Genomic DNA, 72,089 nt, shown 5'->3' with positions numbered 1-72,089 from the left:
TCACAAACATTCCTCTAAGTGTGTGTGAGTGTGGGTGCGCACCAGTGTTTTTGAAGGCCTGATGCAGACATTAATATCTGATAAGTTTACAGCACTGTGCAAAAGTCATGAGCCAGGCTACATTTCTTTATATTTTGCTTCCAAGGAGCCTGACTTTCTTGTGGACTTGAGCAATAGTACCCCAGGCTTTCTGAAGGGCTGTCAGAGTTTTTCCTTGGACACTGGCTTCTTTTACCTGGCTAGTTTCAGAAGATTTTGTTTGTTTTCATTATTAAGTCACTCAACGGTGACCTAGGAATCATTCAAGCACAAGTGTGCCCTGCAAAGATTTGAGAAAACGGGATGATTAGAAAACAAAAAGTGGTAGGCCTTAAAAATCTATTAACAACAGATGAACAGGATCTAAAATTCATAACTGCAAGAAACAGGGGGAAAAAAACTGAGCAATGACCTGACACGTGACCTCAGAGATGTATTTGACACCTCAGTTTATCAATTTTTACTGTTTAGCGAGAACTCATCAGAAATGGTTTTAGTGGATCTCCTGTTTTCCTTATGGAAGGAAACAAACAAGATTTTCCTTAAGGAAGGCAGAAAAGGCAGACGTATGGCAACTGACACAAGACTGAACTGTAATCATTGGCAACAGGTGTTATGAGGTGATGAATCCAAACTTGAAATTTTTGGTTAAAATCATTGCCAGTATATACAGTGGAGGTCAGAAGAGAAATACAACAGTGAGTCTCCGCTGTCATCTGTAAAATGAGGTGGAGGCTCTGTCATGATGTGGGCATGCATTTCAGTCAGTAGTGCTGGGCTTCTTGTCGAAACTGATGGAATTGTGATTGCAGAAAGATTTAGTGTGATCGGCAACAGCTTCATTTTTCAGTATAACAATGAGCTCAAACATACTGTTAATGCAGTAAAAGCATACCTGGATAGAAAGACACACAATCGAACACTATCAATCATGAATTGGCCTCCACAGAGTCCTCACGATTGTTGAAGCAATGTGTTCTTGAGAAAGAACAGAACAAAAGACCTCCAACATCCAAAGAAGAGCTTTGGGTGTCCTTCAAGAAGCCTGGAGAACTAATAGTGAAGATTACTTAGAGAAATGACAAGGTTGCTTAAGAATAAAAGTGGGTATACTGAATATTGACTTTTGAGCTTGTTAGAATTATACAAACGTTGTTTTTGCATTATATCCTGTTTTTCCATAAATGTTTTCAATAAACTGCTCCACCCATTTTCCGAGCAAAATATCAAGAAATGAGGAGTGGCTCAAAGCACAGGACTGATTTTTATGTCAGAAAATCATTTGAAAAAATTAATAAAGATTAATCATACTCTAATAGAGCTTATGTTTTTTTACAGTGGTTAATAAAACATCCCACCCTATTTTTTGGGGGGTGGGGGGGATTTTATCTATATTAGACATAGTTCTGCAACTGCCCCTCAAGCGACCAAATAAGTTGGGCAGATCAAGCCATCATATCTTCTAAACCAACTGATAAGGCAGCAATCTTAATGCATCCAATCTAATCACAAAATTAAATAGCTGCTCTTGGATTGATATTAAATTTTCATGGGTACAGGAGGTCTATTTGACATTTGATAAGGAGAGTTAGGGTGGGGGACTCCACTCCTTTCCCTTGTGGGCTCAATATTCACTCATTCAATTTAAAGCTGTAAAGTACATCCTTCTCCCTTCATCAGATTTAACTGCAGGCTGACCAGGTTTGTGACCGATGTATAGAATTATCACTGGCCCATATATTAATTTAGGAAACAAGTCCTGCAGATATCTTTAAAACTTCCCTGTGTCAAAATCAAACCAAACCATCTTATGTCCTTTTTTGGAAATGTTCCAGAAGGAAGACAATTAAAGGGTTAGGGGATTATTGCTTTTACTATACTATTGGCACACTGCCTGATACTTCTGAGATGAAAGGAGGCTGTTACATCCACATCACTTACTGGATTAAGAATCTAATCTCAAATCTGACACTTAAAAAAGAAAATCTGATGCACTGTCCAGACTTCAGAGCAGAAATCCTTATTAGATTGCCGAGGTACTCTTGAGGAAGCCCCTTAAAAAGTGACTACACCAAACAAAAGAGCAGATATTACAAGTGAGAATTATTTAATATGTGAGATAGTATTATTAAACAGAGGCTGAAGGACAAAAATAGCGAGAGGAAAGGATTGCAGAGGGAGTGTATCTATGAGAGAACCTTCATCAGCGACCCTGGCGATGCTGTAATTCCTGCAGGGTTAAGTCATGTGGGATGTTTCTGGGTAGTCTCAGGGCCCAGCAGCCCTTTTTTGGGAATGTCATGTTTTAACAACTCCAATGCCTTTTAATTCCTGCTTCTGAAAGTCTGTCTGGATGTATTGGAATGTGTGTGAGGCAGCAGGCCAGACGCTAGTGTTTGGAAATAAACTGTCTATCCAGTCTGATTGGCCTCATTCTCAGGGACGTGGGAGCAGCAAGTCTGCCAATACGCAGCGCACTCATGCACGCATACAAAAACAAGGACGGAAACGCTTCCAAACACACCTTACAGCGACGCCTTTATTTTGCATTCCCATTTGCTCACGCGCCCTAAAACAGCTGCACATGCAGCCCTGTTGGACACACAAAGATGAAACCTTTGGGATAATAATGACAACAATAAACAGTGCACAAAGACAGACAGACACACAGAACATGGACAGTGCAGTTGCAACGAAATACTTTGATCTGAGATTGAATGTGTGTGTGTGTGTTGAAAGAAAGGGAAAGAGGCCGACAGAACGGCTAATTCTTTTTTGTTAATATTATTCCCACAGCACTGCCTGATGAGCCTGATGGAATGGCTGCAATTGAACTGAGAGAAGCTCCTGGGAGACTGGTAGAGTTAATGGACCATATGTGTTCATATTATCTCGTGTGTGTCTGTGCGCGCGCGCGCGTGTGTGTGTGTTTCTGGTTTTGAAGGGAGGAGCAGTGGAGGAGTGTGATGAAATAAGCTACAACAACATAAAAGGAACGTAATTGTTCCCTGAAGGCACAGTGTTAGGAAAGTGACAAGAATAACTCAACCTCCCACATCTGAGAAAAGACACTGGCATCCAATAAGACTGAAGTTTTCTATTTTTACTTTTATTTTTTTTTAAAGGTTGAACAATGAAATGTAACTTAAAACAATGAAAAATAAGGGACAGAGGCTTGAGGAACAGAAAGCTTGTAAAAGAGCTATTTTGCTCTCTAAAATGGGATTTCAAATAGAAATATTTAAAACAGACATTTTTTGACCACAGTTGTTTTATCCTGCTCTTACTGACCTCAGTATGAGGCAAGAAGTGGAAAAATGCATTTATGGAGTAGATATGTGATTATGTTCTCATTATACATTTGGCAAATCACGTGACTATGTACAACCCAAATTTCATTTCTGGTCATCCGTGACTTTCATATACTGTAACCTTTCAGACCTGCCAGCACCTTCCCACTGAAAATTGGAGCCTGATTTGCCACCATTCAGCATTTCTTCTTCTCAACACCTTCCAACTTCATGTCCCCAGATTAGTGAAGGGGTAAATATTATAAATCTTATAAATATTTCAAGCAAAATCTCAACACACATTTAGGTCCGCTGGGCTGTCCTGACAGCCTCCTTTTTACTTCTAATTACCACATAAGGTTGAAGTCACTCTTCAGCTTTATTTCAGGAGAAATGCTCAACAGAGTTGGCCTAAAGCTACAAACGTGAGGTCCTCTTTTATGCCACCTATATTTTACATATTAATTAAAGCTCAACTTCAATGGCACAGATTATAGAGGGCATTTCCTACCCTTCCAGGTGATCGCTCAAGATCTAGGCAAGGGGAAGTGTACTAGAGACAGACATTTAAGATGCAGTTCTTAGCCTAATATATCAGTTTAGCAAGGAGTAGTATTTATATAATTTATTTTAAAAAAACAAAAAATGTGCATTTTTCATCTGGAAGTTCAAACTTCCCGAAATGAATAGGGATTATAACTCTAAAGGACAATATTGCGCAAACTGGTCTAATCCTACTCAAAACTGCTGATGCATTGCTGCTGCCAAGCCTCTGCTAGGTCCATGAAACCTCATGTAAACACATAAAACACAACCCCTGGCATGGAAATGCAGATATACAGCTGTGTGCGTGTGTGAGTTTATGTGCATAAACTGGCCAACTTCTGCACATGTGGGCACCATACCAGTGTTAAGATGAGGATCAGGCATCTTGGCAGAAACTGCTATGTTTGTGTGAGAGCTGGAAGTAACTGCATGATTACTGAGACCAGAAAGAAGAATGATGTTCTCAGCAACATACTATTTCACAGCCTGGCCATGAGATAAACAGAGTGATGAGAGAGAAGCATTAGATGGAAAATAAGGGAAGAAAGTCTAAAATTTGGAACAACCTGCCTGAATAGTTGAGGCTTGCACAATCAGTACCGTTTCTCCAATCACTGCTCAAAAATGAAGTTTTATTGACTTGCTTTCATGTATTTTACTAGATTATTGGTTTGGCAAAAAGAGCAGAAGGCACAGCTGCCCACCAGCCCAAGAGGTCAGTCTGTCCTTGAAGTTAAGCAAGTCTGATAATGGAAAGCATGCAGAACCAAGGATTACCTGTGTAACCATGACTATATGAATAAAGAGATGACCTTTCAAGCTTAAGCCCACCAAATCATTTTTCAATCAGGGAAGTCTGCTCATATTGGGATACTTGGGTTTCGCAGAATTATTCAGTCTTAAATATTGTAATTCTGACAGAGTATTGTTTACCTGGCAATAAAATTATTCTTTAAGAGAATCCATGCCAAGTGATCAATTCTTCCAGATTTAACCAAACAGATTGACTAGAATAGGAAAATGCCTTGGCATCGTGTCACGTTTTTTGTGTTTTCTCACTCAGCAGCTAAAAAAGAAGTTGTCCAAGAGAGAAGTGGGTCCCTCCATGTGGAATTTTCATGTTGTCTCTGAAACCTTTACTTATTCCCACAGTCCAAAGACATGCTTGTTAGGATAAGTGGTTATTCTAAATTGGCTGTAAATGTGAATGTGAATACCAATTGCTGTATGCTTGTATATGGTAGCCCTGCCATGGACTTGCAAACTGTCCAGGATGTACACCACCCCTTGCTTCATGACAAATGGAATAGACCATAGCACCACTGCAATCCTGAATTGGACAAGAAGAAAACAATGGCTGTATAGATTCATTTACCCAGCCTCCAAGCTCTGCAGATCCCTATCAGAACGAGCATCTTTGGGATTCACCAGAACAAGACCACTTCAGCAAGGCCCTGCCGAAAAACACAGGAACCAAAGTAAGGACACCTCTGACCTTGCAGCCAAAACACCTCAGAGGCTGCACGAGGTAGACCTACAGTTTTGGACGCTCCACCTTGCCTGATAAGTCTTTATGTGACTGAATCATTTTCCTAAGTGTTGTATGTGCAAACTGCATCTTTTGTTATGAATTTAGCAAAAATGAATGGTCTTGTGTGCATTGACACGTGTACCATCAACACCACTTATTCAAGAAATCAGCCCCTACTTCACCATCACTATAATCATTATTATCCTTTTTTGTTACCAGTAACAGTTTCTTTTGTTTTTGAGTTCTTTTGTTTAAAGGCACAATACAAACCCATGTTAGCCATCTACTTAAGACTGCTGAAAACTCTAGCAGCCAAACTGATCCAGTTGTGGTGAGATATGTAACCTAACAGAAAGTCTGTTCTATTCCATGGCTCATTAGCATTTTCCTTGTTGGTGTTAGCAACTCGGTGCCACAAACTCTTTCCCTCACTTGCACACATACTGGGGGTGTGCGTGGGCAGATCGAGAGCAGAGGAATCCCTGATAAGCCAGTGGCCTGGCGGACGACACAGAGAGAGGAATGGCAGCTATGTCGGGCATTCACAACACTCTGTGGTGTCACCAAACAAAGCCTTCCCTTCTCCCGCCTGTCAAAGACGCCATTGTGTCACGAGGAGAGAGCCTTTATATCACACACATTCCACGCATGCTGTCCCTCAACATGCATACACGTTCATACACACACATTCACACGTATAAAAACCGACAGCTTTTACAGGATATAGGGAAAATACAGAAATATAAAAAATAACAGACACCTTGCATTTTTAATTATCATATTAAAATATTAAGATCAAAACCCTAAACTATAAAGATGAAATCACACAAATGGGCACAAACGTATATACCAATAATATATATGCAGTGTTTTATAAACATACATACAGAAATTGCCTCTCTTTCACTTTCATATCCTGCCTTTGCCTGTTTAGGTTGTCAGGTCCAATATTCCCAGCACAGAGTCAGCGCATTCCCAGGATGTAGCCCCTAGTGAAAGTCACCTGCGAGTGGGAGGGAACAAAGGGGAAGCTCCCCTGCACACTGGAAGTCTGGGAAGTTAATGACAGCTGGCATACTCACAGGGGGGTTGACAGTGAGTGTGTCTGACGGTTGGTGCTGTAAAAGAGAGGGAATCTATGTGCGTGTGAGAGAGTGCTAGCCTCTTCCTGTTGCTCTGACAAGCTCCTGACTGCTCCTGCCACCTGCACCTCAGCCACAAAGGACTCATGGGAAGGTGGACATGACAGGAGGGTGGGACTCCCATATGTCTCATGTCTGACTATCCAGTGTGGCTCTGCAAACACCTGTCAATCAATGTCAGGCTGGGGACTACAGTACAGCTGAAATCCACGTGTTTGTGTGTTTAAGATTGTGAAGTAGAATGAGAACAGGCTTAACACGTTAAAAGACTTGGGATGTGTGGGGATTAACTTGGGATATGCGGCAGTGAGAGAGAAACCCCGTGTTTTCTTAACATCAGAACAGAAAACACAATCATTGGTGTTTGCTGGCGCTCCTTCTAGCAAACCAAATGAAACCGAAAACAGCTACAAAATCATTTAAAGACATTAATATTTCTTGTTGTAAATACATTGACGTGATTTTTAATTGATGGTCTCTAACTGAGGGTAAGACATGACGAACACTCCTCAATAAAGACACATCAGCCATTAAATCTGCATTATAGTTGCATCTACAATACTTCATGATTTTTGGAAGGAGTAGTTGGTGACAGGTTGAAAGTATTTGGGGCCGGCACTCCTGTCAGCCCTGTGGATATCTTCCCAGCATGGGGGTTATCATGAAAGAGGAAGCTCCCAACTTCACTTCCCCAGTTTACAGTGACAGTGCACACTGGGTTTCTGGGCTTAGACAAGAAGTCCTGCTGAGTGACTCTTTGTCTACTGGGTGACTGGTAAGATTGGAGGATAAAGAGCCAGACAGTAGGGGTAGTAGTAGAGTACACGGACAATACAAAGTGACAGCAGCGGGCCAGTAGGGGAGAGGAGAATTACCTGCCAATTAGGCAAAGGTAATGTGGAGAATGATGAGTGTCAATCTGTCAGAACCCGGGGTGGTGAGGGATCAGCTGGATAAGCATCATGTTATCCCTCAGATTACACTGTCTACTGACATGCTCACACGCACACACATAAAGCCACACAATCCCTCATACAGGCGCATACTGCAACACCATTTATGTACATTTGTGATTCCTACAAATTAAACAATACATGTACTGATGTAATCTAAAATATGGAGTGCGGTAAAAAAAAATGTGAAACTTGGGAGATTTCCAGAAAGGTGCTAAACAGAATATATAGTTTTTTGTTTATTTTTCATACTGAATGTTTCTTGTTGGAGGTGTCACAGCAGATAGAAGACAACGATAATCATCCATAAGCAAAAGATATATATGTTCCAAAGCACTGCATTAAATAAGGAGACAAAAAGCCACAAAAAGAATGTCTTAGAGGTGCATTAACTGAATTCCAAGCTACACGGGATGTCAGGGATAAGCTCAAAAAGATGGGGAAAATAAGCTGTTAACATTGCACTCAGTGAGAACTTTATCAGCTACACCTTGCTAGTATTGAAGCCCCTTTTTGCCTTCAAAACTGCCTTAATTGATGGTTGTTAAGATTCAACAAGGTGCTGGAAACATTCTTCAGAGATGTCCATACTGGTCCATCCTGACATGGTAGTATTAAACAGATTTGTTGGCTCCACATCCATCCAGATGTGCTCTATTGGATCTAAAATGTAGTAACTCCGAAATGCATTTAAGTAGATGTTAAAAAAAACAGTTTGATATGATTTAAGCATTTTTCATTACAGCATTTTCCTGCTGAAAGCAGCCACCAGAACATCAGTACTGTGGTCATAAAGGAATGAACATATTCAGCAAAAATACTCAGGTAGGCTGTGGCATTTAAACAATGCTCAATTGGCACTAAGCAAGCCAAAGTGTGCCAAAAAATATCCCCCACACTATTACACCATCATCAGCAGCAGCCTGAATCTTTGATACGAGGCAGGATGGATTAATACTTTCATGTTTTTTACACAAAATTCAGATGGTAGGGTCAGAAACTCAGACAAGGCATTAGATCAGCCAAGTTTGGTGAGCCACGTGCCAATTGTAGCTTCAGGTTCCCATTCTTAGCTGATAGCAGTGACACTTAGTGTGATCTTTTGCTGCTCAAGTCCATCTGCTTCAAAGTTCAATGTGTTGTGTGTTCAGAGATGTTCTCATGGATACCTTAAGCAAAATCATTAATCAACAGAATACAACCCTTTTTAAAAATAGATTAGAGCTGTTCATTGCTGTCTCTACTCCAAAGACATAATGCAGGGTAAAAAGCTAACTCTAGCCACCAGTCATTTAAAAAATGCTACCCTCATACTGGGGGTTTTCATTTAATGTTTGCTGTGTAGATTATCCCTTTCCAAAAGCTGAAACCCATGGAAAAAATGGATCACTGGAAACGTTTAAAGTCATAACAAACCTTTAATAATTGCATATTTATCATCACATTCTTCCAGCCTTTGTTGTGACGCTATATCTCCTTTGGGAATCGATCCATTAGTTGCTTTTATCTTCAGTGGAAAGCTGCTTCCACTGACAGCTAGGAAGTAAAAAACAATCTGGGTCAATGGAGCAGGAATGCCCCTGTGTGGCTCTGGTATGTGTGGTATGGTCATTATGGAGAGCATGGGACAGTAGCAGCAGGTAGGGTCAAATAACAGAAGCCTAGATGATTGACAAGCAGGTGGGAAAGCAAAGGATTCCTCACTGCTGAGTAACTGTGTGTTTTCAGGCTCTTTTCAGATGACTTGGCACAAAAACAGAAGAATTTGTGTGGAATTGTTGTCATTTTATGCAATTGAGCTAAATGCTATTTATAGTCTGCTATTACTGAGTACTCTTTTCAGAACTGTATTTTTCTTTATTACATTTAACAGGCTTTTTATTAATGTAATGTTAATCAAAGGGTTGTGTCATTGCTCTTGATAAAATGCCTCAAGACATTTTTCTTTGAACGTTCTTTATAAAATATGATTAGCTTTTGACGTTTTATGTAGATGGTAGCAATTAGCAAACTGACAAGTCAGTGATAGATTGTAGCTGAAAGCTCAAAGCTGCGTTGACCTAAATACGTGTTTGACAAAACTAATGGGTACAGATTTTAGTAAAAAGTGTGGCATAAAGACAGAGTGTAAGTTTAGGATTATAGTGAGACTCTAAAGACTGACCAGTAACCTAGCCACTGGATAAAAAGCACTCCCCTTGAATAATGCTTTACTTGAGCAATGCTCTTCAATAAACGTTTGCCCTGTTACCTTACGAAATCCAAGTTTCCCAAGCTGACCTCTGATCTGCATTGTTCGAAAAGAAAGCTTCAATATTAGTGACGTCTGCAATTATTTCTCTGCAGTACTAATCAGTGTACTGTGTTAATTTGGAAAGGATGGTGTGTAAAACAGGAAATATGGCTGATAAAATGCAAATGATGCAGTGTTCCTTAATCTAATCCCTTAAATTAGTTTATATCTGAATTTTTGCAGATTAATCTGGTTAAAAACTGTCTAACTCTTCATTTGGAAAACATTCCCTTTTCCTGTGAACTGTATTGACTGCTGCAACAACTCATTCAAAACATGAATTATTCCTGAATGGAACTGCTACTAATCCACACCCACACCTTTTTTCTGTGTTTATTAACCTGAATGTGAATGAAATGAAAAGTAAATATGAGCTATTTTTACAGAGCAAGCAATCCTCAGTATTTGCTTTTTATAGAATGTTATACAGGTTCCAGAGCAAAGTGTTGAACTGTTATTGAATATTTTGCTGCCAATGCTTGTCTGACTGTAAGCGATGGCAATAAAAATAGTATCAAAGCTGCATTCCACAAATAGCAGAATTGTTGAGTATGAGCTGAATCCTCACTCCTCTAGATGCAGGCGGGGCTGTATTGGAGCAGCTTACAGTGGAGACTAAGCAGGGGAAACAGGTGTTGGTTGCTAAATGTGCTTCCAGTGAACACAGGAATGACAGCTATGTACTGGCCTCTGTGGTTGCTGGCACATTATCCCCACTGGAGCTTATAGACACAGGCTACTGCTGCTCCTACTTTGGTCTTTATGAATGGAGTGTCTTTGCCTCTGATTATTATTGTATTGTATTTTATTTTTTTGCATTTTATTATTATGACAAGAGCAAATAAAAGGCTAAACAATGTACCAAACTTTATTTGTTTTTAAAAATATAGCAGTTAAAGTTAATATTTTACTAGTTTACTGCCACGTCAAGTGTCACTAATGATAACAGTTGGTGTCAGAGCCTCTTGAAACTCTACTGGTAGCATACTTAAATATATATTAATTTTAACTTTATATGTCGATGTTTGTGTTTTTTAATTCAAATTTTTTAATATTGAAAAGAAATTTGAGAGAACTATTATCAGATTTCCGAAGAAGAAAGTCATGTATATTGGCTTCCCTGTGTGTGGGCAAACACAGGAATGCTGTTGGCCAGTGTTATGGGTGGACGTTCTTGTTGTACACTATAAACAGCCATAAATGTTGATCTTGCCCTGTGATATATTTATTGATTTTCATTTAACGGCCTTCCCTTGGCTGATGCCATGCTGCACAGACATGGGCAAATGTTCCCTCCCTGATGCCATGTAGTCGCACCACATATCATCCCACTAGCTCTGCTCAAACTGTTACAAATGCCTCTTTTCTTGTCTTTTTTTCTTTTCTTTTTTCGCAATGGATCCTTTTTTATAATCTAAAGTGATAAACGTTCAGCAATAGTTAAAGAATTGCTCACTTTTTTCTATTTTCTGTAAAATCACGTCACATTGATAGCTCTTATGCCATTAAAGTGGCCAAAAGGTCATTAAAACCAATATGTATAGGAATCCAACGGTTTTCAAAATCATCTACCTTTATTGCTCCAAAACCAATAACAAAAGAAAGTCAAGAAAATAAAAGGAAGGCAGGGAACCAAAATGCATTTTAATTACCGGAGTAAGCTATAATAAACATTTTTTAATCACCTAATGAAACGACTGTGTAATGGAAAAAGGCTTGCTCATAGTTAAAAATACATGCCCACAGCTTTTCTAATCACCACTGTTTTCTAGCACCAGCTGTTAAAAAGCTAAACAAACAAACAAACAAACAAACAAACAAACAAAACCCTCAAATACATTGCTACCTGCTCAGAAAAAGTCTAATAAAATACCAAACCAAAATTAGAACCTTGGTTCTTTGTACATTTTAAAATAATCCTAAAAGACCAGCCATAAAACAAAACACACTGGGGTGCTCCCTTTGTCCACTTCTAGTTGTACTAGCTTGTTTAGATTTTAGAAAAAATCAGTGAATCCCTAAAACGAGCCAACAAAAATGGATCTGATAGCTTCATCACTGCCCTTAGTTCCTGGACCTCTTTCTGGTCTGTCTGTCCACTATGGTTTTGCTCATTGGTTTTTGGCTCGGTGTTGGTATTTTGACTGCTGCCATGTTGTTTTTCCGCAGCCAATAATATTTGGATGAGAGAGCAGGATGCTAACTTATCAGCTAACACTATCAAGCCTAGTTAGCAAGCTGCATTCCTAAAACATATGCGGGCAACACAAAGAGATGCATATCAGAATAATGAACAGACTAATAAACATTTTAATTTTGCTTACAAGAACTGGAGCAAATCATCTTGGATGAGCAAAGCCAACAATGTTATTTTTTACGAATTCAGGAAAAAAAAAGGCACCAAACCCAATGTACACAACCCACTCTCACAACAGTCCATCATAGGGTCACAACCTTTAATCTGCTGATTCTTGTTGGATTTAATTTTTTTTCCATGTTCCTCAACACAAATTTCTCAACATTATTGATTAAAGTGTGCGTTTGTGTGCATTTGGAGGTTTGAGGTTGGCTTGTGGACGAATAAGTCACCTTGAAATGCACGCAAAAGACCCAAATTCAAGTTGTACCCGTCACAGTTTTTCACACATTGCTATAATTTTCAAATAGGTTGGTTAGATTCAATCTTTAACAAACTCCCGTGTTAGGCTTAGAATGATGGTTAGGATAAAATACAGGACTTACCCTACTTTTCAAACTTTGACTTCCTGGTTGACATGGTAACACTTCCCACTTTCTGCAAAAAACACCAGTGCTTGCAACATTAATTACATTTCATATGGAAATGCATTAATTATTAGGTATGTGTTCAAATGATGATCAATGATGTTATGAAACAAAGGAGTAATCATAGCAGCCAAATCCATTTTTTTTCAATTAGCAACTTCACCATTATCCTTCCCGCATGTGGACAAACAATTAATTAGTACAGCCTTAAAATTTTTTCTTTTTCAAAGACACAGCCAATTAAACCAAAGGTTCTTGAGCAATAATGTGAAAACGCCTCATTGCAACGTTTTCTAAAAAAGTGAATAGAAAATGTTACATGTTTGGGCATTCGCTGCGCTGCTGTCCTTCAGCAGTTACATATTACCTTCTCTATACTGCTGTGACTCTTCTCCATGGTATCATTAGAGTTTAATCTAACCTAAACAAAATTAAATTAAACTGTAATGATCTAATCCAATCTAAATTTGATGAGAAAGCTTATAGAATTTTAATGTTAGTCGTGCTCGAACCTCCATTATGTGGTTGTTCATTTGACCTGCTGCATTAAGGAAATAATTGGCAGTTAAGAAGGAAAGACTGAAGAAAGTTTTACTGCAAATACTGATCTGAACCCAATGTTAATAAATATACTAAGGCTTGAGAAGCAGAACACGAGGTTCCCGGCTCCTTGGGTGTTCCTTGTCATTTGTTAAACAGGTATCAGGTACCACTTGAAACACAGAGGACTTGGTAAATCAAGTGTAATCAGCAGGACAAGTGTTCTGCGACAGTCCCAGCACGCTTCATTAGGCTGCCCTGTTGACACAAACATAGCGGTGAAAGCTGAGCCTTTCACTAATACCCCTAACACCCGTAATACTTGTTCAAGGAGGGCAAATTAGCTCTAATTACCCCAGTGATTTGTAGACACTGAGCTGACTTGTGGAAGTGAGGAAAAAATGTTTGAATGGAAAAGGGAAGCAAAAAACAGTGAGAAGGATGTGATGAGGGATTATGACTACCATATGCCTGCTTTACTTTCCATTTCTTTTTCTAGCTAGATCTTCTCTCTTCTCCTAACCATCCTCATCTCTGTATTTATATAGTTTTGTGTTCAGACAGCTGGTGTTGTGTTGCTGATTGTAAAACTAATCATCCGCTCAATTACTCTGGAATGTGTAGCTGGGCTGTGTTATGACCGATCAACTTTCCCTCTCCTACTCTTTTTTTCCCATCTCTTTTCTGTGGACTCTCTCCAGTCTGCTAGTCTAAACATGTGTTTTCTATCTCCCTTTTCTCTTCTTCACTTGGACTGAATTGATTCAGTTCAGTCCAAATTCACTTTTACGGCACACTCTGAACAAAAAGCAAAGCAAATAAAGAAAACGCCAAATTAGATAAAGTCCACAATCACCTATCTTTTAATGTTGTTAATATATCATGTGCGGCAATAAGGTTAATTTGCTTTTTTTAAGAGGTTTCAAGCTTAAAGACAGATTATGGTTGAGACTTAGCTGTGTTTCAAAAGAAGACAACCTGCTAGAGATGGGAGCATTGATCCAAACATCAATAGTATCAATACCAATGCTGGGTATTGATTACATTCTTGGAAATAAAAAAAAAATAAACCTCAAAAATGCACTATGTAAAAGTTTGGAACCTTTTTCTCTCGACAAGTCCTTTAGAGATATGAACATTAAAAAAAATCCCCCAAATTGTTTTTCAAGCTTTGAAAGTCCTTGGAAAAGCTGAGAGGTGTGTTTTGTTTTATTTAAAATTATTGTGGAAGGTGATTTAGTGATCATTAAAATTTGTTAAGAATTTGTTTCGGTATTGGTGTCTGCATCGGCACTGGCAATATTGGCCCTGTATTTACTAGTTATACGACACTACTACAAAAGTTGACTCAGTACCTTTTCAGTAACAAATAGATGGGCTTGCAAAAGCTTTATTTTACCAGTAAAGACACTGGTTAACATGCTTATAACAGAGTACAACGGTTTTGCATTACCAGCGATAATAAAAGTGCACACAGTATGGGATGATGATATAGTGATGTCTGAGCAACATACAGCTTAACAAATTAAATGGATAACAAGCAGGCTGAGGTTTAGAGGATAGCAATGATAGAATTATGAGTATGAGTTCATTATGAGTTGATATCGCAGAAGATCCAAAAGGTGCACCCCAGGTCGGAGGAAAATGTGAATGCTGAGAAAATAAAAGAGAAAATAAAACTATTTACTTTCTTTTCTTAAAATAAATGCATTTGTCTGCCACAGAAAGGATGAGGAGATTGGTCATGGAAGAGGCAATCATGGCAATGAGGAGATGAAGAGCTATAGCCCTAGATTGGCTCAGCACTTATCCTTTTCTCATTTGGTATCTTTTGTCCAGTGAAGCACAGTTCTGTGTGCGCATGCATATGTGTGTGTATTTTGTGTGTGTGTGTGTAGCTGGGCTTGCAATAAGTTCTTCTGATGAATGTAAGTGCAACTTTGAACTTGAGTGCAAATAAGATTCAAGGATAAAATTGATTCAGTTTGGAAAGAAAAATTTAGAACAGGAAATCCACATGAAATACAAATTGCTTTATTAACTTACGTATTTTATCTAATCAGCTATGTTAAGCAGCAAAAAAAGTGGTAATGTAATCCTTTACTGTTTGGGATATATTTATTGTAACATCAGCACAAAGCATAAGCTTTAAACTTTTAATAAAAATCTAATGCTACATTTCCTGAAACTCTTTAACCCCATGGTAATTTTATAACAGACAAATTAATTCACTTTCATTTAACTTCCATTTCTGTGTATCTGTATTTTTTCTCCTTCCTGCAGTGGAAGTGCCTGCAGTGATTCTCCAAGGCTGCCAGCGGGATGCCTGTTTGCATGTAACTACACTACATGCTGATGTGGAGGCTGTATGCTAATGCAAATGAAGAGCTTACTTGCAAATTGTGGCCTTTCATTTTCCACCTTAAAATGAACCCAAACATCAATATCTTCAGCAAGCATGGGAGACACAACCAGAACTCCAGTCGATGATTGCTCCAAAGTGGTGCAGTGCTTGGTGACAAAGCTGTGTTGTGCAAAACAAAAGAAGAGCTAAAAACATAGATAAATGTGATCATGTTATTTAAGTAGCTAGCATTAATTGCATGCATGTGTAATACATGTAATTTCTTGGATAAAAAGTAATATATAATTACAGTTTTTTTACATTTTGCATTGTAAGAGATCTTTTGAAGTCATCTTCTTACAATTATTTGTTACTGCTAGGCTGGACAATTGCAATTCTTGATGATCAGGCTGTTAAGACTTGTCAGTTGATCCACATTGGCGGCTATTGACTTAACGTTGCTTAGACTGCAGGCTCCTTGTGGTTCCTAGAGTTTTTAAAAGTTGAATGGGAATAAGCTCAATAACCCTCTCTAGTTTTAAGATTAAGCCTAAATTGTTCTTTTTTGATCATTTTTATAATTAGGATTGAGTCACGTGACCCTGAACCACTCTTTAATTATGCTACCATAGGATTAGGCAGCTAGAGAATTTTCAATGATGCTCTGAGTGTTTCTTCTCCACTCTTTTCACTCATCATCTGCTTTACTACTGCACACTATAAAATTTTGTCTTCTCTTTTTGATACGTTGTGTTTTGTCTTCTTGGGCTTTCCTTTTTTTTTTGTACTTCTCTTTCCCCTCATCCCCAAACCATGGCAGATACCTGCTCCGCCCTTCTCTTTCATCTCTTCCTCTTAAAAAAGGGAGTCCTTGTTTCCTGCTCTTGCCAAGTGCTTGCTGTGATGGTTGGGATTTTCTCTCTAATACTGCAAGATCTTTACCTACAGCATAGTGCCTTGAGGCAATATATTGTTGAGAACTGGTGCTATATAAATAAAATATAGACTACTTAAAAATAAAGTATATAAAGTATATAAAGTAAAAATGTTAGCTTTCTAAAGGCCTAACTGTAAAAAACAAACAAAAAGAAAAACAACAAAACACAAAACAAAGATAAAAATAATACAAAGTAACAATTTATTTTGCCTCATTTACATTTTTTTCAGGTTGCAGGAACGCATGTGTTATGTCTTTCAATAAACCATAGACCAGCTAACGTAAACAGACAAGTCAATGAAATGATAGTGAAACAAACATTCAGTTCTGATTAAATAAGTGTTTCTCCGTTGGGCTTTTCTTTTCTATGCGTCATGATTTGTTGATAGTTTGGATGGAAACGCAGCTGCTGTGCTCCAGATTTAAAGTCCTGCTGTTTAGTCGAGATGGAGAGTGAGATACGTGGGAGCGGAGCAGGAATGTTAGTGGGCTGGTACTGCTGATCATACCACCTGGTCAGGCCACTCACCACACACACACACACACACACACACACACACACACACACACACACACACACACACACACACACACACACACACACACACACACACACACACAGACACAAGTGTGTTTCTATTAGTTCAGAGGACATTACATTGACTTGCGATTATTTCCTATGAGCTCAACCTTTAAACCAAGCCTTTACTTTAAAAATGAAGCATATGCATTAGGGGAATATAGGATATGACCCTACAATGTGACACATGTGAATATACTTGTTCTGTCACATCATGTGTAATACAAGTACACTCACACACATAAACATACACACACTATTTGTGTAATCAGTTCTTGATTGTAAAAATTAGATTTTAGTCATATTATAAACATGTCTGCATTTGGTCAGTCAGTTCATTCTACAAGTTTAAATCAACCAAGACTTCCATTCAAGTGATTGATGAATCTGATATAAACACCATATCAAACTTAACTGTGGTACGTAAGGTCAGAATTTCTGTGTGTGCGCCTGCCCCCGTCCGACAAACTTCCTGTCCAGACGGAAATGCATTCCTCAGTGTGTATTTGTCAGTCTGGCGGTGTCTGTTTTTAAATGTGCGTTTGTGTGGAAACAGACAACAGACATTTCATGGTATCAAACAATAACGGTCTGTGGAATGTAAACCACTTCCCTTGGTACTGCAGCACAGATCCTGTTGGCTGAATAACATAACATATATGCTCACAGCTGAAGCGCTGAAGATTTTTCCTTTCTTATGTGGTTGTGTTTGAATTTTATAGTATATATGTGCAGCTTCTACTTGAGTAAGTCTTATCTTTAAAGATTCTGAGTCAGTATATTAACATGATAAACTTCTGTTTTATTAATTCAATAGTTATTGAAGTCATTTCTCTTTTAAAATGTGTAGATTTCGGAAGTTATTCTATCTTTATGACATATGTGAAAGAAAGTCTTGTACATGAGATGTACTGTTTAAATACAAGGCTTCTGTGGCTCAGGTGGTAGAGTGGGTTGTCTACCAATTGGAAGGTTGGGGAATAGGCTAGGCTCTTCCAGTCTGCATACTGAAGTAGTGACCAAGGGTTGTCCTTGATGCATCTATCTGTATGTGTTTGTAAATGTTAGAAAACAGTCAGACATCTGTAAAAGCTGTATGAATGTGTGTGTGATTGAGTGAATGAGACTTGTAGTGGACTATGCTTTGATTTGAAAGGTGCTGTATATGTACCAGTCCTTTTAAAAATAGAGAAAATGCCTGCATCAAATCAACATGGATGCTTTTCTTTACTCTCAAAGACATTTCCTACATTTGGAAACAACAAACAACAAACTAACACATAATGGGAACAGCAATTTCTTTCAAAGTGCCGCCTAAAATAACCTGATCCTTTTCTAAACTTTGCTTTGGATTAGCGCATCGTGGTCTCGATTTCTACATATCTGCAAGTTTCTGTCAGAGAAAACAAATCACCTGCAAAGGTTTTGCTTTTCAGTTGTTGAATTTATTTCTTAAACGTACAGTATCAATATTTACACTACAAATTCCCCAAAAGGCAAAATTGAAAGGCAGCTTCCAAACAAAAGTTTTAGCAGAGGTCATCCAGCAAATGACAATGTAGCATGGCTTAAATGAACACAGACACATAAGCAATTTATAGTCATCATCAAACATTTTACTGTACAAAACAAAATGGGGGTCAAAATCAAGCTCTTGAAACAGAACCACTTAGTCACGCATCACATGGAAAGTAAATTGGTGTTTTGTGCTGACAGAGAAGAGACCTTCCATTCTTAAAGCTAGTAGTCTTTTTTTTTTATTGTTCTTCGAGGGCCTTGACGTGCAGCCAAAGCATACTGATCACTGTCATTTAAGTCCAAGCCTGAGTTCATATCAGTAATTGTGTGGACAGTGCAGGACTCGTAGATTAAGCTACAGTTAGCATTCTATAGCTACATTTTGAATTACAGTGCTGGCGTTGCAGCCATACATTGATAAGCCACATAGTAAGTCCTTTTTGGCATGAGTTGAGCTTTTTGCCAGTCCATCAGTTAGAACCAAACTGATGTCTTTGCTTTGGTTTGATCAAGAGCTGCAAAGAGAAACAAACAGGGTTAAAATGTTATTGTGAGTTTAAGATTTAATGGTGCAGTGAAAATACATGTGAACTTTGACCAAGGCTTGTCAGAGTTACTGAGCCGTTATATCTACCTGTGTCATATGCCTCTAAAGATCCATGGAGACCAGAAGGAGTCCAAGTAACAGATGTAGCCGTGACATTGTTGTTGCTGCTGGGCTCAATCTCTGCCTTCACCCCCTCGCCGTGTGGGGAACTCCCTGTGTTGGTGGATGTCTGACTTTGGCTCCTAACACCAGGCAGCAGGAGTGAATTGAATCTGGGATCCAATGCCGGGCTGTGAGCTGGGTATGTATGAAGCATGGGGTGATGGTGCCGAGTGTGGATGTGGGGGTGGGAATGGTAGACGTCATGAACATTTGGGTAACCACTTGTGCTCTGGTGGTTCAGGCTGTAGGTCCAGCTATCAGGAAGGGTAGCTGCAGGTGAGAGGCTGGCCTGGGAAAGCATGTGGCCGGCCCACAGAGCTCCATCCTGGTGGTTGAATGAAACAGGGCTGGAGGAAAAGCCTGGGTGGACTGAAACAGAAACAGCGGGGATACAGGAGCTGCTCTGGGATGGATAAGTGTTGTTCCAAGCTGAGCTTCCCTGACCTTCAGTGAGAGAGCCACCATCTGAAACAATCACATCACAAAGACTTAAAAGACTGACACAAGCTATATTTCACGATTTTTAGATTTAATTTTTAGGGGTTTTGTAACTATTTAGATAGTTAAACCAAGTCAGTGCATCAACTACATAGGCAAGTGTTGCCTACTCACCTTTCCATAGGCCAGCGGTGGTTGAAGCCAAAGGCTGAGTCACTCTAATGGGCTTGGTATCGCCACTGAAGGTGCTGGACTGACTGAGAGCACGAGAGAAGTGCTCATCTACCACATCACCGATGTTTCCTTGGAAGTAGGTAAACAATACACACCGGGAACTCAAGTACTCCGTCTCTGCTGGCTGAATACCATCCTTTAACTCGGAATCAGATGAAGATCTGCTGCCTGATTCAGCACCTGCTGCAGCAGGACCCTGCTGTAGGACCTCTTCTCTGGGCAGTATCCCTCTTCCTCCTCCTTGGTGCTGGTCCATACACTCCTGCATCTTACTGTAAACACTCAGCTTCCTCTGGAATGAGATACAAATAGAGATTAAATGAAAGTTTAAAAGAACAGTAGCTCAAGTTTATTAGAATTTAAATTTTAAAATAATGACCATCTTTGTGTTGGTTTTGAATAGATATAATACAGAAGACAATAATTTCTCACATGTTGGTGGTACTAACAGTTGCACAGAGTTCTAAATGTCATAAATAAATGACATGGAGTCACACTGTACCACTAATTATTTGATGTGGAAGCTGATTGGGAATCGTGTGAAACTAAGATTCTTTTCGCCTCCATTTTGCATTCAAACTATTTGTAAAGCTCAGTGTGCCTGATCCACATTCCTCAGTGACTGACTGACTGTCATTACATCACCGTTTGACCGCAGGATTAATAGTTCCGTGTCATTACGCCTGACCTGTGTTGAATACCAATCCCCAGACTGGAATTTAATCACACAAAAAGGAAATTTAAGGTAAAAGTTATTAAAGCAATTGAAGGATAAAGACTTTGGAACAGAAACAAATTGAAATCGATTGTTCACGAAGGACATTTTATAAATCATCTTAAAACTTTCCTCCGTTGATGATATTTAACAACTTTTTTCTGCTATAATATTTTAATTCCAAACTCAGTTTTAGTTATTTTTTTTGTCTTCTGCCAGGTACTTAATTATATACATTTAGTTTTATAAATCTTTTGCTTGTAGTATGCTTGTAAATTGAATACTAATTTCGATTATCTTGTGAAAATAGAAAAGTCACGCGTCCCCCTGTAGGGCACAGGAACCCTCAAATGGGAAAAAAGAAGCTTATATTCAAGCAAAGAGGAAAGCCTCGAGCTGAGATCTCGGTGTCTGCCCCTCTTAGTGCCTTCAAAAGTTTTGCGATGAATGCCTCACCTGTTGTTGTTGGTGATGGTGGTTATAGTAAGTTGCCTTGTACGCCGCTGCTGGGAGGTAGTGCGCTCCATAGCTTTGGTGGTACATCACATCCAGGCAACTCATCGCGACGGAGCGAAACGGATAAGGAGAAGAGGGAAGCCGAAGGAGAGAAACTGGCGAAACACAGCCGAGGGGTACTCTCCTTGAAACTTCAGACGGGCTGTGTCTTCTGAGCCATCAGTGTCTCCATATATGCCCAAACGCATACAATAGCCATGTCGCCAAGTTTGCATAGAAACAATGCGCCTCCCGTTGCGCGCTCCACCAGCACCACCCGGGGCCACAAAATAGTTCAAAACGGTATGAGACGCACACAGTATCCGGAAAAAAAACCCCTATCCACTGACAAGTTTTCAGATAGTTCTTGATTGGACAAGCATCATCTTCTCTTGTTTTTCCCCTCTTTCTGTTTTGGAGGGGAGTTATATATTTAGAGAGGGCTGGGGCCGTTACGCACGCCCACCGGGGAAGGGCCTCTATGGCGCAGGGTTTAGTAATGTAGTATTATTGCCGAAAGTCTGAGGGTTTGTCGAGGTTTCCCTACAGTAAAGTTTAACACTGAGCGCTTGTGTGGCATGCCACTATTAATATCTGAACAAAGATTAGATTAGAGAGAGAATACAAATCCTAAACTTAAATCACCATTATCGACAAAGAAGTTTAATTTATTACGTGTCATTTCTTATTTTCAGCCGTTTTCATTGGTCTGATTACAAATGTCTTTATTTTCTAAGTACGGGTCTATCAAAATATTCTCCACAGTGTCAAACATTGTTTAACCATTAATAATTGTAGTAATTGAATCACAGTCAGATTAGTCTAAAAAATACTGCAGCAGGCTCATTTAAAACTCCTAATATAAAATTAACACTGTCAGGTTAGTCATTATAGGAAAGGCTGCTTTGAAATTTGCTATGAGAGGAGGGACTTTAATTAAAAAAAATGTACGAGACCCTTTTTTGTGGTCAAACAGCCTCGTCTGTAGGTCGTCTGTGAGCAACAGGTGCCTCTCAACGGCTGGTGCGTTACAATGAGTAAAACGTGAAGGATAAGTAATGAACTTTTTTTTTTAAATCGGGATGAAGACCTCAGAATCTCAAAACAGCAGCAAAATATTTTTTTTAGAAAAAAAATCGTGGCAACTAAAACTCAGTAGGGCCTCGCTCTTCATTACAAACAGTGCCTGCTAATCATCGTTTCCCCCTCAGCGCTTTGATTGGGGGATCTGAGCTGTTTGCTGCCATCTATTGACAAGGATAATAACATCACATGGTTATCAGTTTGTCCCATAGTGAAGCAGCCAGCTAAAGACATTTTGCCATCATGGTTATGAAGCCAAACATGTGATTATATATTAATGTTATTGAGGCAAGAAAAAAAAGCTCCAGAAATCCCATATATACATGACGAAACTTGCTTCAATAGTTGTTCAAAACATAAAAAAAAAAAAAAATTCCCATCACTTTTTTCATGCACGCACTGGAAGCAAAAGCTAAGTGAGCACGTGACTGCTCATAACCCATCATTACGTTGAGTTTTTGTTTACACTGGCGGTGTCACTCTTGCATCTTTTCTTATGTATCATAGTATTCCATATCTGTTTTGTCTGATTGAGTCAGTCCAAAAGCAAACTTTGAAATTTGAAAATGTTTACATATATTTAATGCAGTGCATTAACAACAACAGGAAACACAAGAATGTGTAAGTACATTCATTGTGAACTGAAACAAAAAAGTGTGTTTTGTCCCAGTTCCAAATGAACACTTACATAAAATTGCTTCTGATCTCATTGAATGCATAGAGTGCTAACCAGGTGATAAACCAGGTGTTGTGATTTTAAAGAAAGCAACTGGCCCACAGTCCACAGCAAAGGAGATGAGAAAAAAAACAGACAGTCCCTCAAAATCTACTAGAGTTTCTATTAAAAAAAGATAGAAAATCAGTTATGCTGTGTCAGAAATAATGGTTATATGTAATTTTAAAAAGTAGAAAGGGTGTCCATGACACTAAAACAATTGGTCTAAAAACCCGAGAGCCTATATTTTATTACACTAATTAGCCTTTTCTAATTCCTGCTGAGTTAACACTATATTGTAACTAAAGCACTTCCTTATTCTGCAGTTTTTTTCTGCAAAAATGCTGCTGCTTAAAAAAAACAGGCTGTATTTGAGCTAATGACACCTAGCTCCTCCTCTACATGTATCTGGCTTATATGCAGCATGCCTGTTCTTCCCTGTGGTTCAGTAAATTTAAAATATGACGATGAGGTCTGAGAGCGTTGTTATTGCCAGCATATTTCTTTGCAGACATGTCTAATGAAAAAATATTTATAACATACATGAATCCAGTACTGCTGGCCTGAATGCTGAACAGCTTTGGAGCACTGTGGATGTTGTTTGAAAGCTTGGCACATGCACATATACACCCACAGTGTATGTATGCATGTATAGTATGGATTTACAGGTGTCCTGTTCATTTTCCCAGTAAAACAAGCCAACAGGCACAACACCAGGGTATTGAAACTGCAAAATGGATTCCAGTAAATGTTATTCACAAAGAACTTTACTTTTCCTACTTCCCTTCTGCACGCGTCAAAATGCGAAAAGGGGTACTATCACAGGCCATTTCATTAGGTACACCTGCTCAACTCTAAAATTACTTTCTGGTCTTATGAGTCTTGATTTTATTGCAGGTGGTAGGGCAAGAAATTGGTGCAAACAACATGAAAGTATGGATCCATCCTCCTTTATATCAAAGGCTCAGGCTGATGGTGGTGTAATGGCTTGGGATATATTTTCTGGGCACACTTTGTGCCTTTTAATACCAACTGAACATCATTTAAATGCATTGCTGCTGACCATGTCCATCCCTTTATGCCAACAGTGTATGCATGTTCTTATGGCTGCTTCCAGCAGGATAACACATGATAGCATCATGTCAGCTCAGATCATCTCAGATTGGTTTCTTGAACATAACAATGAGCTCACAGAACAGTCAGTTCTGAAGGTTAAAGGGGGGTTCCAGCTCAGTACTGACAAGGTGTAATTAATGAAGTGGCCAGTAAGTATATCACTTACAGTGCTTTGAAAAACCATTTACCCCCTTCTTGGTTGTTTTTTATTTTGGGATATTTGTTGGACTTAAATGTTTCACATCATCAAACAAATTTCAGTGTTAGACCAAGACAACACAAGTAAATGTAAAATGCAGTTTTTAAATTATGATTTCATTTATTTAGGGAAAAAAGCTGGACAACTCTACCTGGCCCTGTGTGAAAAAGCAGTTGTCCCTAAACCTAATAACTGGTTGTGCCACACTTGTCAGCAAGGACTGCAATGAAGCTTTTGCAATAACTGGCAATGTGTTTTTTATTTCACTGTGGAGGAATTTTAGCCCACTCTTCTTTGCAGAATTGTTTTAATTTACACACTTGAGGATTTTCAAGCATGAATGGAACTCAGATTTTCCTAAAGGTTCAACTATTGTCTCGTCAGTTTACAGAATATTTTCCCAAAAATCATCAAAATGTTTTTGACAAATGTGAGATGAGCCTTTGTGGTTTTTTTGGTCAGCAGGGATTTTTGTCTTGGAACTCTGTCATAGATGTAATTTAAGCCCAGTTTATTTCTTATTTTTGAATCTTGAACGCTGACCTTAACTGAGGCAAGTAGGGAATGACGTTCTTTAGATGTTATTCTGGTTTCTTTTGTGACCTTCTGGATGAACTGCTGATCCCCTCTTGTCGTAAGTACTTCGGTCACTTCTGAGATAGTTCAATGCAATTTCAAGTTTTCTCCGTTTGTGGATAATGGCTCTTACTGTGGTTCAAAACCTTAGAAATGACTTTGCAACCCTTCCCAGACTGGCAAATGTCAATGATTTTGTTTTTCTCTTTTTCGTTTCTTTAAATTGTGGCATCATGTGTTGCTTCTTGAGATCTTTTAGCTTACTTTGTCAGAAAGTTTTCATTTAAGTTATGTCTTGATTCATCAGGTCTGGTAGTCATCAGAGCTGGGTGTGGCTTGTCAAACTGATCTCAGCTTTGTTGTTTAATATTAAAAAAATTTGATGATCTAAAACATGTAAGTCTGACAAATATGCAACAAACTAATAAATCAGGAAAGGTGCAAATACTTTTTCACAACACTATATAATCAATTGCCTGATCCATTTTGGATCAGGCAATTGAAAGAAGGCACGTGTTTAGTCCAAATATCCCTTTGAAAGTGCATATAACAAATGCATGTACCATTCATCTTTCTCACTTTATGCACACCTTTAATCAGTGTGCAACTCTCCCACCCACAAACATGAGTGTATGAAAAACGAATGTCTGAGAAACACAACAGGAAGATTTATTATTAATTTTTCTCATCCTGCCTCACTGCATGTTGTTACCAGATATGATGGCACTTCGGGGACTGTGGCAAGAGAGTAAGTGTCATTATTTTCACTCATTTTTCATTCGCTTTGATGTCACAATGAGAGTGTGACTTATTCCCTCAGAAGCAGAAGGTACTAAAGTGGGGCAGAGTTGTTGAGAAAAACAATACAATATACAGGAACATTTTCAGGAGTTTAGGTTATTTCAGAACAACTCCATTTTTATTAATATTGCCAAAGGGTGGAAAGCCAAATTATTATGGGGAGTATATTTTGAGCTTTTTTTTTTAAATGAATATTTTAATTAAGTTCTAATAACTTAATTGCCAAATGTGTATATACTAATTTCTGTCCCCTGAATTAATAACATTTAATTAGAACCACTGAAACGACAATTATCTAATCAGTTATACAGTGGATAAAACAATATCGCTCAGTCTTATTCAATACAACAAAGACAGTGATCGGTAACTGGGACAGTTTGACACATTACTCAGTGTGACAACACTAGCAGCCAAAGACTGATTATACAATTGTGCAGAGATGGCAGAGTTTATCCATATCTCCAGCTAGTGTTGTATAGGAAAACTCACAGACTGGCTTTGGAAGTGGGGCAGTGGAACACGCAGATGCCGGGAGACAGTGCAAGTATTCAAACTTTATGATGGTATTCCATACGCGTTCATGCACACACGCTGCACAGTTCAGAGCATATTACAACAGACACATACACACAAGCTCTCTGACACAGACAGTGGACCTTAGGGGCTTTCCGCCAAACATCTGGAGAAGCCCGTGCCTCCGCTGCTCTGCTCCTTAATGAGGCACAGAGATGATTATTAGTGGCTGTTTTAGAGGGGGAAATTGAGGGAGGAGAGGGGAAGGGATAGAAATTAAAGTGAAATTGGATAACTGTTTGCTTTTTCCTCAAAAAAAAAGAAAAAAAGAAAAAATGAGCGGAACCTCCAGTGCTTTAGATCTAAAGACATTCCACATCCCTATTAAAACTTCACCTTCAGAGAAACATGAACAGGGTTTGAGGGGGTACATCCCAAGAAACCAAAAGAAAAAAGAAGTCACAAGTGTAATGTCCTACATTAGAGTCTGAGACATAATTATTAAGGCCCCCACAATATGAAAAGCATTTTTAGAAGTGATTTTAGAACAAGATTTTGTACCAGTCTACTTTTGCAGGATTTTACCAAATGGTTTGGCTTTTTTGTTAGCTTTACCCCGCGAGCCTTATGAAGCAGGTGTGACATAATGCTGAGTGCTGTTGATGATATGTCACATTAAGCAGACTGCAACATCATGAGTTTTGAAGTGTGGCTGCCATCCTTCTTTTCCCCCAGAGATTCTATGGAAACACACACCTGCCTAAGCTGGGCATATAGATGACCTTATAGAGCGATGATGATGATGAAGCTGATGAGGTGATAACAATGACTGTAATAAATGCAAATAACCTGCAGGCTGCAAATAAATGCTGGTTCTTTAGAGTGTAAATTCTCTTTTAGAACAAATATCCTCAAGATGCACTTGACCTGAGGTTCATCTTTTTTACAGTGTAAAAGTTTGTTAATATTATAATTTTATTTTTTATTCTTAATGGTAAACCTGTGTAAATATGACAAAATTAAATAGATCACATCACCATTTAGCATCTCATTGTCATAATTTAATTACTAAAAGAACTACTTGTACAATTGCAAGCATTACCCGCTGACTATTATGATGGAGATGGATAAACTCCTGCTCCATCTCTAACTGGTGACCGATTGAAGGTGTAACATGCCTGTCATTCAAATGGGCTGGCTCCATCCGAGTTGTGACCTTAGTTGGACAGACAGTTAAAATAAATGAATAAATAAAACAGAGCAGGCATACCAACCACACAGTTCATATTCAGTCGTGTTGTGTTCTTATAATAGCTAATAACTGCTCACTTCACTTTAGATGAAGATGAGGAATAGGCTTTATTGCACCTCTCTTTCCTTTTCCACAAAAAGCATCAAGAGAAGCTCAATTGTCAATTTAAGGCCAAGAAATCCTAACTTCCTTCACACACTTCTTCTTTTACACATTTGATGCGATTTTAACAGGATATTTAGTTTGGTGGTAGATGTTGGAATTCTTCAGTTAAAAACATGCTATATGGTATATGCATGTGCCTGTATGCTCAAAGTGGATATTTGACTCTATGTTGCTGTAGTAATGCTGTAAAATGCTATAAACCACTCTTCATAGAGTGCATGTAAGAGGTGGGGGAGGAGTGGAGACTAAGTCTAATTAAAGATCCATTAGTGCTTCTCCAAGCACATGTATATGAGTGGATTCCAGTTCATTATTAGCCATTTTCAGACTTAAAAAGTAACTACTTACTGTACTTGGACACATATTTTTCTCTCATTTAACGTGAGATTGTGAACATAGATGCATAATTCAGTTTAAGTGAGACACAAAGCAACACAGTGGAATCATTTGCACTGTAGCGCCCTGTTAATGAGGACCAGCCATTCATTTGTGAGTTAATGGAAATGTAATTTACATGTTAATCCAAAGAAAAAGAAACTGTTAGAACTGTTTTTTCTTCTAAAAGCCCACACTTGTGCTTCTTCATTATCTATTTTCATTGTTCTTGCCATTTTTGCACATTTTATAAATGGAAATGAGACTTTTTAATTGCAAAGTCTAGACAAAGAAAAGCACTTCCTCCACTGTGTGTGCTAGAGTGACTATGTGCCCACAAATAGTTTGTCTGTTACAAAGTGACCGGTGGATTTTAGGTTCGCAGTAAGCATGCTGACCTTGCTTAAAAAGCAGATAATTGCCCAATCCTCAAGTTTTAGCTCATATTCTGCATGTATGAAGATAATGGGAACTGCCCAGGCATCCCTGCAGAAGTTAATGAGATGACAGAGACTCAAAAGCAGGGTCAGGTGGATGGAGGGCAATACACATGAGAGATGTGGCTTTCCTTTAGAGGATCACGCTGGGAAATACATTCCTTTCAAGCTAAATGGACAAGGATTTCAAAGTTGAATGAGAGAATCCACACCAAATTGGAAAGCAGGGTAGTAATATAACATTGTTTATGTATAATATTTGGACGATACAGTAGATATGTGTGAAATTAAGCACTTCAGGTTAAGAAATGTGTTTAAATAACACTATTTTTGCACTATTACCTTTCAAAGCTAAATTTTGTTTCCTAGTTTAACAAATTACATGGGGAATTACACAGAATACATTCATATGGTAAAATGGTAAATGGCCTGTATTTATATAGCGCTTTTACTAGTCCCTAAGGACCCCAAAGCGCTTTACATATCCAGTCATCCACCCATTCACACACACATTCACACACTGGTGATGGCAAGCTACGTTGTAGCCACAGCCACCCTGGGGCGCACTGACAGAGGCGAGGCTGCCGGACACTGGCGCCACCGGTCCCTCTGACCACCACCAGTAGGCAACGGGTGAAGTGTCTTGCCCAAGGACGCAACGACCGAGACTGTCCAAGCCAGGGCTCGAACCGGCAACCTTCCGATTACAAGGCGAACTCTTAACTCTTGAGCCACGATCGCCCCATATTATATTTGACAGTAACAAAATGCTCTCCATAAAAATAAAAAACACAGGGGAAGAGAAACCTCTTTTACTGTTCTGGCACCCTAAAAAAAATAGAAGAATATGCCCGGTTCGTTGCCTGTTTTGCGCATATCAGCAAAATATGTCTCCTTTTTAATCTTTAATGAAACACACAAAAGGGTTGTAGGATACGGGGACAAAAATCAAACCCATCCCCAAGATGCAAATACCTGTAAACTGCATCAATACATACAACACCTTTCTCAGCTATCTGTTCCATAAACTCTCTCATTTTGTCTGATACCTCCTTTGCGTAACTTTACAAATTTCCTCCCTCCTTTTGCAGAGCGAAGGACTTGTCCTCCATTGCCCTTCCAGCTGTAATGACTCTAATTCCCTCATGCTAATGGTGTGTCTGAGCCTCAGCTCCTGCTGGGACCACCAGCCCACTTCTTGTGGTCACAGCTTGGCCCCAAGGCAAGAAGGCCCGTGGACTGGAGAGACAGACGAGAGAGACAGAGAGAAAAAGAGAGGAAGGGCAAAAGATGGTTCTGGTTTGATGCATGTAGAGCGTACCCTCAGACAGATTGGCATCCCCAGGCAAAAAGGACCTGTGGATAAAAGAGGGTTTCACTGAATTGTGTGTATGTGTGTGTCTCACTAAGTGTGACATCTAAAATTGGTGCCAGCAGCAGATTTAAACAATAACACCTCACTGTTTGACCTTACTCACAAAACCAGCAGCCTGTGAGATGTCTTCTTATGTGTGTGTCTGTCTGTGTGTATATGCATGTATCCCTTTCATTGATTTTTATACATCATAAATCATGTACATCATGCAGCTCCACACCTGCATCTTAGTGTTGTTTCTTCCAGCTTGTATGATGTGGTGTATGTGTGCGTATGTGTAGGCGTGCTTCCTGGGAGGCTGGGGAGGTCGGGGCAGGCAATGATGATGAGCACACACTACAGGGGAAAATAATCTCTCATTACCCAGAATTCCCTGATGCTACGATGCGCTGGTGAGCGCGACTAGATTTGTCCCACAGGCAAAAACGAGTGGAGTCACTCACTCGATTTATTAGACCATTCCAAACTCCCCTGCCCTCTGCCTCCCCTGCTGTTACCACCCTGTTCCACTCCTTCCTATCATCACTCTGTCTCGCACTCTCTCAGTCACCTGCTGTCTTCCATATGTTCTTAGTCCCTTCCCGCCTCCGCACTTTTTTTGGGAACTGGATGGAAATATCTTATTAAATACTTATCTTAAAAGTTTGTCTTTAAAGTGTGTCATCTGGAACTCTTACTTTGAAGAGTTTGACAGTTTTAACTTTAGCATTCATTTGCGTTCTTGCAGAGTTAGATAAGAAAATCAATGCCTCTCTTACATGTGCTCAACTCGAACCTGCAGTCTTGCTGAGTACAGCATAAAGACTGGAAACATGAAACTTCTAGACATCTAGTGTGGCTCTCACGGTGATGAAATAAGCCTTTACAAGCACCTTTAAACTTATTAATAGGTTTATAAATTTTCTTTTAATTTTAATGGGTAGAAAAACTACAGAAAATGAACAACACTTTATTTTATGAAGGGTTATGGAAGATCTTTTGTCTGCACACTCACATCCAAACTCAAACCCAAGAAAAGGTCTACACATTTATGATATCCTCCGTTCATTTGTTAACCCCCATCTTAAAACCCTGAATTTAGCATTAACATTAGTACCTTTGTTTTTATTGAGCTAGAACTATAATATTTCAATTAGAAAGTTTTGAGGCAGTTTTAGTAAGTGTGACTATCAGTGTGCATTCTGATGCTACCTGCAAATCAGTGTTAGCATACAAATGCATACAGAAACTCACTCCCCACATCTGGGCAGCCTTCTGGTACAATTTACAAAGTAAGCCATATTTTTTTGTAAGATAATTGATAAAAATGCTCCACAAGGAACCAACGCTAAAGACACAATATCTAGTTCAGTGAATGAAATTAGCTTAGGGTACGTCATCAACTTTTGGCCTTGTCGATACACACATTACAGAAAGTCACCTTGCCCAATGCAACTTTAACCCTTATTATAACAGGGTGAGTTATTGAAAAATCTCTGCCTGTAAAATTGTGAGAAAAAGACAGCCAAAACTGTTTATGTATCACAGGATAAACATGTTTATTCATAAAGTCTGGTATTTTAAAATGGGACCATATAGCCTCAAGTGGACATTAGAGGAACAGTTTTTTTTTGTTTTGTTTTTTTAAAAAAAACCTCATTGTTATCTTTATTTTTCAAGTTGCTGATTCATAAAATCTGAAATTTTTTGTACCAGTGGTGGTTACACACTCTACTCAAGTGGTGATGCTAATCTGTCTTTCTATGACCAAAGGATACAGCTTCAATTGCATTCCTATTTCCCTAAGAAGGTTCTTTAAAAAATAAAATCCTCTGTGCATAGCTTGTGTATCCGAAGCTTGGGTTGCATGAATTAAGTCGTTATTTATTTATTTATTTTTAGAGAGAAATTGTTTGTGTGTAGCTTAAAGACACATATTTTATACATATGTATGTATTTGTTGTATATATTGAGATTTGACCCAGATTTGTACACTTTTGTTTTAGGGGTTTAAGATAAAAAATGTTTTGGAATGGCAGTTCAAACATCATCACTGATCTCCTGCTGTGCTAATCCCTTGATTTTGCCACACATTCTCCTTCTGTGTCTGTGCCCTTTTCTCTTTTTCTCTGTCGGTCGCTCTCTCCATCCATCTGGGTATCGCTGATCCATCCATCAGAGTGAAGAAGAGCTGTGGAAATCCCACCTCACCCATCATAGCCTCTTGACTTTCTTTATTTGCATACAAACATATTTCAGCTTGTAGTTAGATGTCAGGGGTTTATAGAAGAATACAGAGTATAATCATGTCTTATATCCTACAATGATTCAAGATTTATGCTTGGCAAATAGGAGAATGAGATGCATAGATTCTGGAGTCCTGTGGGAGATTTGGTGACAATCTATTGCAAATGACACAGCATTAAAAAAAATCATTGTTCTGCTGGTGTATTTGATAGATTGTAGTGCTCTATTGTAAAAATGAGATATTCCTGAGCCAGAACTATCTGCCTTGTTGTGCAGGATATAAAGCTGGTGACTATGATTACTAATAAGTCACTGTGTAATTTTTCTAAGCTAAAATAAAGTTGAAATTAATAACCGTTTAAAGATTTTGTAACATGTGGCAAATCACAGACTGCAAGACTAAAAAGGTCGATTGAATCGTGGCAACATTTGGGGTTTGTTGAGGCACGCTCGGCTTCATGACTTCTTGGGTTTATCTGTGAAGAGAAGACATAAAAAACCCACACACAGTTGTTACTAGACTGCAACAGCTTCACAATCACCCCATGAAGGGATTTGTGCGATTTTTTCCGTGTTGCTACCTTAAAGCTGTAAGGCTTGATGTGCTTTATGGCTGCGACTCCCACTGATTGTGCTGAGATCTCATTTCACACATGAACGTCTCTCTCTGCTGTGTGTGTGTCCATACACTCCGTAGTTAGTGCCTTAACATTACACTTCTGCTCGCCCTGGGCTACATCACACAGCGAAGGAAGGGAATGGGATAGACAGATAAATGAAAATGTAGGGGAGAAAGTGGTGCAGGAAACCACTGAAAATGAAAAAGAAGAGAGAGGCCTTTTTCCCATACTTTTTTTCATGCTTAATTCTATTTTAAATCATAATTAAATGCACTTCTGTATGTAGAATATGTTGCACAAGCATGAACTACTTGTGGACAGAAATCTTTTGACTTTTTTTGTTAATTTAGTGTGATTTTAAATTATTAGTACTGAAAATCTTTGCTTTGCAACTATATTAAGCCATATTTCTATGCAATCCAGTCTTATCACAATAAGCTTATTTCAAGTTTATTGTAACTAATTACAGTGATGGTAATTAGTTACAATTAACTTGAAATTAATTGCCAAAACAGCAACATCAGAAGTAGAAAAAAAATGCAAATTTGATCCCTAAATATAATTTGATCAACTTGTTTGTACCTACAAAGCTGGAGACAGATGCAGACTTAGTAAAAGTCGGCCCTCTGGGTGCTTGGAGCTAGATTTATCACCACTGGGGCCCTCTGATGATGAGGCCGTTTAGTGGGGTCCCTGTAGTCCTCTGCTGATTAGCGCCAAACATCTTCCCTAATAACCTTAACAAGAACAACGCCTCAGGACCACATGCCGATGCACACAGGCAACTGTGCACATGCACAGATACACATCCACACCTCCGCTGAGATTAAAAAAAAAAAGAGCTAAGGGTTACCCATCCTCCTCTTCTTTTCCTCAAAGTCACCGGTCTCTCCTCTGCTCCAGCCATCCATTGGCATCCCTTGCTATTTCTGGGATGAGACCCCCTCCCACCTTATGTCTTCTCCTCCACTCCGTATCGCTGCCCTCCTATGTACTGACACTATGAACAAAATTGAGTTGGTTATGGTTCAAGAGTCCCGCCACCCAACATAAAGTTGGTCTCAACATTAAAATGATATAAGACAATACGAATATATGAATACAAACAGGAGAGTATGCGATACCAGTCTTCTGGGGATAAAGAGGAGAGGAATGAAATTGAGAACAGAATTTATGATGCAGTGTTTTGAAGCAGTGGGGTTGATGTTATAAACAGAAATCAACTCTGAGGATTGTTTCCCTGTAGTAGTTTACACATTTGTATGTTTTGGTTTTTTGAGTAGTTTATATTTAGTGTATATGTATAACTGAAAAGCATGAAAGGAAGTGCAAAAAATAAAATCAGATAAAAAGTAAAACCCCTGCATTCGAGGATGCAGTCCCCTGATTTGCTAGCTTAGACTTATCATTGCACAAAAATAAATGTCATTTTATTTAAACTTTACTCACCATTTTTTAGTTTTAATAGGACAGATTGAAGGCTAGGATAAAACACAGCATTCACTGTGTTTAAAATCCTACAACCAGAGACGTTTATGCAACAAAAACAGTGTAGAATTTTTTAAGCTGACAGTGCAGAGGCAGTGAGAGTCCGACAGTAATGGACCTGCTGTGCACATCCGCGATATTATTTATACTACACCGAGGCGCCCATATTTCTAATATTTGAGTTCCAGACTCAATTTTAATTTACTAGTTTTTATTCAAGATTACGAAAGGCTATTTTACGGAGCACAAGTGAATGCAACGCGAGAGTCCCGCCGTGACGTCACGTGGAGCCTTTGAGTCATGTCAGCTGAGGGAGGAACTTCGACAACAGAAAAATCAACCAGGAAACAGAGGCTGCCAAACTGATCCACCGTCTCGGTCTGACGGATAAACGGCGGCGTTAACAACAGGCATCACACAACACATTAGTACAGGATTTATATTTTGTAATTAGGTTTGATACACAGCAGCAACATGGCTTCCCTGTTCAAGAAGAAGACTGTCGACGGTAAGTTTGCTCAGGGTAAAAAGCTAGCTAACTTGTTTTTAGCCCGGTTGGCCGTACAGCTTGTTCTGTTGTTCCCGTGTCAGATGAGACGTCCCAATTTAACTTGTTTTACCTGTTCTGAGTCGAGCTGAGTCACAATGCTGCCCTCGACGCGCTGCTAAACTTAATGTATATGTGTAGCTGTTTTACAATGTAACCTTTAAAGAAAAGAAATGCAGTGTTAATTGTTACAAGTATCCTCTTGGTTTCTTTCTTTTGAACTTCACCTGTAATCGTTAGAGTTACAGGCTGTGGAAAGGTCTGTGTACACTCTGTTACACCATGGTTTCCAATGACTTAGAAACGGCAAACATAAGCCTTAAGTTATCATTAAGTGTACATGATATTTTTCCCTGTATGATTACTTTGCGTGGCGTAAATACGACACACGCATGGTTAACTTACTGTCAGTTTGTATCCTACACACAGACTGAAACTAATGCCTCATTGTGCTGTGAACAAAATGACGTCAGTCTTGTGACAAAGAGTGCAATAAAATTGTGCAATGGAAAGTGAGGCTGTTATCGTATGAAGTTAAGTCATTTAAAGTGGGCTATATTCAGTTAAAAAATGTCAAAAATCTGAATAGCCTTTCAGTCTAAAAAAGTGAGTATTTTCCCCCCAGGCTAGGTAACCACCTCAGAAGGTCAGAATGGAAAATCAGTCAAACTTACATCAAAATTAATGAATCAATTATTCACTCTCAGATACTAATTATATTAATTCCTAGGGCTGGATTTCAAGAGGAAAGGCGGACCATGCCTCAACTCTTTGGACCTGAAACTTATTCTTGTGGAGAATTACAAAGAAAAAATATCAACTTTGTATCTTTGGATTTAAAAATAGACTCTACCGGTTAAGGCAAATCTTTTCAGAGCACTCCCTGTTTACTCCTCCCATTGTTGTCATTCTAGTTTCACCCATACCGATCATCTGCATACTGTACTCACAGTGCTCTCCTGCCTCCACTCCATTTCAAGGCGCTGTCAGGTCTTCTCAGCCGTCCCCCATCCAGTACATTTCTTTCTTTTCTTTTTATTTGACATCTCTTGCGCTCTGGACACAGGTTTCTCGTTGATGCCCTGGGTTTGGGTGTGGGTCGTAGTTTCTGGTTATTTGGCAAATTTAGTAAGGGGGGGGGGGTGGTTTGATCACCCATATTTGTAGGACGATATCCCTCCCTCTTTGAGACGTTGGCGGCACGTCACCTTATACGTATACAAGCATCGTTCTCTTAAGTGGTCCAGCATATTGACGTATCTCGATCAATTTTGTGGGTGTTGAACTTTTCAGCAAGAATAAGGTTTTTTTTTTTTCTGAAAGTGGTCAATTCCCCCCCCCCCCCCCCCCCCCCCCCCCCCCCCCAAGGTAGGACATTTCCTATTACATAGTAGCTCATGAATATAGACCGGGGTTAGCTATTTAGAAGTTTTCCTTCTTTTTTTGTTGAGTTCTTAGTTGTTGTTTTTTTTTTTTTTTTGTTGTTTTTTATCCATTCATTTACTTTATGAATAAATGAATCCAGTGCACACCTGTCTTTCCTGGATGAGGGATCCACCCTTTGCTGTTTTTTCAGAGGTTTTTTTTTGTTTTTCTTTTACTTTTTCCTCATTGAAACCTCATTGAGGCTTCAACTCTAAAAATAGAAAACAGTTCAAAGCCCTTTGAGGCAAGTTTGTAATTTTGAGCTATATGAATAGGACTGAATGAGAATTCTTTGATTCATTTATTCATTCCTCTATTCATTCTTGATTCTCACTTTTTCTGTTCTTAAGGATTTATTTATTTTTAGAATAAAAAGTGCCTGCGTTTTAATAACAGAAAAATGCCAGATTTTGGGATAAATCTCAAAACTATATTTAAGTCTTGAAGTAAGGTTATTGTTACACTGATTATTTGGGTCATCCCTCAGTCACACAGATTACTGCCTGACTTCATAGTCATAAATGATGTCACATGATGCCACTTTGTGTTTGTGTGGGTGGTGTAGAGCTGACACTGTATTGGCATGAGCTGTCCAAGCATTTCCACAGTTGGCAGTGTCAGCATGCTCTCAGTGTGTTACTGACTGCTCTGAGATATTTCACGTGCATCTGGGCGCAGAGTCAAACATGATCACTATTGAGGCAGTGGCTGGATGTTTGAGATTTCTTCCAATATTTGGCAGCTGCTCGGGAACCATCCTTTCTAATGCTCCAACAGCATTGATGTTGAACTGAAAGACAAAAAAAGATACCAGACATGACACATACTGAGGGCATAGGTGAATAAAAATTGATTTTATTTTAGAAATAAAATATGTTTGCATTAAATTTTCTGTTGAACAAAAATCGTTGTAAAATCACACATATTGATAGTCAGTGAGAGAGGGTACGTTTACATTGGAAGTTAAGTGGTTTGAGCCACAGCTGCTCTAGTTTGCATATCTTGCATCCTTAGGCAAGATACTGAACCCCAAATTGCTACGAGTGCATCAAAAGTGTGTAGGTTATGAGTAAAAAGCACCTAATTGCATAGAAAAGGCATAAAATGAGTGCTTAATAAGAGTAGAAAAACACTATATACTGTATATGTTTCATCCAATTTATCAGACATTTTTTTTCTTTTCATTTTGGTAAGTCAAAGGCTTGTGGGGTGTTGTACCTGCACCAACATTCTCGCTCTGTCAAACCTTTCTATCTCATTCTTTTCTGAAGATATAATCAAGGAGCAGAATAAGGAGCTGCGCGGCACACAGAGGCAGATCACCAGAGACAGAACAGCGCTGGAGAAACAAGAGAAACAACTGGTAGGAAGCATGCAGACAATTAAATATAAAAGCTATGAGGAACAAAAGTATGTGCATTCATAGCATTTTTTTTTTGTAGATTTCTACATATTGCATCAAAGCCCTTTTAGGACCCTCTGATTCCCCAACAGACACAATCTCAGCCCCAGATGCATATTAGATTGTCTTTCTACATTCTGGGATTGTGCCTGATTGGCTAATGGGGCTAAATGAATAGACAAGCGATTTGGTGAGGTGGCTCTGCCTCAGGCAAGTGAGCCTATCTCTCATACACTCTCACAGAGTTAAACAATTAGGTTACATTCATCGTCGCACATAATCTAGAAGATGAAAGAAGCTGATTGTGTCCTCTCCTCAGTTGTGTTAAGTAAATATCATACAGGACATAATTACCTCCCTGGGGAACGAATATTCTTATTCTACATTAATGTCTTCCGTTAATTAGTCTCGTTTTAAAAGCTTTGTTGCAGATTCTGAATAAAAGATTAAGACAAAAAAATGGAAATGACCTATATCTGCATTTTTTTATTTATTTATTTTTAGTGCGATCATGGCTGCCTCCCAGTGTGCCGGCTCTCAGTACCAGTGTATGCACACACATCCATGTATGTGCTCACTGGATGCAAATGGCACAGGGCAGAGATTATCCCCCAAAGATCAAAATACTTTTAAAAGTTAAGCGGTTCATTTTCTCAATAAATTATTTGGGATTTGTATAAGAGTTCAAAAGTCTAAACAATATAGAATCTTTTTTTTATTTTTCAAATATTTGTGCTGCACAGCATTTGGCTGCCTGAAATGTTACTAACAGCTGGATTGAGGCTTCTTTAGCAGCACACTGTGCATCTGTTGTTCAGAAAAATCTTCAGCACTGGGCCTTGTTAATGCATTAAGGTTCCCATTTGCTAGCATGCAAAGCCCAACAGCCTCACAGTTGTTCCTGCACTAGCTATCCATCACAGCCCCACCTCCTCCACCCTACCCTGATAGGCCACTAAATAAGACATTATAAGCTTCCCGTCAGCATCAGTTCGTCGTACTCGTCTCTCTTTCCCCCGTTAATGCATTCTTAGCCTTTCTTTTTTCTTTCAGATAACACTGCAGCTGACAATATTATTGCCTTTTTTTGAACTAGGTCTGCTCTTTTCCCCCATGGCATTATTTGAATTGTTTACAAGCAGCGAGATACAGGTTGAACTCAAATGACCTGCTGAATGTGTGTCTGCATTAGAGAAAGGCACAGATGCATAGAGCTGAGCGAGGAAAGCCTTTAGCTTTATCAAACATTAATAATTGATTGTAATTTCCTGAAGAGAATGCTTTCAGCACATGTACGATAAATAAAAGACATATTGGCTGGCTCATCGTAACCTGGAGCTTCTCCGTTGTCTCTCGGGAATCGTGCCCACACACAGGATCCCTGTGGGGCTCGGAGTATTTTTGGCTGTGTACTGAAGCTAAAAGTGTATATGAGTAACAACTGATCTGGATGATTGTGTTTACAAATTTGTGTTTACAAACACAATGGTTTCTCTGGGACTTGGTGGATGTATTTGTTTTATGCATACATATATATTTTTAATATAAAGAGTATCCCTAAAGTCCAATAAAATGTTTTATTTAGTGTATTATCAATGTGTTCTATATTAAAAATAAAAGCTTCTGTGAGAAATTACAGGTGCCTAAAAGCTCCGTCTTCCCCGTATTTTCATTTTCCTGAACCTCGGGCTGGCTGTGGTGTTGAAGGTGTTGGGAAATCAGTGGCATTAATTGACATTTCTCAAAACAAAGTAGTTTCCTGGCTTCAGCTAATCTGCAGCATGTTGTTTGAGAAAGGCCATCCCTGAACGCTCAATTTTACTCAATTTATATGGGCAAACACAAGCACATCTCTAAATATAATGCTTATTTAGAATATTAGGCAGATAACCAGGAGACAATGGTACATTTCAGCAGCCTCAATCAATTGGTTCCAGATGTGGACAGTATATCTTAATGAGAATTTTTGATTCCCTGTTTTCTGCCAGTTCTTAGAATTTTCTTTTATGTTATGTCTATACGCATGCTTGGTAAATTTGCACATTGACCATGCATACACACACAAAAAATTAACTCATAATGCCAAAAAAAAAAAAAAAAAAAGACAGAGGTGAGGAGTCATATCGTATTCTTCTTTCCTTCTCCAGGAAGCAGAGATCAAGAAAATGGCAAAGAGCGGTAACAGGGAGGCTTGTAAGATTCTCGCCAAGCAATTAGTTCAGCTGAGGAAGCAGAAGACCCGGACGTACGCTGTCAGCTCCAAGGTCACATCCATGTCTACGCAGACAAAGCTCATGAACTCCCAAATGAAGATGGCCGGTGCCATGTCTACCTCAGCCAAGGTAAAATGCTAGACCCTGTCGATCAGTACAGCTCATTTTGAATTAGAATTACAGATACAGTGCAGCATATACAAAGTGAACAAGTCCCTACTTAAACATACTTCATGTGCCATTGCCGTTAGACAGTCTGTATGAACAAGGTGTTGCTATCTAATGGAAAAGTTACATTTGTTTTCCACACGAGCTAAGTTCAGTGTGTACACACATTAATATTCTAGTGTGGTAATTAAAGTATTAATGTGGGGTCTGTTCATGTTTAAAACCCGAGCCTTGTAGCACTGTTGTTAATGAAGTATGAGAGGTACTAATTGGCCAGGAGCGATGTACTGTACAGAGTCACACTGAGCAAACATAGACAGGTCAAATATAATTAGGCTTTAAATTAATGGCGTGTGTTCAAGTTTACGTGAGGCTGTGGCTATGTCACAAAGAATGTGTTAATTATATTCTGTCAGATACACAAAGGTTGTTTAGACACAGACGCACACAGGAAAGTTGCAGCTTCGATGTAGTTTCTTCAGTAGAAAGTGAAGCATTCTCCATCACCTTTCTCCTAAGCTTTAGATTTGCATGATTTTGGGAAGCTTGTCAGTCGAGACGTTGATGTATCAGGTATTGTGTCAGACTCAGGTGTGAAAGTAGGCCATGTTTGTGCTGATCTTTCACAGGAAGTTGGTCTGTCTTTAGGACTTGCATAATTCTGCGATGATAAATGAATTCAAAGCAAATTTACTTGAGGTTGAGGATCGAATATTTTGTGAAATGTCTAAAGTTAAAAGGTAAATTATCTCAAATAGTTTGTGCAACTAAAGTTCATCCTAACATGTTGAGCATAATTAGAGGTTTCTACATCGTGAAGAGTGTTATTTCTCGGCAGTAGCAACTAAAAAGATAGATTCTCATACGTTCCTTAAATGTTTGCAGACAATGCAAGCAGTGAATAAAAAGATGGATCCACAGAAGACACTGAAAACCATGCAGGACTTCCAGAAGGAGAACATGAAGATGGGCATGACCGAGGACATGAGTAAGAACACAGTGCACTTGGCAAAACAAGTTTGGGAAGATATATGGGAATAGTGTGAGAAGTGATGTGTGCTGCAATATATGCAGCAAAGGCAAAATATGTTTGTAGGATGTTTTTCAGAAGAAACACTGACGTTTGTTTTTCTTTTTGTATGCAGCAGCCGTCTTGCTCTAAAGTCCAAACTTGTGACTGGAAATCAATTTGATTGACTTTTCTGTCCTTATCTTCTTCCTTCCTGTTTCACTATCTGTTTAGTCAACGACACTTTGGATGAGATCTTTGAAGAATCTGGAGATGAAGAGGAATCTCAGGACATTGTCAACCAGGTTCTGGATGAGATTGGCATTGAGATCTCAGGGAAGGTAAGAAATTCAAAAAGAGAACAAGACAAACCACATCTCTCCTACATACCTCAACTTTATAGACATCACAATAGTGCATAATGCCCAAGTAGAAAAAACAATCTTAACATTTTACCATTTAGTCTCAGATTTAACCCCACATTTTTAGATGTAGATGCACTTAATGGAGCACACAGCCCCTAGCAAGATGAACAATAAATGCTCCACATGGCTTTTACTTGGCTTTTAATATGTATTCCAGCTGCCACATGGTGGGGCTAGCCCTCAGCTCTTCTAGCTGTGTTCCTTTTTTTTTTCCAGACTGCCAGGCTGTCCGTCTGCTGTGTGTCTGGCTCCCCCTGGGGTGCTTCATGAGTTATTACCTCACACAAAACAATGCACAAACCAACAAATTTCCCAATAAAAATCCCCCAGCAGGAGAGGCAGTTTTTAAAAAAAGCTCATCAGGCTGTCTCAGGGTTTTTTGGGTGGAGTTTTTGTTTTGTTTTGTTTTTGTGGGTTTTTTTGGAGGTGAAGAGACACACAGGATGCTCTTTAAAAAGTAAAAATAATAAGATTCACAAACTACGGTAGTTTGGAAAATCTACCATAATAAAATAATCATCCATATGTTACTTCTATTGTTACTGGGATAATTCTGTGTCTACTGACAGTAAGTAGTCAGCTGAGAAGCTAACAAATGCTGTAAATAGTTTCAGGTTTTTTCTGCAAATAAAAAGTAACCGGCATAAAATGAATCATGGCTTTTGGTGTCGAGTACCAGATTGTTTCAGCACCTTTTATAGGATGCAGTAATTGATCATTAACAAACCCAAACAACTGCACTTTTTATGTAAAGTAAACTTTACAGTTAATTGACAAAATTGTGACTCAGTTTGAACAGTTTGGGGTTTTTTTTTCTTTCTTTGTTTTTGAGTGTCAGCAAGCAGCTGTACATCGTAGCCGGTCTCGAAACAAGTAGCAGCTCTGCGATTGAACGTGTGTATTTTGAAGTTGATGTGGCTGCTAATGGGGTTTTCTACCCATGTGTGATTCCAGATGGTGAAAGCTCCAGCTGCAGGAAAGAGTGTCCCCGGTGCTGCTGCCGCCTCCAAAGCCACCATCTCTGACGACGAGATTGAAAGACAGCTCCGAGCTCTGGGAGTCGACTAGGTTTCGTCTTCGTATTAATGTTCAAATTGTTAGAAACACTGGTTTTGTCATGGTTCGAGCGTACACACTCACACACTTACACGCACACACACATACACACACGTTTATTAACACATACATATTGTCACATTCGCCTTAGAGATCATTATGGCAGAACATGTGATCTATTTATGTGAAAATAATATTTATTACAACATCGGAGAGGCCACATCTCAAAGGTGGAACAGCAGTTGATGTTTCACCGGAAAAACAACTAACGCTGTTGTTTACCACCCATCTGTCTTTAAAAGGGCTACAAGTGTATGAGATCTTGGAATTGGCTTTTCCCTTCTGGTGTTTTGGTCAATCTTGAATTAGTCCTATAATCTCTGTCTGCTTTTATACGATTGAAGAAGGATGGTCTTTCTTCAGGAAGTTTTAATGAATAAAACATGGTAATTAAAAAGCAGCTTTGGGGATGTCAATAAACAAATGGAACTTGTATTTTTTCCAACTCAGACTATTTATGTGCTATCTTTGTTGCCATTGGTAAAATTAAAACCAATTTAATCCACTTTCTCTGAGGCAAACTTTCCATTTTAAGGCATTCTTTTGTCAAATTTGCAATGTTTTATGGATAAAATGCCTCTGTTTGATTTCTTTCTCATCCTGAGATATTAGCGATAAAACAGACACTTAATCATGCTAACTAGCTAAATCATTACCAAGATTTTTTAGGTTTGCCACCATAGGTACTGCAGACACACATACGCATGTGAAACATGTAACTAATATCTTCAGGCTGGGGTCAGGCTTTCAATTTACGTGCATGAAATGAAAAGACAAATTGATCTGAGAGCAAACTGGCTAGCATTTTTATGATACTGTACAGATTATAAAATTAAATAAAGTTGAGATTAAAAACACAATTTAGGGCTAATGAAAGACTGGCATGTCAAAGAGATTTAAATCCATAATTAAAGCCAGAGGCTTCTGGGTTGACGTTTGATTTACACAGAGATCGTAAGGTGGTACTGATCCTGCAGTCCCTCTACTCTTTCAGCTGCTGTGCAGTTGCTGTCATTTGTTTTTTTTTTTTGTTTTTTTGTTTTTAAGCTGCCTCACTCACAGAAACACACAGACACTAAAGGAACGAAAAGATGGAAGCGTTTGCTAATATAACACTGTGATTGAGGAGATTTCTTCTCTTCTCCAGCTGAAGCAGGTTTTTCTTTACAGTAATTTGTCAGCGTCAGCCGTTCCAGGCTTCATGACAGTGACAGCCATATCTGCTCAATGTTTTCTTTGTTTGTGCCCCCTCGTTTAGACTCCCTTTGCCAAAATAAACCGAATAAGATTCATCCTTGCGTATGTCTGAAATCTACAAGTCATAATTCTTTGAATTTTTGCAAAAATAATTGTTCCTCAACCTTACACCAAGCTGTTGTGATTGAGAACAGAATCAGTTAACAGACATTTTTTGAGTGCAGTTCTACAATAGGATATTACCATGCATTTTTAAAGGTGTATGTATACTCATTTTTGTTTCCTTATTGTAAAGTGTAAAGGGTGTATGGCTTTTATAAGGAATAAAGTTTCCTCAGGTATGATTGGGTCTTTTTTCATTTTCAGTCTCCACTTTATCCCTCCCCCCCTTCTTTTTCATTAAAGTTGTATTCAAGGTTTTTTAAGGTTTCGCTTCAAACCGAGCAACACAAAGAGGTATATATCTTTTTTACTGTCTTTAAAGACAGACATCAGTTTCCATTCATTTCCATATAAATGACAGACTCAGATGATAGTTTGCTGAAATTATTTTTTTTAACCCCCCCCAACTGCAGAACAGTTAAAAAAAAAAAAAAAGTGCATGGTAATGCAATATAAGTGCATTATCAGGCAATGAAAACTAACTTATTATTTTGGAGCCAAATAAATTTTGAGTCTGTTAAATGATGCATGATGATCCATCTGATGAAGAGTTGAATAGAATATAAAACAGAAGAACAAACACACCGACACATAACACATGCATATATTTTAGCCACATTTATGGATTTACTTATATAAAAATTACGTGGTACCCATTCAGCTCTCTGAATACATGAACTGTGGGGGGGAAAAGGAGTAGATATGAGAAAAACTTTAAGGCTAAATGCATCTGGGCAACTGCCTTCAGAAACGTCTTAGTAGTTTTATAGTAAGCATGCTGTCCTGTAACTTTGCAGTGTACACACTCAGAGGAGTGACAGCAGTCGGTGTGACCCTGCAGCATTTATTTCCCCTGGCAGCGCTCCCGTTATACAGCCTTACATTAGTCACAGTGAAAACCACTCATTTCTGAATTTAAGTGTCTTGTATGTTTATTTATGAATCTCCAGTGAGACATTCACAACATAATATATGTAGTACTACAGTAAAAATGAGAGACTGCACTCGTACTGTAGTTATGAAATGCAGGTTACTGCTTGCTACATATGCAGTGAACTGACTGAGCTTTGAGTGCCTGGGAACTGAAAGGAGCAATTTGATAAAGAAAAGGGCAGATATTTGCTATATTTATATTTTCAGTATAAAAAAACGCCCTTTAAATCAGTCTGTTGCCAGTCCTATATCACATTTTCTAGTTTTTTTTTTTGACAATAATTACTGGCTTCTGATGTAAATATAAAAGAATAAAAACATCCTGATACTTTTAGGTGCTTTCATCCTCTTGAGGAAGGCGTGGTGTTTCCGTCTCTTTCCCATCAGTCAGCTCAACCAGGTCAGAGTTGTAACTGGCTGGTGTTCTTCTTTGTATGACACTTTATCAAGGCAGCGATGACAAAAGCAAAAACATCAACATCTATCTTACATCAGGGAAACAGAAGACCGCATATCCATTTGCTGTCAAAAAGTTTCCCATGTCCCTGGCTTCATCCCATAAATCACAGAGGTTGTGCACAGTAAAGTAGCCTGACATAATAAATTAGCTCTCAAATAAATAGGTTGTTGTAAAGTTTTTAAATATATTACTGTTTTGACTGCAGCTACATTCATTTGGTTAAAGCATTTTTCTTAAGACTGACAGCTAATTAAAAACAGGGACATAAAGGCACCAGCTTTTACAAAAAATACACAAACACAACTACAACAGGGAGTTCTGTGGTTAAATATAGATGTAAATGTAGAACACTTCATTTCATCAACAATAAAGCTTCTTTTTGTAGGAAAAAAGGACAAAATCAATAATGGTATTGCTTTTTTTAAGAAAGGTACAGAGCTGATCCTTATGAGCGCTTGTCTGTACTCTGATGCTGATGCATTCAATGAGATTTGGTTTGTGTAGTTAATATACTTTCAGCAGTTGTATAGCAAACAAGGCACAGCCAATATTCAGTACATTTAAATGTCAAGACTGGCAGGTGCAGCATCAAGCCAGCAGTTCATATGCAGTTATTGAAAACCTTTTATCTTCACAGTTTCAACTTCAAACAACAAGGAAATAATGGCCGGGCTGCTCTTTGACATTTATGTCTCTTGTTTAAAATTGCAATTTTAAATAAAAACAGACATATATATATTACATTTGGAAAATCTAACAGAGAGACATATCTGTGCAAAGACAACAGACAAAGATAAAATTTTTATGGCAAACTTGGTCTTATATAAATTCTCTTGTCAGTATTAAGTCAGTGAAGCAGCTGCTCAACGCTGGGTAAAAGAAGCTTTATCTGTTTTCAGCAGGGTAAAATTCTCCTGTGGCATTTGGAATAATTGCTATTGGACATTTCAGATTTGAAAAGAGCACATTTTTAACCACGGTCACAAACGAGCCTCCCTCACAGACACGCTCATCGAACCTCGAATTATGTCATTGCTCTTTGCGTTTTACTCATCTGTGCTATGCAGTTCGGACTGATTTTGGTCAAACACGAGCTGAGGTTAAGGCTGGTTTTAACACGTTTTTCCCTTTGGCGGCGGTTGCAGAACCAAACTCTGACCACTTCCTTCTCCAGATGGAGGCCTTTGGCTATCCGGGCTATTTCCTGAGAGGATGGCTTACTTTTCTCCACAAAGCTCCGCTCAAGGGCCTCCTTAGCTCCAAGGCTACAGAGTGAAACAAGGGAGAGGGGGATTAAAAAAAAGATTATGAGTTCACTTGGTAAATGGCATATTTTGTACGTTTGATCTTTACAGTACACACCTGATAGTTGTTCTCCTTTTTCTCTTCCGTTCATTCATTCCTATTTTGTCATTGTACAAAGCTGCAAGAAACAACAGTAGGTTCTGTAAGGACATAAGGATACATCTTTCTGGCTGATTGCTAGTGTAACCCATTACTTTCCCTAGACTGATTCAGTGTGTCACCACATCAAATATCATTATATGACCTTGGGAATAATGTCATGGCTGCATGTTTAAGACTAATCAACAATTTCTCAGACCGTTCTCACCCCCAGCCTGGGGTTTGGGTGATCATAAAATAAATCTGGTGTTGAGGAGGCCACTAATATGGTAAATGGTCTGCATTTGTATAGCGCTTTACTAGTCCCTAAGGACCCCAAAGCGCTTTACACATCCAGTCATCCACACACACATTCACGGCAAACTACATTGTAGCCACAGCCACCCTGGGGCGCACTGACAGAGGCGAGGCTGCCGGACATTGGCGCCACCGGGCCCTCTGACCACCACCAGTAGGCAACGGGTGAAGTGTCTTGCCCAAGGACACAACGACCGAGACTGTCCAAGCTGGGGCTCGAACCGGCAACCTTCCGATTACAAGGTGAACTCCCAACTCTTGAGCCACGATCGCCCTTATGACAGAAAAACATTTCTTTGACACACACGGTGCATCTGTTTATTTGAAATTCTTTTTCTTTGTTGTAATCTGGAAAGTTGTAGCTCTTTATACCTAAGTAATCAGAAGAAATGTGAGACTAGAAAATCAATCTGATGTATGCATCGTGTGATGAGCATTACAAGCGGTTAATTTCAAAAGGATGTAAGGCTAAAGTGTTGGCAAACACTGTCCAAGATGAGGCACAACTAATTAGATCTTAGTAATCACCCAAGAAAGCATTACTTTCAAATATTTTTTTGAAAAGACACTAAAAGAGACTGAATCAAAAGGATAAATTTTACCTTGCTGAATAGATAAATATTACCCTCAAATGAATACTCTCAAAGGGTTGTGAGTTGAGTGGATACGTGTGACTCACCACCCGCCAGCTCAGCTTCATCAAGCCATTTAGCCAGAATGGCCTTGAGTTTGCAGGCGTTCTTAAAGCTCAGCTGCAAATTTTCAAAACGGCAGATCGTGGTCTGGCTGAACTCTGAACCATGCACGGCAGCGAGCGCCTCCCCTACATTAGTCTGAGTGTACCCTGCGGGTCAAAATGAAACAGAAATACTTTATAAAATACACGCAGCACAGAGGAGAAGCAAGGTGGGAAAAAAAGACAAAACCATCTGTGGTGAAGCATCTCATTGCTGCAGCTGAACAGTGAGATAAATTTGTATTAATCATACCGAGTTTGATCCTCCGTATTTTGAAGTCATTTGCAAACATCTCCAACTCTCGTATCTGCGGTGAATCCATGGCAGGTGCGTCCTCTGGGTCCCGCATACTCTTCCTTTGGCCGTCACTTTTTATCTCTCCGCTTGGGCCCCCTGGGGCCTCATCAGTTGAAAGAAGGGCCGAGGGCAGTGAAGAGAAACCGTGGCTTAATGCACAAGAGCCGCTACTTAGGCCATGATCCGGAAACTTGTACAAGCAAGAAGTAAGAGATCCTAGCAAAACAGAGAGTGGCAGTGAGTAGAAAGAGAGGGGAAATTTGTTGGTAGGGAACAACGAAACAGCTGGGACGTGGAAATTAATATTTTAATGTGAGTTTTTTTTCAATCTTTTTGCTACGATAGACAATATTGGATAACAGTAACACTTTGAAAAAATGAAGGTTTAAATGTAATCAGAACATTTTCCTTCTTTAAATAAAAAGTCTTCATAGTGTGAAGCACCGTGTAGATCATGTATAACTTTACTTCTCCAGTGAAACATCATTGAAGTTGCCCTTATTAGTACACCTGCAGACTGGCAGGCACAAACAGTTTTATGTCAGTGCATATTTGTGGTGTATGGAATAAAAGTAAAGGTTCCTTTTTGAAGTCCCACACTTGGTTGGCATGATGACACCTGAGCCAGTTCCATTTACTGATAAAAGCTGTAAGATTTTTTTAAAAAAAGGAAAAAAGCCCTCCTATGTGACATGAGTGCTTAAATAAGTGAATGTGTTTTCAGGGGCTTGGTGAATAGATATTCTTTTAACTGTCACTTAAAACAATAAATTGCAGTGTAGCCATAATTTAATGAACTCGTCTTTCCGCATTCCCTTCGTCCTTGGCTTTGGTGTTGCAGCACAAAGCCGGCTTTCCTTCATATACCTATTTTAAAGGCTCGCTGCTCAGCTGTGAGCAAACATCTCACAACCATCTGACAAGAGGTTTGCATTTACTTGTGTTACAATTTTCAAGATGATTCATTTTTGCTACAGGTGGCTGTTAGTGTTAAGTGGTAAGCTGGAGTGGAGCTCTTGCTGCTAATCACTAATGACAGATTAATGACAGATGACTGCCACGGTACCACATGGGTGGATGACTAATTGTAATTTCTAATGTGATTCTGTCCTTTGCGTCACAAATCTGCACAGCTGCAGAGAAAAGAAAACAACCACTAATTAACAGCACTAAAAATATGTCAGTTTGCGTGTCGCATTTATCATACAAGAGGAGACGTTAAGCGAGTTAGGCATGTGCAAAACAGGACAGTCTTCGCTCATGAGGGACAGTGTTTTCCTTAACTGCTATCCATATTGCTGGTAATGTAACTGAGTAATGCAACACTCCCCTCTTGTGTTACTGCAGTTGTAGTGCAAACTATATATAACTATTTTTAGACAATAATAGGATCTAACATAATAAAGGTCAGTTGGCAAGTCTCAGTTACTTAGTTTATAATATTGGTACCCTTAGTATCCTTTTTCTTTTCATGTAAACTAAATGGTAAAATATTTCTTGACAGTGAACATTCACTCGGCTGACGATTTATTAGGTACACTTATTGTGAGTCTAATACATCCTTGCAACAAATCCTCGGCTTTGTGAAGAGTACTGTTTCGCTTTGGTTTAAACTGTTTCAGAGGTGCTGATTTAAATTTTGGATCTTTTTGGTGTTGTTGCATGTCAAATATATTTTGTTGTGAAAGCTAGGAAAGCAAGGTGCTTTCAGTATTTTTACCTACCCCATTAATATTACCCAAGGTAGGCTAAAATGATTTATTAATGTGAAATTAAATCTCAGTCAATAAACATATTTGTGATCCTTTGGCTAAACTATTCGTCAACTTTGAGCAACACTCTTTTTCTGCTCGTCCGGTAAGGATGAGCTGCCGCTACTTTCCTAAGCAGTACATAGCAACATCTTTTCTTTTCAACCTGGCATGACACACTGAAACAAAAGCTTCTACAGAAGCTCAGATTTTAGCTCAGCTAAAATGTTGCCTGACAACAGCAGTGGTTGAGCCATTTTGGACTAGATAGAATTCACTAACCGAAAAACTGACAACAGTTACAGCTGTCACGAGCCCTGTGCATGAAGTGGTGGCGAAAATAACAGCACCATCGACCCATTGTATTGTTCAGCTGGATCTATATATCAGCTGGAGATCAGTATGGTAGATTCTTCCCCAAAACTGTATGCATCAATGATCTTCTCTTGTACTGAAGGTGTCAGGCAGAGGTTGGAGTTCCTCTCTCTGTTGAAATTACTTCTTTAGGCTGCATGTACAGTACGTGTCTGCATTTGTAGCTGTAGCCTTTAGATTTCAGAGCTTTTTCCACCTAACTGCAGATGCCTCTTAAAATCAGCATCCCAAAAGCGATTGCTCTGTGCACAGTATGCACCTTGCAGTTGTTTAGCATTGGTAAGAGGGCGTTTGGGGCTAATACTATATCCCTGAGAACAACAACAGTTTTTGGATTATTCAGCTGGAGGCATCCTGTTTTCCCCACTGAGCTGGCAAAAGGGAGAGGAATCTTCGTTGTCTCACCCTGATGTATGCACTGATGTTCTCTGGGGAGCTTACATGCAGCTATGCTGCAGTGAACACAGCCGTTGTTTGTGTGGCAGGGAGGCAGACTGGGCAGCAAGCCCTGGTCCTAGCACATGTGGGCTTACTGACTTTGTGAAAGCACCTCACAAGCCTTTGTGTACATGGCCTTGGACCTTCCAACAGCTATACATGTGCACCATCCAAAAAGCTTCAACAGATTTAAGCTAAATGTGGACAGAAGGCAAACAAACACTGATTTGATGCTGTATTAAATGCTGCTTCAACAATGTTTTGTAGTCTGAACAAGAGTTGCCTTTTAGTCAAACACAATTTAATAAAGTTATGCCTTGGAAAACAGTTAACTGTTCACACATCTAGCGTATAGTGACCAACCTTACCCTCTGAAGCTCTATTTTAGGGCTCTATTCACTTTTATTTCATTTCTCTTTTGATTTAAAACCAGCTGCAGTGAGGGAATTCTGGGACTTTAGTTTTTAAATGTGCTATTTGCTGCTGGGCAGGGGGTGTACTGTGGGTGTACCAGAGTGCTGTTGCTGAAAAATGTCACCATTTGCAGCTGAACACGAGGTTGATGAGGTGAAAGAGACCAACTGAGGGGAACTGCAGAGTTGATAAATCACTGTGGGTTTGTAGGGCAGCACCTTTCACATCACACTTATTTGATCCACTGTTAATATAAAAATGGATTAATGCAGCTTTAAAAAATGAAAGAGGTTTTTTTCCCTTTCCTCTGACCTCAGCTATCATAATTCAGGACTCCCATATAATGACATTAACTTTTATCTCTCTCTTCTCAACTTAAACATGTCCTTCTGCTGTCGAACGCTTTCAGCTAGTCTCATTTTATGATTCAGCCGGATTTTTTACCATCAATTTCACCGCACACATGAGATTTTTTTTTCTTGTTTCTGCATGGCATTGCATTCCTCTTTTCAAGCGATACAGCCTCCCTTTTTTTATCATCCCACATAATTTATGTCACCTCATGTCAGTCTTGTCAAACATTGCTGTCAGAAGCTTGACACCGGTCTCAGACAAGCTTACAGCTGTATTTTTTTAAGCTGTCAGTCAGACATTTGATCATTTAGCAGTCGAGGAACGGACATCATTAAGGTGACAAATTACCTCCTGGTGGTAATAAGTGTGGGCACCTGCTGTTTAATTAATCCTAATGTACATCAGTGCAGCCTTTGACACCATAGTTCATATAATTTTTGTGAGGTCGTTTGCAGAAGTGGGCCGATGTCACCGGGTCTCTGCCCAGGTGGTTAAAATCCAAGCAGAGAAGTCTATAAAAAGAAACTTCTTTATTTCTTCTGCAAAACTTCTGGGTTCATTTAGGGTCGAGTTCTTTTTTTTGTACTCTCACATGGTTATATGATATAGAATAATTCAGTTATACTTTGTCTAACTAAAAAAATGCATCAAATGTGATATGCTTTTCTCTTTTTATCGGCTTAAGACTTTGAAGGGTTGTTTATGTTCTTTTTGTTTCTGTGTCCTTTTTCATTATTTCATATTATTCAAAAGAATCAGCATGCAGGACCTAAAGTCTGAAAGAGTGAAACTTCGATAAGGTGTCGTGTTTCTTGAGGTCTGTGCTCATGCCTGGAATATAGAAACGGCAGAATTCTTTAAAATTTGGTAGGTTTACAACATCAGTTTGACATGTTTTATATGATAAAATGCTACAAACTAATAAAGGCTATAAGAACAGTATGCATTAAGGGAAATAGTGTTTTTTTTTGTTAAAGATAACTGCTATTAACTACAGTTATTAATTACACTCATGAAAAATGGCAGTTTTCTGAGGTTTAATCACGACTAATTAGAATCCTATCCACCACAATTGTAGCAACAATCGTGACAGTGTGTAACTCCCACTCCTGACAGCAGGACAGGGAATTGGCGAGTCATCTTGGACAGTTGCGCTTAACAAGTGCTCTAAAAAGCTCAAGTAAGTGCGCTAAAGAGTCCACGCGAGGTAATCAAGGTTGAAATTGATTTTAACTGGCAGCAGATTTAAAATTAAATGGAACATAAACACATTTTCTGCTCAATTTACTGTGTTTAACTACAGGCAAGGAGAGGGAAGGAGCAAGCGTGCGTGCGTGTGTGTGTGTGTGATCTTTACCTTGCAATGCGTTTGCACCGCTCACCATGTTAGGGTGAGGGACACCACAGGTCTGCAAGATACGAGTCTGAGAAATACTGGCAGACAGCATCTCCTGTGCTGCAGAGAGAGAGAGAGAGAGAGACAGAGGCCTTTATTATCAACACCACCATCGCCATTACTGTATAGTGTAATTGTCACTGCCTGCACTATACTCGTCATCATCTAAACCTCTATGATAGCCCTCGCTGTTAGTGTGACATTGTAATTTCAGCCTTGCTATAATCAGCATGAGCCCTGCTTTTCAGTGTCACCCTTCAATACGACAGCTGACTTTTTCCTTCAAAAACTTGCCTAAAAGTCTCGACTCTGCCGATTTATCCGCACCTGACACTTTGTGAACTTGTCTTCAGTTAGCCACACCTGTCGTTTCTAAATGCTAAATGCATGGCAGCACTTTCAGTTTGCAGATCGTGACTACATAATGCCCACACATGACTGAAACGGAATAATTTTGCAAATTTGAGGCTGAATTTCAGTGCTTCCAAAACCTGGCATAGTTAGAATCGATTGTCATTGTCCTCATCATCATAACCAACAGTAGAGATCAATACTGCTCCGTCCCCCATGAGTCTTCATCAGCTTCAGTTTTTTTTGTTTTTAATGTTGGCTTTGGAAATGCTGCAAAATAACATTTCCATCAGAAAAAAAATGTGAATCTAGTGCTGTAAAAATGATGAGATATCATTAAAGAGAATGCTACAATGTATCTTCAACCACAAGCCCACACAGTATAAAATGGAGAGATGAAAAGTAAAAATCAAGGTTATATTAAATATCATATATTAAACACAGGCCATCCACTATTTGATCAAGCTGGTGCTTAATACAAAACACATTGATAGATTTTATTGACCAACTCAACTCGTGGTTTGCCTTTTTAGTTTTCACAAATTCTTCTTCCCTAGCATCATCTTTGCTTACCTGCCATCATGCCATAGGTGGCCTGCTGGTTTGTGTAGTGACAGGGGGTGACTGGATAATGTAAGCTTGCGGGGGTGTTGCTGAGAGCATTGCCCAGGGAGGAAGTCGGGAGGTGCATGTGGGAACGCTTGGAGGGCTGACCCAGGGACAGCCCAGATGACACTGACAGAGACAAACAAAGACATTTTTTAAGTCAGCATTCCCAGACAAGTAAAGCATCTTTCTTTAACATCTTTAAGCTTGATTTCATATCAAGTGGAAGCATTTTAATGACTTGCCTACTGCAGGATGTAGATGTGCACTGATAACCCTTTTCTCATCACATCACATATAGAGTCAGTAGCTTTGGCTAGTTTTCAGTGAGTTCTTTTCTTTCCTTTCTTTACTTTAATTAGACACTAAAAGGAAATCACTTACTATTAGATTCTGATAAAATAACCTTGCATAACTTTCTAAAGCACAAACTTAAATTAGTTTGTTAGGAAGAGTGGCAGAACAAAGAACACACATCAGTGATAACTTTTCTTTAAAACTACTGCTTTACGTGCCGCTGTGAATCTAAGTGTGAGGGGGCTTGTTGTTTGTCTTCTCTAGCTGCTTTTCTTGTCTGTCCTTGCCACTTGTTGTAGCAGATGGCTCCCCTCCTCGAGTCTGGTGCTGCCCGGGGGTTCTTGTTGTTCCTGTTGGGGACTTTTTCTTTTCTTTTTCCTTCCCACTATAGCCAAGTACTCACTCAAAGGGATTTGTTGGGTTTCTCTCTGTATTGTTGTGAAGTGATTATTTTACAATATGGAGCATCCTGAAATGACTTTTATTGTGAACCTGCACTCCATAAATAAAACCGAATTAAATGAAGTGTATTTAAAAGAATCAAAAATAGTATTGCCTTCTAATTAAATAATTATTCATGTATTCTGCTTCTTATGCAGTTTGGAGTTCACTCCAAGCTTTAATGAATGCTTAGTGGTATTATTAGGATGCTCTCTTGAATTCGGTCTCGCACATAAACAATAACACTGTACAACTGAGAAGAATCAAAGCCTTGTTTATGAGTTTTCCTTCTCCTGTTATGACTGGGTTTTATTAGCATTCTATGGCTATATTTCAAGTCATTCACAGACACACTAGAAGACAAGGCAGGTCAATGTGTTTTGGAGCAACGGCCTCAAAATCTCACAAGTACTTGGCAGAAAAAAAAAAAAAATATATATATATATATATATTTTTCAAAATATGTTTACTCTGCTGTTATATAAATGGTTGAATCATGTTTTTGCATGATCTAATCTTGTCTATTCTTAGCTATAACCATCAGGAGGCTTTAAGACCCCTGGAAGTTTTCTCCACAACACTTCATCGTGGAAAAAAAAGAAGACCTTGGGGAGTTTATCATACTGATAACATATCCTCAAAGCAATTATCCACTGAGTAGAGACAGCTGGGCCAAACTATGTAGCTGATTAGATACATTTACATAATTTGGATTAGATTTGAATAAATGTATTTTTTAATTCAATCCATTTTGCCTGTCGCCTAGATGCAGCCTTATCGGGGCGCAGTTGTGTTCTGCGCCTTGATAAGGGTGATCTATGCTACGACTGCACACAGTTAGGTCATCTCTACATTTCTATGCATACATAATCTGTCACAAATGAACCCTTCCAGGATGCGTTCATGTACAGTTTCATCACAGTGAAGAATGCCACAATACTGAATCTTCCCTTAAAAGACTCTAACAGGCCTCTCTGGTGGCCCATCTTCCTAAAGCACAGATTAAGTTTTATGACATGATGATGACAGTTTAAATCAATGAGACACACAAAAAAACAAAACAATTTTCCACTTTGCAAAACAAACAAAGAAAACAATTTTAACAAGTTTTACAAGATAACTGAATACGTTTGCTTTACCTGCAGCGACCATGCTTTGAGCATGGGACGTGGTTGGCAGGCAGTCAGTGGTAGAGCCATGGTGCATAATGATAGGCAGGGGTGAATCTCCCGTCAGTGAGGCGAAGGAGTCACTACCAAATGCCTGACAGGCCATTTTTTCCTGCCCTCTCTTTAATGGCGATCCACTGAAGTTCAACACAGCTCCTCGATTGGTTTCTTGTCTTCGCTTCTCTGTCTCTTGCTTTATTTTGCCTTATTTCCCATTGTTGCTTTGCTTGCCCTTTGCCTTCTCTATTTGTTTCCTTACCTTCCTCGACTTGTTATGGATACTTTGTCTTGCCTTCTGCCTTTCGTCTTGTTTTCTTTGGCCTTCTATAGTTCTGCTTTGTCTTTTTCTAGCTGTGTTCTAGTCTTCTTTCACCTCCTGTATCGCCTCCTTGTTTTTTCCTCTTTCACTTGGGCTCATTCAAGCATACTTCTTCCCTGAGTCCCTTGGGAATATTCAGGTAGAAAACTGTGATAGGTTTCCTTTTTTTTTCTTAGAGAAGTGGATGTCAGCACTTCATCCAGAACACTTCACAGTTTTAGTCACAACTCTACCCTCAGCCAAGACTCTTGAAGATGAATATTCAGGAGCTTCAAGCTCAAGATAAATCACTGGTACATTTTCTGAAATGTGTTTCTCAGCTACACAGATTTCCCTCATTAAGGCTTCTCCTTGTCTTTTCTCGCTGTTATAGTTGCAGGTAAGCCGGCGTCTGTCATACCCTCGGCATTTTTCTGTCCTTGTCTACTGCAGGTATTTATATCCAACCTACAACTAACCGCCCACTCTCAACCTATGAGATTCCCTATTTCCCATCGAGCTCCTCACCCCCACCTTCCAATTCCATGTCAGTGCTGTAATTGCTTGTGTTTGTACTTACCTGTGTTCTTCTCATCCTGTTTTCAAATCCAGGATTAGGGTACAGAGCGGCTGAGAAACCCGATCCTCTCCTCTCCTCTTCCTCGCTTGCCTTCTCCCTGTGTCTCTTCCTGATTACGGGATTGTGAGGAAGCAATGAGAAAATAAAGTGAAAACATAAAATGCTCATTAAAATAAAAAAAGAGAAAAAAATAGATACAAAAGATTCACATGGAGCACCAAGAAATACAACCTAGAACTATGAACTTTGCTGCAGCATCTTTCAGCTGTAAATTGATTTTTTTTTTTAAGGTTCAACCAGGTTATCACGGAGGTCAGCAATGCTGCTTCCACTCTATTTACTGCTGATCTCTCAGAAACAAAAACTCTCATGTACCATCATCTCAGCATTAGTGAAAGAAAGGGCTGCTATTGTGTCAGGATGGTGTCTATATTGTGTTGGATGCAGAGTGCTCCAGGTAAAGACAATAGGACTCAACAGGATGGACAGAAGTTAATCTGAAGAGTGTGGCCACCATGTGCACTTTGTTGTGTCTGTACTTGTGTTTATCCTCAGCTCTGCTTCACTATTGTTGATATAGGTGGGCAGCAGGTGGAAAATAGCTTGTGGGTGGCAGGCACGATTCAGCTTGCCTAAGCACAGTGTAAATATGGACTGGATGCACTGAGCACATCGGACAATGTCTTAGCTTGACATGGATTTTAAACCTAAGTTTGTGAGCTTGTTTATTCACAGTGTCATTACGATAGAGAAAAAAGGAATGAAAATTGTTTCTGCCTTTTGATGGTTTGGTGACTTCGCTTTGCTCCATTTTCTCGTAACAGTACTAAATAGGTCTTAAAAGTAATTATCTCAAAGGCAATAAAATCATAGTCTAAGCCCAAACTCTGATAGCATGAAGTTACTTTATCCACCTTCCCTTCAATATGCAATCTTTCATGGACTGATTAAGCAAAACGCAACAAGACTGAGCACTGGAAAAATGAAAGTCTTTGTGACAAATAGCTATGCAAATGAAAATGGACTTTGACAAATCTCATTCTACAAGTTTCAGATTTGAAACAGAAAACAAGTCTACAAAATTACTAAGACAACTGAATGTAATGGTGTGTGACAACAGAAAAAAAAAGTCTCACCAGCAACAATATTATTCTCAAAATACTTTTCATAGTCTTTCATTCCTGCCAACAACTCCCACTCAGGCAGAAGACCATCTTCCCAGCTGGTGAAAGCAGGACTATTTTCACACAGAGAGACTCAACCACCTCTGTTTTAAAGCAATCTCTGTGTTAGTGTGAAAAACAAGTCTCCAACAATTCAGACTGCCCTGATAAAAATCAGTCCAATAAGTCTTAGTAACTGCTAAATAGTAAATAATGCTCAATAATAATGAATGGCAATGTAGAAAGAGAAGTTATTTTATGTTTGACTTGTGAGCTGTGCCTAACCTGCTCAGCATCTGTGTGGGTAGATGGTAAATGCAGTCATACAATCATAAGATGAGACAGTGAAAGTTTATATGTTTAAAATAATACCTTTGATTTCTAGATTTAAGTTATTGATCAGACATGGTGTAGACAAGGTGTTTGCCTTTGATACGCATATGGTACATTTGATCAGCGCGTAAAAGAACGCATTGTTGAAAATTACAAATATACCCCAACTCTCGGCATATTGGAAATATCGTAAATGCCATAATTGAATGGATTTGCATGTTTTAAAATAAAGGTAAATGCCAGCTTCAAAGGGCTTTGATCAAACCTGGGCAGTCTGAATGTGGTTTTAGACAAGTACAAAAAAAAATCAAAGGATGAGGGAGCGAAAAAAGGAAAGCTTTCCCACACATACACACACCCACAGACACACGCAAGCACACATACATATGCACATAAAGAACCTAAACTTAATTAGTGAAAAGACCCTGAGTCAAATGGGTACTCTTAAAGCACCTGTTCTAGATCCCCCTCCTCCTCCCCCTTCATGCACACACACACACACACACACCACAGAAATTAAATTTTAAATGTTCACAGGCAGATTATCACCCTAACTTCTTAACAGATGGCAAAAAATGTAAGCAATAACAAGTTTAAATACAAATATTCTTCCACCACACACATGCAAACACACACAGACATGCACACATACACACAGACACACACACGCACACAGCAAAGACCACTGATCCACCCGTGGATGCAGTGGGAACAGTGCAAGGTGACACATTCTCACAGGTATCACATCCATATACACGTCGTGTACCAGGTGTGTTCGCCAGTGTCTGTGTGCACGGGAACAACAGAGCGTGCTGCAAATGAGCTGGCACATTTCGGGTGGTTTATTCTGACGTGTAATAAACTTGCCTTTGTGCGTGTGCTGATGTGCATGTGCAAGCTTCGGCAAAATGACACGACCCTTCTCACCACATAAACAAAGTACAGCATCGCATTTTGTATAAAACTTAATTGCCTGCTCATTAGCAGCTTTTTGTGTTTGAGTCTGTGCATCTCCGTGTAGTAAATTACACTGAATAATGTTAGCAAGACATGAGAATAATATGCTACGAGGTAAGTACTTGTGGTGACCACAAATACATCATGTGCAGAAGAATAGAAAATGAAGTACAGTACATACAGTACTAACTATTTATAATGTCCTCCCTTTTAAAAAGTGAATACAGAGGACATTGCTGAGAAAGACACTTAGCAACACTAACATAAAAAAAATACATTTGGTTTTCCAATGTATAATATTTTAATTCTCCATCCATTTTCTTACACTTCCACTTTCTTTCCTTCGCTCACCCCCAACTGTGGTGGATGGCTGCCCCTCCTTGAGCCTGATTCTACTGGAGGTTTTTTCCTGTTAACAGGGAGTTTTTCCTTCCCACTGTCACCAAGTGCTTGATTGTTTGAACCTAATCAGGCCAGGACCCAGGGGCGTAATTTCCAGGGGGGTTAGGGGGGTTATGACCCCCCCCCAACAATCAGACCCAACCAATATAAGCCCCCCAATAAAATTATGAATTATCTTGCATAAATAGGCTGTTAATTTTCTTTACTCATTTCAGGTATTACCAGCAAAATAGTTGCATGTTTAATCATCTGGGAATTTACCCAGATTTATTTATTTATTTAGATAGAGATCTTGACAACAAACAATCATCAGCACCAGTGTTCTCATTTTCCAGAACCACATAAATATTAAACTGCGTTTTGCCAGAACAGGCCCATCGTTCTCCAGTCAACCATGAGAGAGGTGAGAAGGGTGAGGTGAGGAGCTTGGATAGAAAAAAAAACAACTTTCTTCTTGTTTTTTAATTTCTGTATTCATTAATTATGCAGGGATGAACACTGAGTGAGGTTTGTCGGTTGCTTGAATACATCATGGCGGAGGTCAGCTCTGCTGATGAATATCAAGCAAACCTTATGCACCACTCCGACCACCATCTGCCCAGAGCTGGGTCTGACTCACAAACCGCTGCACAAACACCGGTCAAATGCATTCAGGAGGGCTAATTTCATCAACATATTCAAAAAACCCTCTATTCAAACAGCAAAGGTTAACTGTGTATTTGAGGAAACTAGAGCGGGTCCTGAATCTGCTCACCTAGTCTGTCCCAGATTACTATCTCTCTTCATTAAGTAAATGTCAGCTTCAAATATGTGCTAGTTCAACGACAGTACTCCCAACTTCTTTTTACAGCTCTCTGCTTTGGTAAAAAAAAAAAAGGATCACTTCACTGTGGTTTCTCTCATCATCTTCAGACTGTGTTTCTCTGCATGTGTCTGATTTTGTTTCTTATTTTAAACCAGGTGGATGAATACAAAGTGAAATGACAGCTCTGTTAAAAAGAAAATTGAGTAGAGCAGAGGACGTTTTTAAAGCCTTCTGCAAATGAGTTTATTTGTTAATGCAATCCAAGAAGAAGTATGAAGAGCTTTCAGCTGTACCGCATCCTCATTAACCTAAACTTTAGCCTGATTAAAATAAGCAAAATGGCAAGCATTTTAAATTGGCAGTTAACCTTTAAGTCACATTAAGTTCTTCAAGTCTTATCTCCTCAGTAAATGAAAGGCTCCATATGCTGTAACAGAATTAATCAAAAGTTTAAAAATTGTCCTTGAAAACAGCACCATACGAGTGCTTACTGGCATCTGGTAACAATAATGCTCTGCAAAGACTCGGTAGGCACTGCAGTACTGTAAAGAAAGAAGCAAGATTATGGCACAAACCTCCTGTGAAACTCCAGCTGTCCATGTCCCTTGAACCCAAAAGCCACATTTCAGCTGCTGAGCCTCTGCTGTGAGCACACACTGTCCCTGTATTCCTTCTGAAAAATACACAAACATTATTGGACTTGCTAAATATATTTATTGCACAGCATGCTGAATGTTTAAAGAGACTTTTATTTTACAATCCATATACAATTGTGGCACCGGACGAGTTTCGCCCTCAGTCTTTACATAGTAAACACGAGTAACAGTGCTGCTGCTGCTGCACACTGCTCTTTGTGGCTCTGTTCTTGTCATTCTTCTCCTCTGCTCTTTGCAGTGCTCACAGTTTGAAGGACAAATCAACTGAATGCCGCAGAGGGATAAGTAAAACTAACAGAGAGATAACTCTGTTGAAAACCACAGACAGGAATAAAGAAGAGAGAACAGAAGCACAGTTTGACAGAGCAGATTATAGAATAATAATAAAACTGACAGCTGTATGTGGGGTTGACACTGCTTTACATTCAAGAAATATGTGAAAGTAACACTCATCTAGTGGTGAGGTGTCATTTTAATACCTATGAAATCTGTTGTATCAGGCTGCAGTGTGCTCGCCTTGTTTTACAGCGTGAAAAATAAAAACTGTCTCATCACATAAAGGTCAACATTTGCCTTTATGTGCTCTGCATCAGCAGTACTTTAAAACTTAGCCTGTCTCTGATTCCTCATGTTATCTTGTCTTGAGGCCGTGATCTAAAAACTTTCTTATAGATCTGTATTAAATGGGAGCATTAAGAGGGGAACAAAAGAATTAGGAGGAGGGAGGAAAAATAACATAAGGAGATGTGCAGTACCTGAGGCGTACGTGTACACTTGCTTGCAGCGCAATCAGCCTTATTCAAGCCAGGGCTCTGCACGTGGAAGGAAAAATGAGAAAACGAAACAAACTAGAAAATTTTTTTAATACAGGATGGATAGGCAGTAGCTAGGCAACAGGCATCGAGGCAGGGCAGTTTACTCTTCTGCCCCGTAAGTCTACAGGCTTTATGAGTTTCCATTTATTCCTTCATTTGCTGAAAAAGGGCTGTGCCCTGTAGGTGTCCACAAATGAAAGCTGCTAGGGAGAGAAACCCATTTTTTCTGCATGTCATGCTCAGTTACTGTTATTAGTAAACCTATGAGGTGGAATAAATGTCTCCACTGCCATAAGTTGTAGCACTTTGACACTAATTTCTATAGATTGAAAAACTGAGAGGATAACTTCAATACGACGATCTATGGACTCTAAGGGTTGCCACATCTGCTGAACTGTTACCTGTCTGTCGTCTTAATGTATGGATCACTGCTTGTAGACCAAATTAAACCTTGCAGACATTGAAGTTTATTTGACTTTATGTATATCTTTTTTTTGAGACATATCGTCTACTTAAACCTAAGGTCTACTTACAACCCATCAGATGACGCATCTGCAGCAAGACTTAAAATTGCATATCACCATCTGCTTCCTTGTGATTTTGCTTTACCTGACCACCAGGAGGCCACAACAAGCACAGGGGCAATCACAACACCGAGAGAGATGCTCTGACCCCACCCCACATGCAGGTCTAGCCCCAGAGTCCTTACGCCATGTTCTGTTCAATATGTTCACAGCCCCAGCTGCAAATTTAGCAGAGACACTCTTCCCCTCTTGAGTGCTGCCTCATCTGCATTACACAGATAAATTAAAGCTGGTGTTGGGGGGAAAATCGTTACATGGGATCAAGGCATTCATTGTTGCCAGGCTGAAGCTGAATTCATTTCAGCTGATGACAGGCTCCTGACAGTCTGGCAGATAAGCTGGTTAGCGTCATATTGGGTTATTTATGTGGATCCACTCAGGCTTGTAACTTACCTGGCAGCTGTCCACATGCAATAAAAGACAATGCAATAGGTACAGGTAGGAGCATTAAAGTTAAGCATAAAACAAGGCTTAACAGTTTCCCAGCCATGCCTATCCATCCCTGTTAGACTCCCACAACAGAGTCTGACACAGCTGTAAGAGCTGATTACCTGTTTTACCTGCTGTCATTGTGCTGAGCTACAAAGGAACAAGTGCATGTGTGAAAAAAAAACAGTTCAGCAGTGCTAAAAGTGCGACCCTGCATTTTCAGCACCTTTAAAAAAACAAAACAACCCCACCCCACATCTCAATTATTATGAGCTGTTTGAACATTTTTGGCTTTGGAGTGAATAGACCGCAGGCAGAAAATGGGAAGGCTCCTTTTCTTTATACACCAGCTGAGCCGTCAACTTATTTTCTAACTTTTTTTTGAAAACTAAACACAAAATTATCCCACTACAAACTTTGTATTAATGGAAAACTATTAATGCACTTATAAAAAGTACTTCGAAATAAATGTACAACAAGCAATTTGTGAGGGAAGGCAATGGGAAAAAGCAGATCATGGTGACTGCATGTCAAATGCTAACCATAATAATTTCATAAAAGAGTATTGGTTACTGTGTCCATAGTGTAAATTAGCATGGGTGTGTCCTCTAGTGGGATATGCTAGAAATGACTGTGTCAGTACTTTAGATTGAGATTAGATAGATTGTTAATGAAGCTGTACCTTTACACATGCTAAGAAGAAGTATAGCTTGTAGGTAAAAAGTATTTTGAACCATATTTTGTAGTAAAAATACAAATGTTTTTAAGTTGCATTTTATGAGTATTTCACTGGTGATCGGGTGGGTGTTATTTTTGTCCCAGTGACTGCTAAAATGAAAGCTATGGCTCTCTTCTTATACTTTTAAATAGGCAGATGCATTTATTTGCACGTATATTTCTCCGCCAGTGACTGGATCTGCATATTTGATTTGGCACAGATTTTTACACATTTGTCTTGGGATCAGCACTGAGAGTACACTAGCTTGTGACCCCTGATGCTGGGTTTGTGTCTCCCTCTGGAATTGAACAAGAGTCCTTATTCATTAGGATAGGGACTCCTTAAATAAATACCCAGAGGCATTACCAAGATGGCTACCAAGTAGGGATGATTTTAGTACCATCAAGGGGAGCTGGCATTTTGAACTTAATTCTTTTCCAGTTCATTTATAAATTAAATGATATTATTAAGGTCTTTAAAATACCTTTATAATGTCTAGGCCCTTACAGAAACCTTTTTAATCTTTTTAAATCCCTTCAGATTCTCTAATTCAGAAGTTAATCCTCACTAAGCGGAACAACCCAAGAAAATTTGTTAAAACCTGAAAAGCTGACCTTTCTAAAAATAAAGTTTTTTTTCTTTTAACTGACAGCATCAATAAAAGAACCAGCAGAGGATTTAAGGGAAACCAACATTAATTAAGCCAGTGGGCCTATAGGCCATTTATGCTCCTGGCTGTCTTTGATGGTGCCAAGGGAGCAGATCAAATATGAAAGGACGACACTGACAAGCACTGGGTCTGTCACTGGTACACTGATAAGCACCAGACAAGACAGAGTATAGGACATTTTCGGGTTTACTATCCAGGCCTGCTCTTGCCTGTAGTGACAAAGGGAACAGGAATGAATGACAAAGTATTATGCTTCATTTTTTCTCTCACCACAATTCAAAGAGCTGATATGATTAAAGCAGCACAACAAGTAAATTGAAAGGTGTGATAATTGCGCCCATGATAACACAAATATCTGTAGATAAATGGGCAGCATAGCAAAATAAAAAAAAACAATGCCCTTTCTCATCCTCCGTTTTTCCCCCCTCCACTCTCTTTCTGTATTGTAAAGACCAGATCTCAGCAGCGCAGATCAAACGGTCGTAGCGATGAAAAGAGCAGGTCTCTGAGGGCTGACACGGAGAGGAAAGGACGAGCCACCAAGATCAGAGAGAAGGAACAAATAAAGGCTAATTTGCACTGATGATCTAGACCGTACCTAAAAAGCTTCAAAGAGTGGCAACGTGAACTCGAGATCATTGGTCAGATTGTGTGATTGTACACAGATCATCTGGGTGCTCCACAGAAGGGCCTGGACAATAAACTGCATCTTTGCCTTTGAAGATATTTTCATATTAGTCACAGACTTACATATTCCAGTTCGGTTACTTTTCATTGCTGCTGTCAGCTTGAAGGCCGCCTCTGCAAAACTGTGTTTCAAAGTAACTGATTTGAATGGCTGAAATGCACTAAAGCTGTTGACTGCAAAGTGTTGAATAACCCGAGAACTTTAGAATACGACTGCAATGTTACTGCACAGGCACTGATAGATTTGGTCAAGCATCATCTGCTTGGAGAATATTTCCAGACGTCCAGTATTTGGTTGCGATTTGTGAAGAACACACACGGAGAATCTATCTGAGCTCTTGCATCAGTGTGAGTTCAGAGAATGAATGCAGCACAGACTACACCCATCTGCTGTAGTATGTTTTAACCAGCATGTGAAAGAAATATATAAAACGATGAATTTAGAACCTATTAACTGCTTTTTTCTTTTTTTTTGTCACGGCAGCTAACAGCAAACACGGCTCCTCCTACGCACATTTGTGCACTGCATACCAGTAAATACAGAATTGTTCAGGATTTTTTTTTCTTTGTTTTTGCAGGCACAAAAGAAACATGGGAATAATTTGCATATTTATTTCCAAACAAATCCCATTGTATTTTCCAGTTATGGTATTTTACAAACATAACAAGAAGTTTTTTGGTTGTTTTCACAGTTGAATTGCTTTGTACTGACAGTGAAAGGGGCAGTTTGTTTATTGTTTTAAAAAACTGTTTTCAATGAATTTGTTTTCACAAGAATGTTATTGATGGTTTTGTCTTTTTTCGTTAATACAAAATAGGAAATAAATGCAGCAATTTATTGAAACATTTACAAACATACATGGAACAGTATATAAAGAAGAAAGAGGTTTGTACAATTCCAATGAGCTTGAAAGTCAATTGTTAGTAAGACCAACACAACCTGAACTCTCTAGGGCAAGCTTTCTTCTTTCAGTAGTCTTCAGGAATAGTTCTCCAGGCTTCCTGGAAGAATTTCAAAGCTCTTCTTTGGATGTTGGCTGCCTTTCATTGCTTTCTGTTTCATTGCTTCAATAATAATGCTTTATAATGCGGTCCAGGCTGTGGAGTGGCCAATCCATGATTGATACTGTTCTATTGTGTGTTTTTCTATTCAGGTATGCTTTCACTGTATTGACAGTGTGTCTAGGATCACTGTCATGCTGAAAAATGAAGCCTGTCAGACACATTCCAGATGGTACTGCATTGTAGATTTTCTGCATTCATACTTCCATCAGTTTTGACAAGATCCCCACACCACTGGTTGGAATGCAGCCCAAAACCATGACAGAGCCTTCACCGTGTTTTGCAGATGGTTTCAAACACTCACTGTAGTACCTTTCTCCTGATATTTCTGTACATGTCGGTGTTGATCTGAACCATAAATTTTACATTTGTATTTATCACTCCATGAGACCTGTGGCCAATGATTTTCAGTCCAATTTTATGTAATTTGGCATACCTCTTGCTCTTCTCCCTGTTTCCCTTCCACTGAGACCATTTCTGATGCTTAAATTGATCAACTGTGGGGGGAGATGCATCTTTCAGGTCCTGTTTCTTAAGCACATGGCTTTCAGATCTTGTTCATGTCCTATACATAATTCTGTAGGCCTACCAAATTTTCTTTTGTCCTCCAATTTCCAGTTTCCTCAAAGCTTTTAAGGGAACAGTGCACTCCATACTGAGATATGTTAGGTTTTTGGTTAATGGCTCTTGGGAAACTTCTTACAGTGCAAAAATAATATTTTAAGCTTTTAACCTGTGTTATCTTTGGCCTTTTTTTCATTGATTCAACTAAATCATAAAGCCCTTAAAAAGTACAATTTATGTTCTTGGTAAAGAAAAAGTAGCCAAAGAAAAACTTTAAAAAATCATCCAAAGCCTGAAGAACTATTTCTCAAGATCACTTAAAAAAATATAATAACGTTCTTGGAGACAAAATATAAATACATGAGATGTGGCTAAATATTTTTTGCACAGGACTATATAAAAATATTTTTTTTATATAAAATAAACATTTATTTTATTCTTCTTTTTTATATTATTATTTATTCTGGAATCTTTGGAATTAAAAAAATATACTATTAATTAAATGCAGTTTGACTATGTTAAGTGCTTGTTTTGCAGTCGACCAGTTATATGTTGCTCTTTGGAGGCTGGAAGTGGAAATCCATTTTTGAATACATAGTATCATTTTTTAAGTTGACATTATGCCACTATTGTGAATACAGTTATGTTCTGACCTGCAATAAGTGTTCAAATGTGGGATATTAGAAAACTGAAACCACCGATTTAGAGGTTGAGATCATGTTTAAAAGAAACCAATGGGAAAATGTGTGTAGGAGGAGAGAGACAAGCAGTGCCACATGCCATGGTCACACTCTCAACACTCATTCATCTAGACCCCTTCTTTAAAAGGTTTTCCAGTGAAAGGTCAGTAGTCAGGGAAACATAACCATAAGCTGTTTTAAGCCTTTGAGCAATAACACTTTTATAGATTTTCTGGTCAGGGCAATCTTTAGCTTTGTTTATGAATAGCAGTCACCTGCACTGTGTGTGAAACACTGCGTGGTTTTCGTGGCTAAACCATGTTTAAAATGTGAGTTTGACCAGTTGCTATGGGGTTGCAGCTGCTGTTGTGCTATCACCTCTGTGCACGCGCCCATGAAGTTTCATAACATCTCCTGATTTACAAATGAAATGCTTTAAGAGGGTGAAATACGACTTGCTGGCCTTGAGAAATAAGGAAGCAACCAAAACCACGGATTCGATGGACTATGCTGGCGTCACCATGGCAACAGCAGATAGCGCAGTAGCAGAACGCTTGTCAATCAAACCATCTCATGAAGAAAGAGCTTATCGATCTAGGAGAAAGCTGTTAGAGTGTGTATGATAAAAACTGCTAAAAGGGGCAAGATGAATGAGAAACTCAAACACAGTTATGACCCTTTACTATCAGTTCACAGTGCTTTTAATGCTCCCAAACCCTTGACCAAGGCCTGTTGAATATTGAAGCAATGGGCTTAGGAAGTGTATCATGTCACAGTGCAGTCAAGACCTGACCCAGGACTGCAAAGATCAGTGTGTGGTGTGAGCTGCACTCTGCTGGCGTGGGGACAGAGAACAGTCTGGCATAATACAGCAGGTCCTCTGGAAACAAGAACTGTAAGCAACAGGCAATTTTTAAAAACAAAAAAACAAACATAATAAAACATTTGTTTTCAAATTAGATTAATATTGCTTCTTAGTATTTGGATGGGTTATGGGTTAATATTCCACAGATAACCTATTATTTAGCTATCTATTGATGTAATCAATAAGTAGGTAAATTATATTAAACTATTCCATCAAAGAGCTGGAAAACATTGTGGGAAATAAATTAAATAAATAGATGGAATTGTTGACATTGCAAAATGTTGCCAAAAGTAATTCTTCTCTTTAAGAAATGCAGGAATCCTAATGGTCCTGGTAGCTTGATAAGACTGCTGACTGAATTACTGTTTCACTTTACATATGCAGAAGTCATATTTTCTTGTTTTTTCATGTGAGAGTGTAAGTTACTGCATATAGGCTAAATCCGCCCAAAAAAGGGAACCACTAATCCACTATTTGAGCCATTTTTGTGGGAAATTTCACCATTTTTCTTTTTTTCCAGAGAACAAAAGTATGAACATAAACTAATTCATACTTGCATACAATGTAGCATTGTGCCCATTACATTACTGTGGGCAGTACTGCAGTTGTTAGATCTGCCACTTCACAGTAAAGGATTTTTAAGCCTTTTTAGGCTGTGTGTTGGTCCCACACAGAGGCTGCCACACCTTTGCAGACCCACATGTACATTAAGCTGTTTACTGTCACCAGGGGGCAGTGTCACAAGCAACTAGCTAGTGCTCTAATTAATTACAAAGAGCTGAAGTGAAATCGAATGTTAAACCAATTAAAGCTGTGCACTGCGGCCACTGTCTGTACTTTTTGTGCACTTATTTGCTCTTTGATGTTTTTTTTTAATGTTTTTTCGTCAACAGTTTTTAACCAGTCAGCATTAGACAGTTCACAGTTCAGTTGGTCTTTTAAAGGACTGTGTGTGAGCCCATCTGTGTAGGTTGCATACCTATAATCCTTTGCTCTGCGTAGGCAAATACCTGAGCAAACAGACACAAATGTGGTACCATAAATCCCTCATAAGAAGGTTTTAGGTCAAATCTGAGTTTGAGTGTTGACCTCTCTCTGTGTTGTTTGCATACTTTATGTGGCTGGCTGGCTTTTCTAGAGTGCCTTTGCCTTAGTGGTTGTAGTGATAATTTGAGGTCCTAAATTGAGTGTAGGTGTGATTATGGATGTAAATGGTTGTGTATCTCTCTCTGTTAACCCTGTAATTGATTGGAGACTCTTGCATGGCTTATCCTTCTCCTCATCCAATGTCAGCTGTGAGTTGCCTCCATTGCAGTGAGAATCTGGTTTGATAAGTGATCAAGATGATATATGGATGGGTGGATGGAATGATATATATGATCAAAAAGCTCTGTAAACAACTGACCTGATTTAAATGTTGACCGTCTCTTTGGTCCCTGGACTGTGTTCAGAATGGCTGCTGCATTTAGATCTCAGTGAAAGTCCTCTTATGTCAGTTGTGCTTTAGCAATATCTCCTCCAGCTATCAATCTCTCAGCAGCAATCGCTCTACTTTTCTTTAACTTTCAGGAAGTGGATGAAATTGTAGGGAGACATATTTTGTGAATGAGGAAGTAAGGGAATATTGTTTATCTGGTCACAAACCTCCTGCATTTTCAATGCTCTCTGAGCTGGCGCACGCCACAGTTCTGATTGTATCCTTTCAATGTTCTCCCTCAGACACCTCACGATGTTACAGCAGAGCTCCAAGTTGACAGTCTCACCCTGGGGGACCATTTCACAGCGCACAACCCCATCCGCTGCCTTCAGGCTTGCAAAATATGGGCTTTTCCACTGGAAACTGCTGAGAACTGTTCAGTTGTAGCCAGAGACGCAGCTCTCATCACGAACAATGATCCTCCACATGCAACTTTGCTCTCTTAGCAAGCTGCATCTTTGTGGTGAAAGAGCCTACAAGTTGTCAAAATAGGGCTGTCCACTCTATAAATGTAATTTTAATTGTTTTCCACTCACGAACATAATTTTTACATGTTAAAAATATATAAAAAGATTTAAAAAACAGTTTTGTGTAAAAGTATCTGTATCTGCTTCTACTGAGTACTTAAATTATATGGGTGATTCAGCTCAGGAAGAAAGTGAAATAAATTAGAAGAGAATCTTAGAGAAAAAGAACAGAGAGGGAGTAAGATCACCAAACATCTAAGGAAGTGCAACAAGGAAAACAATTTGCATTAAAATAAAAATCTTAAGAGAAAACCAAGAAAGGCCCTGCAGCTTTGTTCTCTCTGCATTTTGATCAATATTTTAATTTTCAATAGAATCACATATCCTGATGATATTCTTGCAACTACAAGTTTTTGTTAAAACATTTCAATTATGGACCTGCGCCTGTGTTTAAACACCATATATTGTTTATAATTTCAAAATCTTCACATTTTTCTTGCAACAGTTTTCACACCAGCAGTTCTTCTGAGATTGGTGTCAGCGGAATTAGAATTGCCCGCTAACAAAAGGATGGTCTTGCTGTAATTTGCATAAAATGATTTTGCATCCTAAGCATATAAACACGTTGAGCGCAAGTCAAAGAAAATGTCTCTTTGATTAGCCTGTCCATTCATGTGAAGTGACACAGGTCCCTGTCGAGGCATCATTGTTTCTAGCAAATCTGCAGCTATGACAACGAAGGAAATTGTTAGAGCACTTGATTTACAAAATGAGAATAGTTAAGAGCGCAGGAGACTTTGAAGTGTAAAAGAGGACTGTGAGAGGAATAGGAGAGGAGCGGAAGACATATTTTGAAGTTGGAAGAAAATTTGGAAATGTAACGCCGAGAGGAAGTGAGCCAGAAAACAAATCTAGGAGCAGATAATGAGAACAATGCACTGATGAAAGTGGAAGAAGAAATGTCACAAGAAGACTGCAACTGATGTTGATATATTTTGGATGAAAGAAAAGGAACTTTCTTATACTTCAGAATATTTTAGTGGCAGGAAAAAGAACTGTAATGAAGCACCCACTGAAACACAGAATGACAAATAAAAGAACTCTGGAGTTTTTATCAAGTACTCTGAGTCGCCCCTTTCATACCCATACACTGCTTCATCTACAGACAGACTGTCACTGGATTTCAGGACATCCTCAAAGTATTCCTTTTGGTGTACAACGTTTTTCTGCTTTTGAGGTCAGTAAGTCTCTTATTTTCCTCAATGTATAGAGTCTGGGCAGAGCGAAGTTTCCCTCGATCATTTGACAGCATTCAAGAATCTTTTCAAGGCCACCTGCTGTAGGCTCAACTTTTTTTGTGTGCGCGTGTGTGCTTCAGCAACTGCCTAAGTCCCACTTCACTTGGTTCATCATTATCTGTCAGCTACCTGTCAGAGACCCACAATCTAACAAGCCTGAGAGAACTCTGAATGTCTGGTGACTGCGACTAATGCGACTAAGCAGTTGCCACTGCAGTTGCAGCCTAATGGAGGTGGTGAACATGGCACATTCAGACTCAGTGCAGACCAAACAGTTCAAGGAACTCATTGATCACCATTTTCTGTAGTTACATACCAGCTGTATTTAATAAATCTGGATTGTTCCTTCTTCATGTTTACAATAATATAACTTAATTGTGTTTCTGTGCCAGCTGCAAAGCTTCCCTTTCATTCAGCTGCATTTCTATCTTTCACTGTAATATGCAATTATAAAAAAGGGGATAAACCACAGAGGCATTTTTCCCCTAAATAATCTCTCTCTCTAAGTTGCTGTACATCGGAGAGTTTCTCTATTACAAGTCAAGGTCAAATAGACCAAAATGTCTGGCAATTAATGTTTTTTTATAGCATGCATTTGCTTTCTTTTACTTACATAATCGATAACAGATATTTTTCCCACAGAGGAGTGAGCAGAACAAATGTTTGCTTTCGCAGTGTAATCAGTTAAAAAGCCCAAAAAGATAAAAATGTTCCATACAATGCAAACATCATGATTGGAACAGACCTGAACTGATCGATACTAAAACCTTTTATAAACCAATCGGAAGGAAAATATAGCAATGTAAAGTATTTAACAAGATTACTTTCTGCCTGTGTCCTTCCAGCAAATGCCCTGCATCATTACATGAACATATAAACATGTATGCTTCAATTATTCTATACGTGGCAACTTCCAAGCTGAACTGGTCTTTTGTGATGATTGTATTTTTAATAAAATCTTGAAGAAACTAGAGAAAGAAAATAACAGCAAACACTGTGTTGAACAGATGATAGACATCCCTCGTCAGAGAGCTGATCAAAAATGCACCAAAGAGATAAGATAGCCGCTGACAAAGATGAATGCACAACATTTTCATCAATATTTTGCATGTCACACCCTCTAAGTGCCTCGGTGCATATAAATTCGGGGCCTTGTTAAATCAATT

At 39.0% G+C, this 72,089-nt stretch overlaps 3 protein-coding genes across 3 annotated transcripts; 1 reads left to right on the top strand and 2 right to left on the bottom strand.

Moving 5' to 3' along the window:
• Nucleotides 1–18,350: 18,350 nt before the first annotated feature.
• vgll3 (vestigial-like family member 3) lies at nucleotides 18,351–21,464 on the bottom strand. Its single transcript, XM_063499113.1, has 4 exons — nucleotides 21,050–21,464; nucleotides 19,819–20,170; nucleotides 19,132–19,671; nucleotides 18,351–19,012 (listed from the first exon to the last, which is right to left on the bottom strand). The coding sequence occupies exons 1-4, from the start codon at nucleotides 21,152–21,154 to the stop codon at nucleotides 18,972–18,974; spliced, it is 1,038 nt and encodes a 345-aa protein (XP_063355183.1). The 5' UTR covers nucleotides 21,155–21,464; the 3' UTR covers nucleotides 18,351–18,971.
• Nucleotides 21,465–34,318: 12,854 nt separating this feature from the next.
• On the top strand, nucleotides 34,319–42,839 carry chmp2ba (charged multivesicular body protein 2Ba). Its single transcript, XM_063497891.1, has 6 exons — nucleotides 34,319–34,537; nucleotides 37,273–37,364; nucleotides 39,551–39,745; nucleotides 40,670–40,772; nucleotides 41,028–41,134; nucleotides 42,173–42,839. Exons 1-6 carry the CDS (start codon nucleotides 34,504–34,506, stop codon nucleotides 42,284–42,286), a joined length of 645 nt encoding a protein of 214 aa, XP_063353961.1. The 5' UTR covers nucleotides 34,319–34,503; the 3' UTR covers nucleotides 42,287–42,839.
• A 3,271-nt stretch (nucleotides 42,840–46,110) lies between these two features.
• pou1f1 (POU class 1 homeobox 1) lies at nucleotides 46,111–55,519 on the bottom strand. The gene is made up of 7 exons (XM_063499446.1): nucleotides 55,384–55,519; nucleotides 53,474–53,635; nucleotides 52,511–52,609; nucleotides 47,777–48,037; nucleotides 47,467–47,631; nucleotides 46,449–46,509; nucleotides 46,111–46,351 (listed from the first exon to the last, which is right to left on the bottom strand). The coding sequence occupies exons 1-7, from the start codon at nucleotides 55,517–55,519 to the stop codon at nucleotides 46,111–46,113; spliced, it is 1,125 nt and encodes a 374-aa protein (XP_063355516.1).
• Between the last annotated feature and the right edge of the window lie 16,570 nt (nucleotides 55,520–72,089).

The sequence above is a fragment of the Pelmatolapia mariae genome, linkage group LG16_19 (assembly GCF_036321145.2).
Source record: "Pelmatolapia mariae isolate MD_Pm_ZW linkage group LG16_19, Pm_UMD_F_2, whole genome shotgun sequence".
Taxonomy (NCBI): domain Eukaryota; kingdom Metazoa; phylum Chordata; class Actinopteri; order Cichliformes; family Cichlidae; genus Pelmatolapia; species Pelmatolapia mariae.
The sequence above is the reverse complement of the archived record's forward strand: the minus strand, read 5'-3'. Positions and strand labels throughout refer to the sequence as shown.

Coding starts and splice junctions, on each gene's coding strand:
- chmp2ba (XM_063497891.1), top strand. CDS start 34,504: ATGGCTTCCCTGTTCAAGAAGAAGACTGTCGACG. Junction 37,365..39,550: donor AGAAACAAGAGAAACAACTG/GTAGGAAGCATG, acceptor TTCCTTCTCCAG/GAAGCAGAGATCAAGAAAAT. Junction 39,746..40,669: donor CCATGTCTACCTCAGCCAAG/GTAAAATGCTAG, acceptor AAATGTTTGCAG/ACAATGCAAGCAGTGAATAA.
- pou1f1 (XM_063499446.1), bottom strand. CDS start 55,519: ATGGCCTGTCAGGCATTTGGTAGTGACTCCTTCGCCTCACTGACGGGA. Junction 53,636..55,383: donor TCAAAGCATGGTCGCTGCAG/GTAAAGCAAACG, acceptor TGTCTCTGTCAG/TGTCATCTGGGCTGTCCCTG. Junction 48,038..52,510: donor CGGTGCAAACGCATTGCAAG/GTAAAGATCACA, acceptor CTGTTTTGCTAG/GATCTCTTACTTCTTGCTTG.
- vgll3 (XM_063499113.1), bottom strand. CDS start 21,154: ATGAGTTGCCTGGATGTGATGTACCACCAAAGCTATGGAGCGCACTAC. Junction 20,171..21,049: donor ACCATCACCAACAACAACAG/GTGAGGCATTCA, acceptor ATCTCATTCCAG/AGGAAGCTGAGTGTTTACAG. Junction 19,672..19,818: donor CACCGCTGGCCTATGGAAAG/GTGAGTAGGCAA, acceptor TGATTGTTTCAG/ATGGTGGCTCTCTCACTGAA.